The sequence below is a fragment of the Thamnophis elegans genome, chromosome 13 (assembly GCF_009769535.1).
Source record: "Thamnophis elegans isolate rThaEle1 chromosome 13, rThaEle1.pri, whole genome shotgun sequence".
Classification (NCBI taxonomy): Eukaryota; Metazoa; Chordata; class Lepidosauria; order Squamata; family Colubridae; genus Thamnophis; species Thamnophis elegans.
Window position 1 is genome coordinate 14645146 of NC_045553.1, and position 71727 is coordinate 14716872.

Genomic DNA, 71727 nt, shown 5'->3' on the forward strand with positions numbered 1-71727 from the left:
CTTGTGTCTACTTGTTCTGGGTTGCCGTGTCCTATAGTGTCGTTTTGAGGGTAGGAGTTGAAACAATTTATGTCCAGGATGCGAGCGGTCTGTAGATATTTTCACAGCCCTCTTTTTGACCGTGCAGTATACAGGTCCTCAATAGAAGGCAAGTTAGTAGCCATTGTTTTTTCTGCAGTTCTGATTATCCTCTGAAGTCTCTGTCTGTCTTGTTGGTTGCAGAGCCAACCAGACCGTTGTGGAGGTGCAGATGAGAGACTCAATAATTCCTCTGTAGAAGAGAATCAGCTTTGGGCAGCTTGAACTTTCTGAGTTGACGCAGAAAGAACATTGTGCTTTTTGATGACGTTTTTGATATTAGGTGTCCATTTTAAGTCTTGAGATAGGATAGAACTAGAAACGTGAACTTTTCTACTGTTGATACTGTGATGTCTAGTATTGTAAGAGGTGGAAGTATGGGGGAAGGGGTTTCTCATAAAGTCTACCACCATTTCTACACTTTTCAGTGCATTTAGTTCCAGATTGTTCTGGTCGCACCACGACTTTCCAAGAGTTATGAACTCCCCCATAGATGGGATTCTGTGGTGCTGAGGGCCAGTTCTTTCGCCTCAGAAGGTCTTCTCAAAAGGGGAACGCTCTTGGTGTGAACTCTGCAAGTGCGAGGAAGTGTGAAAGGAGAAATGGGGGGTGTCTCTTGCACACCAAGGTTAACTTCCTACCAAATTCTTGGACGAGGCTCCTCAACGCCATTCTCCTGCCTTCCTTTCTGTCATCCTGCAGGTTCAACGCCATTTCCATACAACCCCTTGACGGTGAGACTTTCCACAGGAGTCGTGACCGGCCCGCCACCCCCCACGGCCACCGTTCTGCAGGGCAACGCCAGCACCCAGAACCATGGCTGGGAAGAGGAGCCAAAACCGTTGCTGGTTTCACAGTATGAGACCCTCTCGGACAGTGAATGAGAAGAGAGAAGACGTGTGACGGGAAGACCAATGGACAGATGGACGTGGTGGCTATGGAACGGGTCAGGGCTGGGGGATTCTGGGAGTGTGTCTCCTTCAGATCAGCTGCCGGAGCTGTTTTGGGGGTGGGTGGGGAGTCCTTTTGTTTAATTTTTTATGACATCTGGAAAGAGGGTATTTAAAAACAACAACCCACCACAACAAAAGAAAGTTAAATAGATTTGAAGCCTTAAAAACAACCAGGAAATGGAGCCCACCACCCCATCAGATTTGGGATGAGGCTGATGGCCAAGAGGTAGGCGCTTTGAGATGGCCAAGTCTACTCAACACTCAGGGGTGGGGTCACATTTTCTGCGTCAACGTTCTCCTTTAGAAAGGAAAAGAAAGGAAAAGAGGGTGAAGGAAGAGTGTTGGCTTGGTTAAACTCTTGCTGAGGTTCACCTTCCAGTGAAGCCCCAAGTACCTTCTTGGGATGGGCTGGTGACCTAATACTTGAATCACATACCATCCAACCCCCTTTCCCCGTAGCTCCTCATCTTAGCTTAATGAGGGACTGCCATGGTGGAGCTGCGGGTGGTTGGTCATCTAGAGACGATGACCCAAGGCGATCCAATGAATTACAGATCTCATTTCTAGTCATTCAAAGCAGGGAGGGTAGGAGGGTCTTTCTCCTTGCTCTGTGCCCTTGTTAAGTGTGAACTTGGAACACGTTAGAAGCAGGTAGCTGGAACTTGGGGTGCAGAGATGGACGTCAAGGAGAAAAACCAAAAGAGAGAAGGTTATTTGGGACAGTGGGGAGAAGAAATTGGAATATCCATTAGGGACAATTCCTCTAGACGTTAGGGCAAGGGTGTCCAAACGTGGGAACTTTAAGACTTGTGGACTTCAGCTCCTGGAATTCTGGGAGTTGAAGTCCACAGTCTTAAAAGTTCCCACGTTTGGACACCCCTGCTGCTGTGGGTATCATCTATAGCAGTGTTTCTCCACCGTGGCCCCTTTAAGACAGGGGGACTTCAACTCCCAGCATCCCCCTGGACTGGGGAATTCTGGGAGTTGAAGTCCACCCATCTTCATCCGGCTGAGCTTGAGAAATATTGATCGACAGGGTATATTTTTGTTACATTGGGGGGGGGGGGACGATGCCAGATAATTTCAGAGGGTTATTTTTTAATTCTCGGGTTTTTTTGGGGGGGGGGTGCGAGGAAAGACTCTAAAACAGTGTTATATGCTGCTTCTTTCTTTTTGGTCGCTACCCTTGTACACAGAGGGATTTCTATGTGGTGTGCGAGATTTTTTGAGCTGTTTGTCCATTGTATGGAAATGTCCAGAGGTAACCACAATCCACCCAAATGGTCCTGTAATTCAGTAGAATGTATTAACATAGCTCTTTTATTAAAAAAAGAAATGTGAATATATATCTATATCTATAGATATATAGATATATATAGATATATATTAATGCAGACAAACACATACAAACACACCCAGATACACATCCACACATATCATTTCCAGAGTCTTATAATCCACCTGTAGGGATAAAGCAAAGGGAGGCCATCATAGAAAGAATTGTTTGAGAAGAATAAGAGAATCTTGCAGGAAAGTTGACATAGGTAGTTTTTGAATTGGGGCAGGGGTGTGGGGAGAGGCTCCCTCCCGCCCCCCTTTAGCTCTCACAAACCACCATACCTATAATTCAAAGTGGTCTCACTTGGTCATCTGCTTTCCTTCCTTTCCTTTCCCTGTCCTACCCGCGAACAATGAATCTCAGCCTTGTTAACGTTGAGCTGTGTGGACTTCAGCTCCCAGCATTCCCCAGCCAGCCATGTTGGAAGTCCATATTACTTAAAAGTGGCTAAGATTGGGAAATTCTGCCTTCGATGGATGGTTGTCAGATGTTTCCCTTACTGAGTTCTTGAGGCCAAGGATCCCAGGTAGTTGAGGTTTTTTTTCTGGAGCAGACCGGAGCCATGTTGGCATAGCTGAAAAAGGACAATATCACACTGTTGGTATCGGCCCAACATGATTTAAATTTATTTCTACGGTGAAGTTTGCTTTCCCAACCATTTTTTTTTTTGTTCTAACTCATCCTCTTCATTTTCTCCTATCGATGCAGCTGCTTGTTACAGTATATTAAACTCCGGCATGCATTATTAATTTTTTGCAAACTGGCATATGTAAAAAAAGCTCAGAAAAGATTCGGGGATTAGGGGTGGGGGGAATTAAGAAAAATCTCTCTGTTTTCCATCTGTTAAAACTTCTGGGTTTCTGAAGCTAAAGGATTCGGGCCAATTGGGCTGAAGAATGTCCCCACTTCCCCACCCCCAGTTAAATCTTAACAATGAAGGACCTGCAATTAAAGATGGTTCTGGTGATAGACAAGTTATGTGGGGAATAAATTAACAGAAACAGATTAACAGAGTTGGAAGGGATCATCTAGTCCATTTGCCCCAGCCCAAGCAGGAGACCCTACACTATTTCTGACCAATGGCAGCCCAATCTCTTCTTGAATGTCTCAAGTGATGAAGCCCCCACACAACGAGAGTTCAGCATAGTAGTCCTCTGTTAAAAAGAAACCCCAAAACCTACTTGAGACAAGGCCAGATCTTGCTAAATACTTCAATAGCAGATACTATCTCACAAGGAACAAAGAAAATCAAGCTTACAGGAGTTGGCATTTAGTGTCCTGCCTAGGCTTCTCAAGACTCCTCGTCCCGATAAAACCCCTTTTATTTCACTTTAAAGGGAATTCCTCTCCAGCAAAGTCCCGGCCAACAGTCATGAGATTTCACAACCACAGATTTTTTATCAGGCTTGGAGAGCTGCCAGGCTGATACCTTCCAAACTCCATGCTGTAGCAGCAATTACTTGGCAAGGAGTCAGGAACAGATCTTCACCCTAAAGAATTGAACTCCTGCTAACTCCCCTCCCCTTTCGCTCCACTTTGTTCCCTATGTGAGGGGCCATTCACCGTCCACCTGTGCGTTACTCCTGAGTCAGCCTTTGTTCCTTATTTGTTCCCTTCTCCTGGCAACTCTGCACATGTGCACACTGGGAACAGCTCCAGCTGTTCTTCTGCCTCACTGATCTCCAGCTCCGAAGGCAGCTGATAACTGTCACATGGCCCTCAACCCCTCTCTGCCTCTGACACAGAGCCCTCATCAAAGCCTTCCCCAGACTCCAGGACTAGCTCATGTTCCTCCCCAACCTCCTCACTGTCTGAATCTGCTCTGCTGGCGGGCCACAACATTTAAAAGCTGCTCTAGATAGTTGTCAGGGCCATGGTGTTCTTCACTATCTTAGGAAGACTGTCCAGCTTTGAAGAACCTCAAGTTCTTCTGGGACAAGAACAATTAAGCATGCCCCGTGTACATCCCACATACCCAGTTTTCCACACAGTAAGATCATGCATCTGCCTTAAACAGATTCAGATCCAGTCACTGTCCATATGTTACCTTACAAGGGGAGGCAATGTTGTCTGTTGTACCTTGGTGAGCTCCCATGCTGTTTATTCTTGGCCTCATTGATGCAAAGCTTACAAGGACCACCGATAGGCAAGCAAACGAAACTAAAGGTGGAAGAGAAGGGATGCCCACCCAGCCTGCCACAACTTTGTGTGTTCTAATCCGCTGCCTTGTTTTGAAAACCACCAATTAGCCATCTTGCTTTTGAGAGCTGCAGCTGGGAAGGGGGGCAATCGTAGATCAAAAGCGTCACCCAACAGACGTGCCTTGAAGTTGTTGAGAAGAGGGATTGACTACGGAGGCTCCACCATCAGGGTTTTTTTTTGCCTTTGAATCTCAGTTTTGCAGTCAGAAAACTCCTTAGGGGCCACGGCATCTTCAAACCAAATCTTGCCTCCATTTCTTGTCTGTGCTGTGGGGAAGAAGTGATGACAGTTGGAAACTAGCTTGCAGTGAAGAATCCTGCAGCTCCTATCTTTCACCCTTCAGTAGGATTTTTTTTTCTCCTCCGATCGATCAAAGCCAAATCTTTAACTCAATCGTTGAAAGTCAATGATAGAATAGCCAACCTTGATTTTTGTTTCATTGAAACATCTCCTGATCGATCTTTCCAAGTTGATTTGAGGTCAGTTCCAAGAAGTCAACCTTTCTCTTTTTCTTCTTGAGTGCTGCCATAAAAGTGGCTTGATGTTTCTTTTTTGGCCAACACAGGGCTCTTCCCCGGAGGACCACCCCAGAGAAGGAGCCAACTTCGCAGTTGGCTCACAAATTCAGGAAGCCTACATGCAAAATGGCTTTTTTGAACCCGACATACAAGTTGATGACCTTCAACTCAGCAAGAGTGAAGCCCTCACAAAGGCTGTGCTTTTGAGACATACCTTGCCCAATTGTTGTTGAAGATGTAGACTTTTCAAAGGTGCCAAGTTATCTGGCATGGCTTGGATAGCTCCAGATCTACCTGAGGTTTATACAAGACAGGTGTGGTGCATATGGATAGAAAATGCGCTAAGCCCTTTGCTTCAACCTGTCTCTTCTTCCCAAAAATTCATGTTGCTGTGCTTTAGACTTTCCTACAGCTGTGTAAATTTCTTATCCATAGCATCGCCGCCTCCTCCTCCAATCTCTTAGTTCAGCTTAGGATGGCTTTGTTGCCAACAAGGTAACTCGGCAGTGATTCAACCAGGCTGAAATCAACTTTAGGACTTACAGATAACAGAGTTGGAAGGGATCTTGTAGGACATCCTAGTCCAACACCCCCACCCCCAAAAGCAGGAGTTCCTACACCATTTATGGACTTCCAACTCCCAGAATTCATCAGCCAACATTTGGGGAGTTGGAAGTCCACAAGTCGTAAAGCCGTGGTTGGAGGCCCCTGCCCGAGTCTCCCTTGGACTGCACAGGTACACACAAATGCCACTGGAACACAACATAGAGACGTCACCCCTTGCCAGAGTTTGCAAGCGGTACATTCCAGGGAGGGATTTATGATCCAACCCCCCCAAAAACTCAAACCCTCCTTCCTTTCCGAAAGGTGATTTCTGCCTTGTATTTCTTTCTGTGTGTTTGTGGGTGTACGTGAATGTGCAAACACAGGCACGTTCTCTTTGGTTTGATGGATACCTACTGTGTTTGTGTGTGTGCATCTATCCTAGTGGAAATGCAATGACCCGCCTTTTTGAGTGCCTGAATCGGTGGCCTGGCACGAGGCTCAAGGGGAGCCGAGTTATGGCAACTGAACCTGGTTTTCTTCGGGTTTTGTAACGTTTTGCTGCTTCTTCAAGCTCCTCCTCCTCCTCTTCTTTCTCCTCCTCCTCTTTCGCCTGTTCTTTCTCCTCCTCCTCTTCTTTTTCCTTCTTCTCTTCCTCTTCTTTTCCCCTTCCTCTTCCTTCTCCTCTCCTGACTGCTTTTGACTTCTTCCTCCTCTTCCTCCTCTCCCCTTCCTTTTGTTCTACATTTCACCTTTTCCGTCTCTCCTTCTCCTCTTCCTCTCCATCTCCTCTCTTTCTCTTCTTTGTCCTGTTCTACTTTCTCTTCTCTTCCTTTTCTTCTACTTCTTCACCTTTTCCATCTCTCCACGTCTTCTCCATCTCTCCTTTCTGCCCCTCCTCCTTTCCCCTCTCTTCATTTTCATTCTTCTTTTCCTTCCCCTCTTCCTCCTCCTTTCTCTTCTCATTTTGATTCTTCTTCTTTTCCTCTTCCTTTCTCCTCTTCTTCTTCTTTTCCTTTCCCTCTTCCTCCTTCTTCTCTTCTCATTTTGATTCAGCAAAACATTTCAAACCAAAAAGGAGAGGAACTCCAGTTGCCCTGGCTCAGCTTCCAGACAACTCTACCCCGTATCTAGATGACTGGGAACCTTCACAGACTTACCTACGGGCACATTTGTGTGCCAAATCGATCTTGGCAAACCCTCCATCTCCCCCCACCCCACACAACTCCACATCACTCAGCCCAGTCTCAGAGAGGGCAGCACCGTCTATGCTGACCATTAGCTCCACGCCAGGCGAACGCCACGCCCTGTGTCTGCTTCAGAGAAAAGCCATGCTCTCTGCCCATTGCAACATTGACGTCTATTTTAGTGACATGCGATAGGTCTTAACCGTGCTGTTTGCGATCACCTTTTTTACAACGAATAAATAAATAAATTGTGCAATCCGGACCGGTGGGGAGCGGGGGAATAAGAGGAAGCTATGTTAACCTATTAAAGTTTGAAGTGTTCTCTGCCTTGCCGTTTGTGCAAACATACACCCACACAAAATAAGGCGACAACGAAGAGCAATGTTATTTGAACTGTACAAGGGAGCATGGGGTGGGGGAGGGAGGGGGGGGGAAATATATCTATCTTTTGTACAACCAAACTGTGCATAGTGAGTTGTATGATAGAAACACAACTTGTACATAGAAAACTGCAAATTGTAAATATTTATGCAGCTTGCTCTAAAAAGGTTCTCCCCCCCCCTTTCTATGAAAAGTGAAGTTTGGTTCATTGTTTTTGTTCTCGTTTTGTTGGGTTTTTGGGAGGGGGGGTGGCTCAAAGCCAGCCAGAAGACAAGTTGGGTTGGGCATGACGAAGCCCTGCGTTCCTGTTTCAATAATGAATAAAAACAAAACCAAAAAAGAGAGAGGGAAAGATTTATTTCCAGCCAAGTGCAGGTCTCCCATTTCTTTGTGGTGGTCATGCTTGTTCGGCAAGGCAGCCAAATAAAATTTTGAAAATTTTCTCTGCATCTGAAGGTCAAAAAAGTCAAGGTGGCGGCACACAATCACACTGTCAAAGCCCCAATCTTCTTTAGAGACTTCAGTGGCAAGGATGCGGCCACTTTCTTCATTTTATTGATTACTCTCTAATATCTTTTACTCAGGTAGCCTAGAGGTGGAGGTCTTTCCTCACAGTCAGGAGGCTGTGAGTTCGATCCTAGGTAGAGGCAGATATTTCTCTCTCTGGGCACGATGAGAAATATATCTGCTGAACAAAACTCCACATTGGTGACGAGAAGAGCATCCAGCCAGTAAACACTCCGCTTCATTCAGTTGCCTAGACTCCAACCCTCAGGGATTATGTGGTCCTTGAAAGACGATAATAATGATGGAATGGCATGGATAAAAGGAGTGGTCAGTGGCCTAGAGGTGGAGCTCTTGCAATCGGGAGGCTGTGAGTTCGATCCTAAGCAGAGGCAGATATTTTTCTCTTTGGGCACGATGAGAATACATCTGCTGAACAAAACTCCACATTGGCAACAGGAAGGGCATCTGGCCATTCAAACACTGTGCTCACTCCACTCAGTTGTCCAGACAACTGGACAAGGTATTATAGGGTCATTAGAAGAAGAAGAAGATCTTTGAATCATTTGACCATCTCTTCCTTTAACCCTCCGCATTTAAGATCATTTGCTAGCACTGTGGCCCCAAAGTAAAACCGGGCTGAATCCTGTTCCTAAATCTTGCCAAGGCATGGGGGAAAATAAATAGCTGCTCTTCCTTAAAAGTTTCAGACCTTCCAATTTACTTATGCATTTTCCAGGTCTGCAGACAAAATTGCTGATGTCTTAAGACAAGCCAGGGATTCAATATTTCCAGCCCAAAGGCAACAGCAATCCTAGGATTAAGAAGTGAATTGAGAAAAGTACCTTATAGTGCTCAGCTGAAGTTTTCTCTGTTCGATGCTCAGAACCGCATTGTTTAAGTTAAACATCCCCCACCACCCCCAGTAGATTGCAGAAACGAACCTTGAGGCTGTAAATATTGTAGGTGTCCTTCCCCCACCAAGTACTGGATGGACTGAGCGTGCTTAATGCAACTGCCTTGGCTCAGATAATGTACGGTGCAGCCTTTTGATCAAGATCGTGTTCCATAAATCCTCCCCAAGGTTGCTTCAGAATAGAGCAAGTTGCTAGAAATGTGAATATGTTGAGTAAAACTTTTGCCAGGGGACAGATGGTGCCATTCCAAGTGTGGCCCGTAGGGGGCAGGAGGAGTCTACAGCTTTTTTTTTATTTCCAAAAGAACTTTCCCCCCTCTTTATTGAAACTCCATTTCATTGTTTAATATACTGTTAGTTTTATATTGGGGACCCAGAACCACATGCCCCAATTAGACCCAATAAACTTAATGCTCCCACAAAGCAACTTCTAAATCTCAGCAGGGAAAAGCTGCAAAGGGAGGCTGAAGGAAAGTTATCTTTAGAAAATTGCAATATGTCTCTCGCCTGTGCATGGCTTTCGGGATGAAGGTGAGGATCCCAAACACCCCCGGTTAATTCTGTTTCTCCAGGCGCACCAATCCCTCGAATGCGCAAATGATTGTACTACGGACTTTCCTGAAAGGGCAGTTGAAACCCATTTGCAGCCAACACTTCAGAGATCAAATAAAAAGAAAATTCCCCAAGGAGCAAATGAAGGCAGAGGGGGAAAAAGAGAACTTGTCAGTTGCGAAGTCCTCCTCTTTTTCTAAGGGCAAAGAAGATGTCAATAGCCAATGAAAAAAACCAGGGCAGTGACCTAATAAATTTATTGTAACCATAGTTCATAGCAATAGCACTAAGACTTATATACCACTTCACAGTGCTTCCAGCCCTCTCTAAGTGGTTTGCAGAGTCAGCCTCTTGTCCCTCAACAATTTGGCTCCTCATTTTACCCACCTCGGAAGGATGGGAGGCTGAGTCAACCTTGAGCCTGTCAGGATTGAACTGCTGACAGTGGGCAGAATTAGACTGCAATGCTTCATTGTAATCAATGTGCACAGGAAGGAAGGAAGGAAGGGGAATAACAATATTACTCAGACTCATATACTGCATCACAGTGCTTTCCAGCCTTTTCTAAGTGGTTTACAGAGTCAGCCTCTTGCACCCAACAATCTGGGTCCTCATTTTACCCACCTCAGAAGAAGGGAAGGCTGAGTCAACCTTCAGCCGGTCAGGATCAAACTACTTGCAGTGGGCAGAATTAGCCTGCAGTGCTTAATTGTAACCAATGTGCACAGGAAGGGAGGGAGGAAGGGAAATAGTACTAGCAATAGCACTTAGACCGCGCTACCGCATTACAGTGCTTTCCAGCCCACTCTAAGCGGTTGACAGTGAGCCTCTTGCCCCCAGCAATCTGGGTCCTCATTTTACCCACCTCGGAAGCACGGAGGGCTGAGTCAACCTTGAACCTGGTGAGATTCAAACAGCCAAACTGCTGGCAGCTGCTGATCAGCAGAAGTAGCCCTGCAGTACTGCACTTTAACCACTGCGCCTTCCGCATAACATGGAAGCCATAAAAATACAATAACCACTTCATTTAATAATCGTTTGAAGTTAGAACAGCACTGAAAAATGTGGCTTATGACCATTTTTTCACACTTAATGACCATTGCAGCTTTCCCAACTGGAAACTGACTCATATTTATGACAGTTGCAGTATCCAAGTGGGTGGGTGTGACTTGACCCCTTTTTGCGACCTGACAAGCGAAGTCCAAGGAGAAGGCAGAGTCACTTAACCTGGTTAGTACTAATTTAACAACTGCTGTGGTCCACTTAACGTCGGGGGTACGCCAGATTCACTTAATAACAGTAAGTTAACAACTGGAGGGATTGACTTAACACTGGCAAAAACGGGGAAAAATTCCCTTAAATGTTTTGCTTGAAATGTGGGGCTCCGGTGCAGGGCTAGGTTGCTACCAGTGTTGTCCCCCAAACTGGGCTCTTGCTTGATGTTGAAGCCGATAAGTCACCGGACACAAGGTGTGATATATCAAGATATAAGGACCCCAGTTTGAAAAGCTAACCAAAGGGGCCAAGAATAGAATCTTTCAGCAGTTTTTATAGTCAAGGGATGGTCGCATTCAACCCTTTGCCCTTCCCCTAATAATGCATGCATAACAGATAATATTGATTGGTTATTTGGATTTCAGCCCTACTAAACCCTTACGCTTGTTATGTTAAATAACTCAATGTCACGTCACCTGTTTTTCATGGCTATCTTGCAAAGTGTGCCACTTCTATATATTGTTCCTAATTCCTGGCTAGTGGTTTTGCGCATGCGCAAAACCTTAAAAATAAATTTCTGTAAGGAAAATTGTTCTGCGCATGCGCAGATCTGAAGAACAAGATGGTGCCGTGATAGGAAAACCGTTTGGGATGTGTGGCAGTCCTGTGTTGCTACCGGTTCCAGTGACTCAGGCTGCCAAGTTACTTATCTATTCGGCCAAACCAGTAGGAACTCACCTCTGCTCCATTGCGGTCGTAAGTTTAGGACTCCTTATATTGCATCATTAAGTAAACCTCATCTTGAGCGCCTGGTTTTAATATACTCGTGTGAGGGTTCAGTCGCAGTACGATACTGGCACACACCAACTTTCTCCAAGATATTTTTGATTTCTGAGATTTCCTGGTGGTCTTCCATCCAAGCTCAAACCAGATCCAAAATGGAGGGGTTTTTTTTACCCCTGAGGCCTATCACACACCCCTCCATCCTCTTACCCTTCGCCCTGCAAAGGTGGCAAAAAAACAACAACCCAGTAACCTATTTTGTAATCATTTTTTTTCTCAGCCACTATGATCCTTCTTTTGGAAATTTCCTAAAGGCCAATTTTTTTTTATTTATTGACAACATTCCTGGGATGGATCAGCTGTTACAAAAACAGGTCCACCAAGGCAGGATACTTGCAATGGGGAGGGAATGGATTGTGGGTGTTGTGGAATTGTGGGAACGGGAGAACAACGCAGGCACTGAAAGAGCTATTTTGCACCTCGGTGTGATTCCAGAGTAAACTCCCAAGCTGGTTTGAGGTGCCTTTAAACAAGGCAGGGCTCGCTTGCTTACTTAGTCCACCTTTCCTGAGTTAGCTAAACATTTCCGTGTTTCCTCTGGCGTCCTGGGAGTTTGGGATTCACACAGAGTCTTTCTTTGTTTTTCTCTGAATGCCTGTTTGAAATTGGTATCCCTTGAAAAAGTCACATCTTGTGTGTTTCAAAAATTTGGGGAGGTGGAGATTTTCCTAGGGATCGAGTTGAAGGGCCCCAAATAGATTCCTACCTTGGTGTGTTGGTGTTTATGGGAGGAAGGTTGCAGATTAGAAGGTTGCATTAACCGAGGGATACAATCAAAATCAAGGGAGGTATTATAAAACCTTAGTAAGACCACACCTAGAGTACTGCATCCAGTTTTGGTCATCACACTATAAAAAAAGACGTAGAGACTCTAGAAAGAGTGCAGAGAAGAGCAACCAGGATGATGAGGGGACTGGAGGCTAAAACATATGATGAACGGTTGCAGGAACTGGGCCTGACTAGTCTAGTGAAAAGAAGGACCAGGGGAGACATGAGAGCATCTTCCAATATTTGAGGGGCTGCCACAGAGAGGAGAGGGTCAAGCTATTTTCCAAAGCACCTGAAGTCCAGACAAGAAATAGTGGATGGAAACTGAACAAGGAGAGATTCAACCTAGAAATAAGGAGGAATTTTCTGACAGTGAGAACAATCAACCAATGGAACAGAAGTTGCCTTTGGAAGTTGTGGGAGCTCCATCACTGGAGGCTTTCAAAAGAGACGGGACTTTCATCTGTCATAAATGGTGTAGGGTCTCCTGCTTGGGCAGGGTGGTGGTGGACTAGATGACCTATAAGATCCCTTCCAACTCTCTTAATCTGTTAGATGTAATCTTGACATCATTTGGAAGGAAACATGTGGGAGATGCCTGCATACGAAACCTGCTTTGAAAGGGGTTATGCAATTATAAATTGCATAACCCCTTATAAATGATAAAAAGTGGAAACTTTTTGGAGGGTCTTCGGATGTTCTGGGTGGTGAAAAGATTCAGGATAGAACTTTGGGCTTTAGAGAGAAAGAATTTAGGCAGTTCCTGGTTGAAAAAATGGAATTATTTTCTTGCAAGTGGTTCCCAACCGTCAGCAATCCATTTTGTTCACTTTGCAATTGTTTACCTGTTGCTTCAGCTTTCTTTTCCTGTAACCTTTTCACAGCTAATACAGGGATCCCTTGACTTATGACCACAACTAAGCAAGACGTTTATGTTGTTAGTGAATTTTGCCCCATTTTACGACCTTTCTTGCCACCGTTGCTAAGTGAATCACTGCAGTTGTTAACTCAGTAACACAGTTGTTAAGGGAATCTGGTGTCAGAAGGTCGCAAAAGGGGAATCACGTGACCACGGGACTCTGCAGCAACCGTCATAAATATGAGTCAATTGCCAAGCTTCTACATTTTGATTGCCTGACCTTGGGAATGCTACAATAGTCGTTAAGTGTGAAAAATAGTCATAAGCCACTTTTTTCAATGCTGTTGTAACTTCGGTCACTAAATGAACTGTTGTAAATCGAGGGCTACCTGTCCTGGTTAAGATGCAAGAAAAGAATGAATGAAATGTCTCTAAAAGTTGAGCATTGATAATTGGGCAGGAGCCCAATGCCAGCTGAGCCAGGTCAAACATCGTGATCAGCAGTCAAGGAAATGTGCCCTGTATTGCTGATAAGCCAGCTTCAAAGAGGATTTAATTAGCTTGTGTTGGCCTAACAAGAAGCAGCCGGCTGTGGATTGTTGTCTCAGGAGAAGGCAGGTAAAGTTCAACAGCTGAGGAAACAAACACACCTGTAGAAAACAGCTGTCAGGGTTCTCCTAATTAAACCATGAGCCTTGAGCCAAGCTTCAAAAGAAATCCAGTTATTTATTAGGAGCAAAGTGTCGGCAGGTGCCCAAGTGAAGCCAGCTCTGACCCCACGTAATTTATGGCCCAATGATGGCCCTGTTTCCCCTCCTCCTAGGGGGGTGTCATAAATCACATTTTCCAACGGAGCACTTTCGTGAGCTGTCGAGATCATGCCCCTCCGCCTGTTGCAAGTAACTTGGGAGACAGCCTTGAAAAAGGTATGCATGGAATGTGCTTCTGGTTGTGACAGCCATGATGCTCCATCAGTTTCCCCCTTCTTGCCTATGGCAACTCGAGAGCAGGCCAGGGATGCTTTGAGTTGACATTGGCACGAAAGGTCCAGGGGTTATTTGTGGCCATCAAAACTGCAAGGCGAGAAAGTCACTGGACACCCCAAAGGACAAAAGCATTTTTTATTTATTTTCTTTCCTTGAAATAAAAAGTGGTGGGATGACCTGATTCCACCTTTCCCAGCCAATTTGGGCTTCTGGTCTCTGAAATAATTTAAATTTCTTTTTTTTTTAAATTAAAAAAAAGCAAGCTTCGGTTTTTACTGGCAACGATCCCAAATAACAGGAAACTCTTGACCAACTCTTGACCATGAGATGGGGGCCTTCGCGGTGCCCAAGTAAGATTTTTACAGGTTTTTCTCACCAAGGGGGACCCTCATGAATGACTCAGATGAGGGAATAGAAGGGGAACTCAAATTTGCAGACGACACTAAGCTGGCAGGAGTAGGCAACAGCCCAGAAGACAGGCTCAGGATCCAAAAAATATTGACAGACTTGAGCAATGGGCCCTATCAAACAACATGAAGTGTAATGTGGAGAAAAGCAAAGTTTCACATTTTGCCAGGAAAAATAAAAGGTGTAAGTACAGATTAGGCGAGGCCTGGCTCAAAACAGTCACTGTGAGAGGGACCTTTGGAGTCCTAGTGGATGATCACTTGAATATGAGCCAGCCCTGTGCGGTGGCAGCCAAAACAGCTAATGCAATCCTTGGTTGTATTAACAGAGGCATAGAATCAAGATCACATACTAGTTTCCCTTTATAAAACCACACACCTGCAACACTGCAACCAATTTTGGTCACCCTACTACAAAAAAAGATGTTGAAACTTTGGGAAAAGTGCAGAGAAGAGCAGCTAAGATGATCAAAGGCCTGGAGACTAAACCATATGAAGATCGGCTACAGGATTTGGGTCCGGCTAGTCTAAGGAAAAGAAGAATTAGCAGTATTTGAGGGGCTGCCCCAAAGAAGAGGAGTCAAATTATTCTCCAAAGCACCAGAGGCCAGGACAAGAAACATTGGATGGAAACTAATCCAGGAGAGAAGCAACCTGGAATTAAGGAGATCTTCCTAACAGTGAGGACAATTAACCAGTTGCCTTCAGAAATCGTGGGTGGTCCATCACTGGAGGTTTTTAAGAAGAAACTTACTTGTCTGAGATGGTATAGGTTCTGCTTGAGCAGGGGGATGGACTAGAAGACCTCCAAGGTCCCTTCCAGCCCTACTCTATTCTAATTTTAATATCTCATTTCTCTCTCATCCCCAAATGTGGCTATTTTCTCCCACAGCTGCCTTTGGGAAAAGGTAGACTGGATGGAGGGGATGGATGTTCTGCTGAACGTCATCATTAAAGTCACCTGTGATGGATGTTGCTCTTGCTTTGGATGGTCCAGCCACGTTATGTTTGCCAACCCTGCCCTCTTCCCCTGACTAAGGTCCAGAATTACGTTCAAAGCTAAGGAACAGGCTGCTTTTGAAAGCAGGGCACTGCTAGGCATGGTTTCATCAGGAGAGGTTCCCCATTTTTTCCTCCCATACCTCTAATGACCCTCCATCTTCTCCAGGAATGGATGCCAGCCCCAGATTTGCATAGTGTGTCCACCTGAAGCAGATTTTCGAGAAGAAACAACAGCATGATGATGCCAACATGGGCACCAGATTAACTTGGGTGCCTATTTTGCACCCTGCATCTACACCAATTGCACTACTTCTACAAGGTGTAGTAAGACCACACCTAGAGTACTGCATCCAGTTTTAGTCACCAGATTATAAAAAAAGAGGTTGAGACTCTAGAAAGAGCAACCAGGATGATGAGGGGACTGAGGGCTAAAAGATACAATGAACGGTTGCAGGAACTGCGTATGGCTAGTCCAGTGAAGAGAAGGATCAGGGGAGACAGGATAGCAGTCTTCCAGTATTTGAGGGGCTGCCACAGAGAGGAGGGAGTCAAGCTATTCTCCAAGGCACCCGAAATCCAGACAAGGAAGAATGGATGGAAACTGATCGAGATTCAACCTGGAAATAAGGAGGAACTTTCTGACATTGAGAACAACCAATCAATGGAACAGAAGTTGCCTTTGGAAGTTATGGGAGCTTCATCTCTGCAGGCTTTCAAGAAGAGACTGGACTGCCATCTGTCAGAAATGGTGTAGGGTCTCCTGCTTGAGTGGGGGGTTGGACTAGATGAACTTTAAGGTCCTTTTCAACTCTGTTAATCTGAAAACAACAACAACAACTAAACACATTATCAGAGGCGGCAACAGCTACATGCCCCAGATCAGCGGTATCTTCATCTTCCTCACAGGTGATGCCCATTTTCCACCAATTATGACATTCTGGATTTTTGGTAGGACAGATGTTGGGAAGAAGACTCAGTGGATGTATGGTTGACTTCAGGACTCAAACAAGGACCAAGGGATATCAAAAGATTTCTACTATTCAGGGCATTCCTTGATGGAGCTCTTTGAGGGGGAAAAAAGAAAGAAATTTTATCACCTCAGTGAAGGGACAGACGGCTGATGTCAGGTGCTGCGTTTCAGCTAGTTCAGAAGGTCTCAACCAACTCAATGGATTTTAAATTGCGAAATGGTCAGGTCATCTATCTCACACATAAGTGGGTCTGGTCTAACCCTCTTCTCCCCAGGCTGCTCCAGGCCACCTTTTCCTCTATTTAAGTCCTACATCCTTGGCCCAGGAAGTTCTTAACTCTGAATGGTTCACTTGTTGGGCTTTGTGTACATTATTATTTGAGGGGAAAAATTTGTACCTCCAAGCACTTTTGAAGGGGGAGATCTTCTCAACTGTCCAGTCTCTTCTTGAAAGCCTCCAGTGATGAAGCTGCCATAATTCTGAAGGCAACTTCTGTTCCATTGGTTGATTGTTCTCACTGTCAGAAAATTCCTCCTTGTTTCCAGGTTGAATCTCTCCTTGTTCAGTTTCCATCCATTATTCCTTGTCTGACCTTCAGGTGCTTTGGAGAATAGCTTGCCCCACTCCTCTCTGTGGCAGCCCCTCAAGTATTGGAAGATGCTCTCATGTCTCCTCTGGTCCTTCTCTTCACTAGACTAGCCATGCCCAGTTCATCGTATGTTTGAAGCGGGACCCACTTCAATTTTGGAATTTGAGCCAGAAACCTGTTGAAGAAGAGCTGGATTTGGTTCACCATGTCTTTGGCTCATGTGCAGAGCAGGTAGCATTGCTTAAATTCCTCGGCCCCTGGAAGTATTTCCTCCTCTCTTCAGGAGAAGATGGGCTTGGGCATTTGCCATGACATTCGAAGTGATCCTTGACAAGAATCGTCCGAGAAAATCCAAGGAGCTGTTTTTGGCAGGGCATGAAAAGAGCTTGGGTGGTCGGCTCAGAAACATCCGTCTATTGTTTTAGGAGTAGCTTCAAAAGCTTTTGTGGGCTCGGAGGAGGGGGTCCCAGCTGGAAGGTGGGAATCTGCTCCTGTGCCCCCCTGAAAGAGCAGAAATAGTAAGGAAACAGCTCTCGCTCTCTCCTCCATCTGTTGGGGCCCCTAAGGAGTGTTAAATTGATATATCTTCTCACTTGGAAGGCAGAGCTATTGCGATGAGATGAATATCCGTTGGGAATCAGGCCAACTGATAAATCACTCGCCATGGAGGCGGTTTGGATTTCACTCATCCCAGAATTTATGTCAATTTTAATCAGAGGCAGAGAGACAGAGAGACAGAAACAGAAGAGAGAGAGAGACAGAGAGAGACAGAGACACACACAGAGAGACAGATAGACCCACCCACACAAAAAGAGAGACAGAGATAGACACATAGAGAGAGAAAGAGTGAGAGTGAGAGAGAGACAGACACAGACAGACACAGAGACAGAGACACAGAGAGAAGCAGAGAGAATTAGATTATATGCTGCAGATTGACAAGAGTTGTGCTCCTGAGTGACTGGTTTACATTGAGAGATCCCCAAAACTGAAGATTTCAAATTCCACAAACCACTTTCCATTGTGATTGAAAATCAAACCAGCCAACAACTGAATCATGCAGGTAGAATCCTGCATCCATTTTTGGTCACCACATTATAAAAAAGATGTTAAGACTCTAGAAAGAGGGCAGAGAAGAGCCACCAGGATGATGAGGAGACTGGAGACTAAAACATACAAAGAACAGTTGCAGGAACCAGGCATGGCTAGTCTAGTGAAGAGAAGGACCAGGGGAGACAGGAGAGCATCTTCCAATATTTGAGGGGCTGCTACAAAAAGAGGGGGTCAAGCTATTTTGCAAGGCACCGGAAGGCCAGACAAGGAATAATGGATGGAAACTGACCAAGGAGAGATTCAACCTGGAAATAAGGAAGAATTTTCTGACAGTGAGATCAATCAACCAACGGAATCGAAGTTGCCTGCAGAAGTTGTGGGAGCTTCATCACTGGACGCTTTCAAGAAAAGACTGGACTGCCATCTGTCAGAAATGGTGTAGGGTCTCCTGCTTGTGTGGGGGTTGGGCTACATGACCTCCAAGGTCCCTTTCAAATCTGTTAATCTGTTAAAAGGTAGTCCTTATGACCATTTTTTCAGCAACCCAGGGCTTTCCCTACCCTTTGAGGTCCTCCCACACTCCTGCATAATGACTGCAAAGGGGAGGGCCTGGATTGCACGGATGCCTGGCTTATTGACAGAATGCTGCCTTTAATGTTTTGTACACCTTAATTTTTCAGGGACCTCTGAAAAATGATGGGGAAAAGATGGCAGAAGTGTCTGGAACATGTCAAGCATAAATAGGAAGAATGTATTGGTATCCTTTTCAAACAGCTGTTCAATCAATCTGACAGAGTGTGTTGTAAGCTCAGCAACTTTAAGAAGTTTAAACTTCAACTCCCAGAATACCCCAGCCAGTCATACTGGCTATGGAATTCTGGGATTTGAAGGACGGACTTCTGGATGAGATTTGCTTTGAAATAAACACATCAGGCTTGGGAAGTGTAAAAAATGTGTCCCCCGCCCCTTTTGAGTAAGGTTGCTGTTCCAACTCTTGTATTCAGTCACTAGGTGTTGCTGTTACACTGTTTGCAAACTCACACAATTGTCAACAGAGCGTAGGGGTCAGGGGCAAAACCACACATTGTATAAAAATAGTTTTGTGGCTGAGAAGAAGAAGAAAAAAACATCTCAAGTTCCAGGGGAAAAAGCTGCGTTTTTGTATCATCCAAGCAATTTAGAAAAATTTAACAGCATGAGCTGCCCTGAAGTGAGAAAAATCATACAGGCATACATACAGACAGACAGACATAGATATAGATGATTGATAGACAGACAGACATAGATCTAGATGATAGATAGACAGACAGACAGACAGACAGATGACATACATACATACATACATACATATATATATATATACACGATGATATAGATGATATAGGTAGATAGCTAGAGTGATAGAGATATATGATATAGATGATAGATAGATATTAGATATAGACAGATATATGATATAGATGCTAGATAATATTAAATGATATAGATGATAGATAGATGTAGAGATAGAGATATATGATATAGATGATAGAGATAGATAATAAGATATAGATAGATATATGATCGATAGATATATTATATGATATAGACAATAGATAGATAGATAGATAGATAGATAGATAGATAGATAGATAGATAGATAGATAGATAGATAGATAGATAGAGTCAGTCAGTCAGTCAGTCAGTCAGACAGACAGACAGACAGATAGAAAGCATTTGAAATGTGGATTGACAGGTGGCTGTTACATATAAGCGGGGTTGACAAAATCAGAAATGAGGACGGGAATAAGCTGGCTGGGAAAAGCCAAGGGAAATGATCAAAACCATTAAAAAAGCAAAAGTTAGAATATTTTGGACATGAGATGCGACACCTGAAAAAATACGGCATCCTTCACTTAATCCTCCATGGAATGATTGAAGACAAAGGAGATCCAGGCAGAAGAAGAACATTGTGGCTTCAAAATCTAAGGGATTAGTTTGGATAACACTCAGCAGCACTTTTTCGTTGTGGCTGTTGATCAAAATAGGATCGCCATCATGATCGCCAACATCCGATGACGGATATGGGAATTCTATATACGTGTTTCTCAACCTTGGGAATTTTAAGATATGTCTGGCTGAGGAATTCTGGGACTTGAAGTCCACACATCTTAACATTGCCCACCTTGAAAACACCTGTATAGATAAATGAATGTAGATGTTTGACCAGTAACTTGGAGGAGTTTCCCCCCTCCCTCGTACCACTATAATTTTATTACTCTTGTGAGCCACCCAGAGTCGTGTTCTACAAGAGACGGACAGCTCTAGAAACCTTGAAAATAAACACATTTGGAGTTGGACATTGAAAGAACGGCCTCCTTTCCAGCAGAGAGAATGAATGGAGACTATGTTCAAGAAGGCGGCGGCTCAGGACGGGATAAAGCAGCAGCCTTCATTTTTCACGGCGGATTTTATTTTCTAAAAAAACCAAATGTTTCCATGGGTCATTTCAAAGGTTCCCACCTGGAGGCATAGGGGACAAGGTTCTCATTCAGAACCTGTGGTCAATATACCACCGTTTGGGAGGTGGGGGGTTCAAATAAACCTGTTAGCGCCGTGCAGAATGTTTTCCAATGGCCATTCCTGGTCTCGTCGTTGTTTTCATGGCCAGCCTGGAAGAAGAACCATAAACAGAGTCAACCCAGGAGGTGCTCAACGCCTTACTCTTCTTCGGAGTTGGGAGGGAAGAGTAAGGAAGATGAGTCAGAGGCAAAGAGGCAGGTTATAAATTGAATACCTCCTTTTCTTCCCCCTTGTTTCAGGTTTAAAGGTGTTTTTAAAGTTGGGTAACTCCATCCCATTTTTTCCCCTCATCATGGGTAGGGCTACTTTTGAATCGTCATCTTCTAACACTGATGATGTTATTTAGTTGGGTCATGAGACATCTGTAAGAAAACAACCAAGCTCAGAGAGCATCAAGAACCCCACAGTCGTCGTCTTCTTCTTCTTCTTCCTCTTCTTCTTCTTCTTCCTTCCCTCTTCCCCTGTCCTCCCCCTCCTCCTTCCCTTCCTCCTCCTCCTGACTGCTTTTGACTTCTTCCTCCTCCTCTTCCTCTTCTCCCCTTCCTTTTGTTCTACACTTCACTTTTTCCATCTCTCCTACTCTTCCTCTCCACCTCCTCTCCTCCTCCTCTTCCTCCTTTTCTACTTCCACTTCTCTTCCTTTTCTTCTACTTCTTCACCTTCTCCATATCTCCACTTCTTCTCCATCTCTCCTTTCCTCCCCTCCCTCCTTTCTCCTTCTTTGATTCTTCTTTTTCTTTCCTCCTCCTTTCCTCTTCTCATTTTGATTCTTCTTTTCCTTCTCCTCTTCCTTTCTCTTCTTCTCATTTTGATTCTTCTTTTTTCCTCCTCCTCCTTTCCCCTCTTCCTATTTTCATTCTTTTCCTTCCCCTCTTCCTCCTCCTTTCATTTCTTCTCATTTTTGTTCTTCCTCTTTTCCTCTTCCTCCTCCTTTCTCTTCTCATTTTCATTCTTCTTTTCTTCCTCCTCCTCCTTTCTCTTCTCATTTTCACTCTTCTTTTCCTCCTCCTCCTCCTCCTCCCTCCTCCTCCTCCTTTCTCTTCTTCTCATTTTCATTCTTCTTTTCCTCCTCCCCTAATTGCAAACCACACCCCATCCTGCACTGCATATTCATCGGCAACCTCCTAGTTGAGACCACCAAGTCACTCCTCATTTGATCTCCCTCTGATCTTAAAACACCAGTCGCTCCCTTAACTCAGCCCAGCCCCAATGCTGGGCGGCCAAGGCTGTAATTCAATTCATTCCAGGGCCGCCTTTTCTCTTTTCAAGGTTAAAATCCAGCTACCTGCACAAGCTCCAAGGACCAGCCATCGGGGATATTTATACGGCAACATGTGGTCTCGTTTACGAAGTTTAAAGAAAAATGTTTCAGATCTTGCAGTGAAGCCCAAAGGGGGGGGAGGGGGGGGAGTTAGTTCCGAATTGGATTTATATCCAAGTCTGGAGTGACTCCCAAATTTAGCTCAGCTGTTTCTGCTGCTATTTGTCGAATTTGCACACTTCCAAAAATTAAAAAATCCCAAAGTCGTAACATTTCGATGGTGCCTAAATACAGCCGAATTCTGGCCAGGATTTTGAAACTTAGTTAGAAAGGTCCAATGAATGGATAAAATGGATGCAATGAGATTAGAAGAATTTAAAACATTCCGCTTAGTGGAATTTCAATTTAATTCCGCTTTTTATTGATCTCCCTCTGTCTCTCACTCTCTAACACAGGATCAAACGGTTTTGCTGTTCCCACAACAGAAAACCCAAATCTGCAGAAAACCCAAATGTTTCTGGACTGTCATTGGTCAGAAATGCTTGGGCAATGTGTGTTGTGTGTGTGTGTGTGTGTGTGTGTGTGTGACCTACGAGGTCCCTTCCAACTCTGCTAATCTGTTTTGAAATGATGATTTTTGATTGAGAAGGGGAACAGATGATCCCTAAACAAAACAAAATGCCAAACCATTTCTTGGGACACAGACGAACGGCTTTCTGTCATCTTCCAGAGAAGATGGGAGCTACATGCAAAAATTAAAAAGTTTTCCTAGGATTGTTATTGTTTTGGATGTTAGGCCCTGAATTACTAATCTTTCCAGTTTTTCCAGCATAAACATGGCGCAATAGTTTTGCATAACTTGGTCTGCTTTCACCCCAGCTTGCAATAAGATATTAACAGAATAACAGAATTGGAAGGGACCTTAGAGGTCTTTCTAGTCCAACCCCTGCTTAGGCAGGAAACCCTACACCATTACAGACAAATAGTGGTTCAATCTCTGCTTAAAAAGTTCCAGTGTTGGAGCATTTACAACTTCTGGAGACAAGTGTTCCACTGATTAATTGTCCTCATGGTTTCTCCTGAATTCCAGGTTGCTACTCCTGGATTAGTTTCCATCCATTGTTTCTTGTCTTGTCTTCTGCTGCTTTGGAAAATAAATTGACCCCCCTCTTCTTTGTGGCAGCCCCTCAAATCTTGGAACATGGCTACCATGTCACTCCAGTCCTTCTTTCAATAGACTCGATATTCCCAATTCCTTGAATTAGATGTACTCAATTCGAATGTTGCAGGAACTGGGCATGGCTAATCTGGTGAAGAGAAGAACCAGGGAGATAGGAGAGCATCTTCCCAATAGTAAGACCACACTTGTAGTAAGACCACACCTAGAGTACTGCATCCAGTTTTGGTCATCACACTATAAAAAAAGACGTAGAGACTCTAGAAAGAGTGCAGAGAAGAGCAACCAGGATGATGAGAGGACTGGAGGCTAAAACATATGATGAACGGTTGCAGGAACTGGGTCTGGCTAGTCTAGTGAAGAGAAGGACCAGGGGAGACAGGAGAACATCTTCCAATATTTGAGGGGCTGCCATAGAGAGGAGGGGTCAAGCTATTTTCCAAAGCACCTGAAGGCCAGACAAGGATTTGCATACCGTGTCCACCTGAAGCAGATTTTGGAGAAGAAACAACAGCATGATGATGCCAACTTGGGCACCAGATCAACTCAGGTGCCTATTTTGCACCCTACATCTACACCAACTACACTACATTTACAAGTTGTAGTAAGACCACACCTAGAGTTCTGTTTCCAGTTTTGGTCACCACACTATAAAAAGATGTTGAGACTCTAGGAAGAGTGCAAAGAAGAGCAACCAGACTGATGAGGGGACTGGAGGCTAAAACATACGAGGAACGGTTGCAGGAACTGGACATGGCTGTCTATTGAAGAGAAGGACCAGGGGAGACAGGAGAGCTATTTTCCAGTATTTGAGGGGCTGCCAGAGAGAGGAGGGGGTCAAGCTACGTATTTTCCAAAACACCCGGAGGCCAGAGCAGGAATAATGGATGGAAACTGAACAAGGAGGGATTCAACCTGGAAATAAGGAGGAATTTTCTGACAGTGAGAACAATCAACCCATGGAACAGAAGTTGCCTTCAGAAGTTGTGGGAGCTTCATCACTGGAGGCTTTCAAGAAGAGACTGGACTGTCACCTGTCAGAAATGGTGTAGGGTCTCCTGCTTGGGTGGGGGTTGGACTAGAAGATCTACAAGGTCCCTTCCAACTCTGTTAATCTGTTAAAAATAGTCTCGCCCTAAATATTTCCACAATTTTAACTCTGCGGATTCAGGACAATAGAGTAGAACCCCTTTCAGGCATACAGAAGGGCTGGGAATGACTCTGATTTTTTTTCCAGTATGGATTTCTTGAAGACCAAGCTATTTTTAACCTGGCTTTGATGTTGCTTAGGCGAGAAGGGAATGAAGAAAACTGCTATTCAGGTTTCCCCCCGCAGGATACCCTGGGTTTGTTTTCCTTGTAACCCAAATCCACGGATTCAGGCCCTCAAAATAGTCCAGAAGCACATTTATTAAGCGGCTCATGGGCAGATTTCCATCCTGCGTCTTGAGCTGTCTGCGGTGTCTGTCGAGGTTCTTATTTTACAAAACTTCACAAAGGGAGAGTTTTGCATATTCCAGATCATTGGATTGTTTCACTCCCAAGAAGAATAGATAAATGCATCTGCAAGAGAAGAGATTTTCTGAATAATCCTCCAAAGCAAAACAACAACAACAAGTTGGTACTGCTTGGCAAATTTAGAAAATTTACCCCTTGCGTTTCCAAGCTTCTGTTTTTCCTTCCCGCCCACGTTTTCCTCGCTTCAGGGAGGGTGAAAGTAAGACCCACATCAAACGTGGTCTGGCTACAAGACTCACAGACTATTCCCCGAAATGAACCTCAAGAGATTAGTCCAACGAGCTTTTCAGGACTAATTCGAATTTTGTTAATTTATTACTTCCATCCTGGACACAATTAAAGGTGTCGTCACGTGTTCGTGAAATCACAGCTATCCAAAATCTGTGTTTTTCCCCATTTTATTAAAGCTAGATATGTGTTTAAACACCTTTGACAATCTTTAAATTATTTCTGTTAGTTGGACAGGAAGGCATTATGCAACAGGAGGGTTATATACATTTATAGAGATATAAAAATAAAAAGGAACCACAAAAGATCTTATCCCTGTGTTTATCAAACTGGGAAGCTTTGAAGAGGGATGGACTTCAACTCCCAGAAATTCTTTGGCTGGCGGGGGAATTCTGGGAGTGGAAGTCCACCCCTCTTCAAAGTTGTCCAAATTGAACAACACTGCCTTATTGTAATATATAAAACATCAAAAAATACTTGTCTTCACTAGCATTCAGGAAGAGCAGAGCGATGAAATCATAATTACAGATCTAAAATCCAAAGTCCTTTTATTCTCTATCATCCCACGTCTGACCACACAATCAGCTTCCCGCAGTTTGTACGCTTCTGTTTGACGTCAACTTTCTAACATTACAACGATGTTTGATAAGCCTATAAAAGTCTATTCAGAGCCACAAATCGTTCAGACGTAATGCACCTTTACTACGACGAGATTGAACATCCAAACAGAAGGTCCAAAGTGTGATTTGAACCCAGCATGCAAACCAAAGAGTCTTGCAAATGTTTGGTTTGGGGTTGGAGGAAAATCACAGGTTGCTACGATTTGAGATAGTATCAGAGGATAAAGAGAGTCGTTTATGATTCATTCACCTGCTATGTCTGAAAGACACAATTGTGATCTAATCTAGATTGGAATCTAATTGACAGTTTGGTGTTGCATCATGCATCATTTTCCGATGGAAAACCTACTCAACCAGCTGTTAACCCTTCTTCTGGAAGAGCTTAGCTTAAAATATCTGTTCTGACCCAGCTTCCCAAACACGACAAACCCTCTGGAGTACACTCAAAATATTCCTGCATTAAGAGTGCCAGCAGCACTGGTAAAAAAACGTTTGTCTCTCAGGCTAACAAGTCTACCTGGAAGGTGTCTGCCACATCTATTCATCTCTGCCCGCTGCCTTTGATCCCCAGAGCTAGGGTGGGATTTGCTAGCAGCGGTGGCTCTTCTCTCCCAAGACCAGCCCATAGATTTCCACTGCTCTCCTTTCCTCTGCCTTCTGCACATCCACGCATTGGGCACTGGACTCAGCTGTTCCTCCTCTTCCTCATCAGCCCCCTCCAGATCTGGGGCTGTGACTCTCCATCTGAGGGCTGATGGACAGCCCAGGCTCTGCCTTTGTCTCTCTCTCTGACAGCTCCATTCCCTCTTCCCCCTCGGAGCTCTAAGGTTACCTTGATGCTGATCCTGACTCCCACGCCTTCTCCTCCTCCTCTGATTTGGCTGCTGAAGGGGCCGGCGGCCAACAGGCCACAACAATATCCACAAAACAACTTAAATTTGATGCATCCAAGTTGTGTCACAGCTGGAACCTGCTTGTGTACCTGGATGCCAGGAAAGACACCATCGCTGCGTGATGCCCAGGTAACACTGGATGGCCTTGTCAACCATCTTGGAAGCCTTTGGGGTCTCTGTGGTCACCGCCAACTAAATGACAGAATCATGCCACCTTAAAGACTTAAAACAGCGCCCCCCAAAAGAATTTAAACCAAGCTATGGGCCTTTGTGTTGAAAAGTTGCATGATATGAAGGGTGGTGGAAAAAGACACCGATACGACTGCAGCTTTTTTTGTTGTTGAAAGAAATAAAATTATCCTTCAGTTGCGGTGAAGTTGCTTTTTGAAAACTAAGCTGACAAGATTGGGGAAATCCAAGCAATGAGCACCACTGGGCTCCCTGCCATCTCCAAGGATCAACGGCCCAACTGAGCCAAAACCAGCCCCTTCCCTCCAGCATCGAAATCTCCATTTTCTTCCTAGAAGAATCCTTGCTTTTGTGCAAGCGGCTGCAATCCATGACCAGGCAGTCCTTGACTTACAACCGTCCCTATAGTGCCTGTTCGAAGTTACGGCGGGACTGGGAAAAAAAGGGACTCGTGAGGGTTTTTCACACAATATTGCAGCATCTGTGCAAGTCACGCGATCAACGTGATCAGACGCATGGCAATTGGTTCCCATTTATGACGATCGCAGCGTCCCGGGATCTCAGGATTCCCCTTGGGTGACCTTTAGCCCAGCAAAGTGCATGAGGAGACCAGATTCACTTAATAATCGGCTTACAATGCGGGAGGGAGGGAGAGAGGGAAGGAAGAGGGAGGGAGGAAGAAAGAAAGGAGGGAAGGAAGAGGGAGGAAGGAAGGAAGAAAGAAAGGATAGAAAAGGAGAGTGTGAGGGAAGGAAGGAAAGTAAGGAAAGACAGAAAAGGAGGGAGAGAGGGAGGAAGGAATGAAGGAAAGAGGGAGGGAGGAGAGAAAAGGAGGGAGGGAAGGAGGAAGGAATGAAGAAAAGAGGGAGGGAGGACAGAAAAGGAGGGAGAGAGGGAGGAAGGAATGAAGAAAAGAGGGAGGGACGAGAGAAAAGGAGGGAGGGAAGGAGAAGAAGAAATGAAAGGACAGAAAAGGAGGGAGGAAAGACGAGGGAGGGAGAAAGGGACAGAAAAGGAGGAGGGAGGAAGGAAAGATAAGGGAAGGAGGGAGGAAGGACAGAAAAGAGGGAGGAAGGAAGGAAGGAAGGACAGAAAAGGAGGGAAGGAGGAAGGAAGGAAAGATATAATGGCAGTGATTCACTTAACAAGAAAGTCACAAGAAAGGACATGAGATGGGGCAAAATTCACTCAACCAACATTTCACTGAGATTCAGAAAATTTGGGCTCAATTGTGATCATAGCTTTCCACTGCTACAAAAAAAAAAGCCCAACACACCCCAAATCCACCCTCCGGGCTCCTGAATTGTGAGATTTGGGGCTACGTCCAACCGAGCCGTGTCAGCCCAAAAGAGAAAAAACCACTCAGGACTTGCTTCAGAACGATGCCACAGGGGGCAGACACCGGCATTTCTGCACCCTGCTGCATTGGGGGGGGGACGTCCCTCGCGCACTGTCCGATCGGTTGCAACGGGTTTGCCATCTTTCAAGCTGCTGGATATTTGGGGGGGGGCACTAATCTAACACACTGGCCGAGGGTGTTGGGCTTGAGCAGGCTGGCTGCTTGTGAGAAACGGAAGAGGAAGAATGCAAGGGAGGGGGAGCAAAGCCTCCCGGAGAACTTCAACTCCTTGGCAGGGAGGCCTTGGAGACCTTCCTTGCTTGGATTTCCCCAATCTTGTCAGCTAGCTTTTCAAGAAGCAACCACTGCAGCTGAAGGATGATTTATTTCTTTCAAAAAAAAAAGTGCAATGCAATCCTGCGAAACCTCCATCTGTATCGGCAACTTTTTTCCACCACCCTTCAAATAATACAACAGTAATTGGTCTCATTTGTGACAGTGATGAATCTGCATAACAGGCGGGGGAGGTTGAACAGCTAGCTTTGTAGTACAGCAAGAACAATCTTGAGCTGAACACACTGAAAAACCGTAGAAACGGTGGTGGGTGTTTAGGAGAAACCATCCCATACTTCCACCTCTTACAATACTAGACAACACAGTATCAACAGTAGGGGACCTTCCAATTTCTAGGTTCTACCATATCTGAAGACCTAAAATGGACACCTAACATCAAAAAGTCATCAAAAAAGCACAGCAAAGAATGTTCTTTCAGCGTGAACTCAGAAAGTTCAAACTTCCCAAAGCAGCTGATTCTGTTCTACAGAGGAATGATTGAATCTGTCCTCTGCACCCCCAAAACTGTCTGGTTTGGCTCTGCAACCCCACAAGACAGACAGAGACTTTAGAGGATAATCAGAACTGCAGGAAAAACAATTATGGCCAACCTGCCTTCCATTGAGAACCTGGACACTGCAGGAGTCAAAAAGAGGGCTGTGAAAATAACTACAGACCCCTCGCATCCTGGACACAAATTGTTTCAACTCTTACCCTCAAAACAATGCTATAGGGCCGTGCACACCAGAACAACTAGACACAAGGAAACTTTTCCTCTCTGCTAAACAAATAATTCCCTCAACACTGTTAAATAATTTACCAAGAATGTATTACTATTCTTCTCTCTTCCTTCCTAGAATCTATCTCTCCCCTCTTATGACTATAACCATGTTGCTTGCATCTTCCAATTTATATTGTTTCATTTGTTTCCTGGTATGATCTGATAGCTTATTAGTATCCTATGACTATCACTAAGTGTTATATCTTATGATTCTGATGAGTGTATTTACTCTCTTCACGTACCCTGAGAGCATCTGCCCCAAAGACAATTCCTTGTGTCTCCAATCACACTTGGCTTGGTTAAATTCTTTTGGGGCCACTGTTTTAAGTTCTCTAACATTTAGTTCTGTCATTTAGTTTTGGTGTGTGTGTGTGACTGCGGGGACCCCGATGGGCTCCAAAATGGTTGAAAAGGCCACCCTGAGTTACGAAAGTGACTCGTGATCGGTCCTTGCACTTACAACCATCTGGGTTGCAGTATCCCTGGGTCAGGGGATCTGTATTTGCGACCTTTCTAGCTTTGTTTCCAACGAGCAAAGTCAATGGATTGTTCGCTTAACGAAGGCGTGATCGACATAACAACTGCAGGGATTCACTTAACAACACTGGCACCAAGGTCGTAAATCAAGCACAATTCCCTTAACATTGCCCAGCAATGGACCGTCTACTCCGAACTGTGGCCTTTAAGTCAAGGACTCTCCGCAATGATTTATTTCCCTGAACCATTTCTGTGAAACTGAGGCCTCTCTACAATCTTCCAACTATCAACAGCACAATTTCTATTTCTCCTCTCTTCCATTGCTCTAGTCTTAAGGTAAAGGCAAAGTTTCTCCTTGCACATATGTGCTAGTTGTTCCCAACTCTAGCGGGTGGTGCTCATCTCTGTTTCAAAGCCGAAGAGCCAGCGCTGTCCGAAGATGTCTCTGTGGTCATGTGGCCGGCATGACTCAACACCGAAGCTCACGGAACGCTGTTCCCTTCCTACCAAAGGTGGTTCCTATTTTCCACTTGCATTTTTACATGCTTTCGAACCGGTTGGCAGAAGCTGGGACAAGTAATGGGAGCTCACTCCGTTGCACGGCACTAGGGATCGAACCACCGACTGCCGACCTTTCTGATCGACAAGCTCAGCGTCTTAGCTACTGAGCCACCACATCCCTCTAGTTATAAATACCCCCAAAATGAACATTTTAAAACTGCCTTGGCCACCGTCACTGTTATTTTAAGATCATTCATGGTTAACAATTTCTCCAACATTTTGACTTTCAGATCCGCTCCAAAGATTCATTGGATTAATCTCCTTCCTAAAGCTTTTGTTTTGTTTGTTTTTAAAGAAGCTCGATAAGATCAAATCAGTTCTCTCTCTGTTTTGCCACTTCTAACGGTGGTGCAGATTTTGGCAACATTCAAAATGCTGAAAATCCCAATCTTGAAAAGCAAGAAATAGAACAGCAAGGAGATGGTTGAGGAGCACATGCAAAGTTTTTGTCTTCTTCTTCTTCCGGTTCTTTGGTTACCTAACAATGTGAAGTTGTTTCTCCTTCTGGTTTCCTTCCCAGACGTTTTACAGAGGCGAATTCTTGAAATTATGATTTGAAACCCTTTTTTTCACATAATGTTTTTTGGGGGGACGGGGGGGGAAATAGACATTTGGTCCAAGACAACTGTTGGCTCACACACACCACCCCCAAAGCTAAGCTTATCACATATAATTCTTGCATAAAATCCCTCTATTTTATGTGTTAATCCCATCATGGTGATCTTGAGGCTTCCCAATAATATTCTCCAGGTGAAATTAATACTTAGATTGCTTGATTGGTCAATGAGTGGTGTGGTGGCCTAGAAGCGGAGCTCTCATCTCATAATCAGGAGGCTGTAAGTTCGATCCTAGGTAGAGGCTGATATTTCTCTCTCTGTGCATGCTGAGAATATTATCTGCTGGAAAAAAACTCCATACTTGCAACAGGAAAGGGCATCCGGCCAATCAAACACTTTGCTAGCTCCATCAGTTGCTCAGACTCCACCCCGCAAGGGATTATGGGAGTCATTAAATGATGATGATAATTTGCTCCAATGAGATTCTTGGATAATACTTTTTCCCCCAAGGCAACAAACCTTCTAAAAGCTGCGGGGAAATCTTCAAAAAAGTTTGATACTTTAGAGAGATTTAAATAGCAACTACGCACGATGGACTTCTTGATTTGTTAAAAAAATGACAGTTAAGGGTGCTACCTAAAGAGGCTGGACCTGGCAGGAGACAAATTCAACCTCCAATTTAAAATCCTTAGGAGGAGCCTCTCTCCCCGAACCGGTTCTTGGAAGTGTGAAAGACACTTGCGTGGGCCCACAATTGGAGTCGGCAAGGAAGAAATTGTAACCCTGGGATGTCTCTGAGATGCCTTCACCGGGGGATGATGAAGTCCATAAACGTGTCTCCAAGAGTGGAACCGATGGTGTAGGTGGACAGGGTAGCCTAGCCCCGACCTTCCAGGAAGCCTAGGACAGAGTTCTCTGGATGCGTCAGGTAGGGTGTTGTTGTCCTCGCACAAGGCGAGTTGGACGCTGGAGGCGAACCACCGCTTGGCACAGCCCAGCCGGTATTGAAGCGTGGTCCGGTACAGGTTTTTGGCGTGTTTGGGGAAAATGATGGTTGTACTTTGATACCGCAGGGGCTTCTGACGCGGCTCGAACAGGAGCTGAGATTTATAGTTGCGCCAAGTGCAGTTGGGGGCCACTGTGACGACTCTCGTAGGTGGTGATGGTGGGGCGTGGGGTGGTAGAAGATGTCATCCCGGAAGTGTTTCTCTGAGCTGTACTTGATCTCCGAATTGCACCTGGGGAGGGGACAGAGAGGAGTAAGGAGGAGGGGATCCTGGTGGATCTAAGCCAGCATCCATCACAGCTAATCATCAACTGCTGGAATATATGGAATATAGAATAGAATAGAATAGAATAGCTATTGGAATAGAATAAAATAGATATAGAATAGATAGCTATAGAGTAGAATAGAGTAGAATAGAGTAGATAGAGTAGAATAAGTAGAATAGAGTAGAATAGAGTAGAATAGAGTAGAATAGAGTAGATAGCTATTGGAATAGAATAGCTATTGAATAGAATGGAATAGAGTAGAATAGAATAGCTATTAGAATAGAATAGAATAAATAACAGAGTTGAAAGTCACTTCCGGTTTGCTCGTAGGGGCTGTTTTTTGCCCCTCGGAGGTTTCAGGGAAGCCTCACGTGCCCTAACAAATAGCTGTGCGTGCCACATGTGGCACGCATGCCATAGGTTCACCATCATGGAACTAACCCATTTCTAAAGCCTAACCAGAAGACATTTATAAGAGATTAACGGAAGGGACCTTGTAGGTCATCTGGTCCAACCCCCCGCCCAAGCACGAGACACTGCACCATTTCTGACAGAGGGCAGTCCAGTCTCTTCTTGAAAGCTTTCAGGGATGAAGCTCCCACAACTTCTGAAAGCCACTTCTGTTCCATGTATTGATTGTTCTCACTGTCAAAAAATTCCTCCTTATTTCTAGGTTGAATCTCTCCTTGATCATTTTCCATCCATTATTCCTTGTTTGGCCTTCAGATACTTTGGAAAATAGGTTGACCCCCCCCTCCTCTCTGTGGCAGCCCCTCAAATATTTGAAGACTTCTATCCTGTCTCCCCTTGGCCTTCCCTTCACTAGACCGGCCATGCCCAGTTCCTGCAACCGTTCATTGTATGTTTTAGCCTCCAGTCCCCTCAATCATCTCGATTGCTCTTCTCTTGCACTTTTTCTAGAGTCTCAACATCTTTTTTATAGTCTGGTGACCAAAATTGGATGCAGTACTCTAGGTATGGCCTTACTAAGGCTTCACGAGTGGTATTAGGACCTCCCTTGATCTTGATTGCATCCCTCTGTTAATGCAGTTTAGGATTGCATTGGCTTTTTGGGGTGCTGCTGCACACTGCTGGCTCCTATTTAATTTGTTTTCCACTAAGACTCCAAGATCCCTCTCACAGTCACTGCTATTAAGCCTGGTTTCATCCAATCTATTTTGGGTCGTTTTGGGTTTTTCTTGCCTAAGTGTAGGACTTTACTTTTCTCTACATTGAATTTCCTTTTGTTAGAGAGGGGTTTATACTGTTTCTCAACCTTGCCAACACGAAGATGCCGTGAACACTCGGAGTCCACCCATGTTAAAATTCACAAGGTTGAGAAACACTTTTTTAAAGGAGGCGATTTGCTCCCTCTGCTGGATTATCTTCATGCTGAGCCCAGAAAGCCTTCTGTCAGCCATCTTTCCACTTCGATCCTTGCCTACGCCGACAAGTTGGACTTGATGACCTTGGGGGACCCCTTCCAATTGTAGAATTCCAAGATTAGCAAGTTGCCCAAAGGCAGCACTTTTGACAATTTTTGGCAAAGCCTCTGAAAGTACAAGCTTTTCTGCTCTAAAACAGCTCTTGTCTTTAGAAAAATGACTGTGGGCAGTATGCTGCTTACATCTCTCCCTCCCTCCCTCCCTCTCCCTCTCTCCCTCTCTCCTCTCTGAAAAAAAAAACCAGCAGTAGCTGAAGCAACTGCTGCCTTGGTATAAAAAGATTAAACGCCAGGCGTGGCTTTAGCCTTTGCCAACACCCTGAACCAGGCTTGCCTGGAGCAAAGCAGGCGAAACACAATCTATTTAATGAGTTTTGCAGCTCAGTTTAGAGCCCTGCAGAGAATTTGGTGGGGAAAACACCCGCTGGGTGGAGGAGACAATTGGGGAAATAATAATAATATTTTTTAAAAAAAAACGGTACCCACAATTGGCAGCCTCTTCGCAGCTTTATCTTCCAAATAAGTTCCCAGCGAGTTAGCAGCTACACCACCCTGCAAAATGTCGCTGGGGATATTTTCAGCCCATCCCTACCTTTGGCGGTGACCGCTTTGGGGGAAGGTTTAGGCGTGGGAGATAATTTGACTTCAGCATGGAGGCGTCAAGCTGCAAGCTCATTTATCTCCCTACCTGTTTGATGCACAGAATTCAAGGCCCGATTTCTGTTTCAAATTTTGAGATAAGGCAATGCAAGATCTAAGGGTTCCCTGCCTTTATCTCCCTCTCTTTGAAATCCAGGCATTGCTGGCAGCGGAAGAGAAAAATTGGCAACTCAGGGCTGAACTGTGGGGGCCTTGGAGTTGGTGGTTTTCTTGCAGACGTTTCATAACCCAACTGGGTAACATCATCAGTGCTAGAAGGGAGTGGGGTTTGGGAGATGAAGGAGGACAAGGAGGTGGAGGACAATGACTGTGGGGTCTTGGAGCTCTCTGAGCATAGTTGGTTTTCTTGCAGACATTTCATGACCCAACTAAGGTAACATCATCAGTGCTAGGTGGGAATGGAGTTTGCAGATAGGAAGAGGAAGGGGACTGTGGGGTTGGTGGTGCCCTCTGAGCTTCCCTTGTTTCTTGCAGACATTTCATGACCCAACTAGGTAACATAATCAGTGCTAGGAGGGAGAGGGGTTTTGTCCTCTGTTTATATATATATATTACTTGCCCTGTCAGTATTGGTGCTCTTTTCTTCTTGGTAGTTCCTTGATTGGTTTATTGTTTGTAAATAAACAAACAGAAAGCCCCACTCCCTTTTAGCCCTGATAATGTTACTTAGTTGGGTCACGAAATGTCTGCAAGAAACACAACCAAGCTCAGAGAGCACCAAGGACTCCACAGTTGTTGACCACCACCACCACCTCCTCCTCCTCCTGCTCCTGCTCCTCCTGCTCCTCCTCCTCCCCCCCCCTACATACCTCACTCTCTGTTACATTGATGATGTTGCCCAGCTGGATAATGAAATGTCTGCAAGAAACAACCAAGTTCAGAGACCAAGGACCCCCCACACACAGTTCCCCCCCCAACAAACCCCACTTCCTTCTAACACTGATGATGTTATCTAGTTGGGTCCTAAAATGTTTGAAAGAAAAACCATTAGGTTCCGAAGGCACCAAGGACCCAGCCATCATTTCCCATCCCTCCACATTCCCACAAAACCATTGCAATGAAAACAGCCCTCCATCCATCCATAAATTCTGCAAATTTTATTTTCTTTTCTTGCAGGAGGTGGAGAAAGGGCAGAAGCCACCCAAGAGCAACCTGTATGTTACCTGATTTCCTGTGCCGGCTCAGGTTTGACCTCGATGCTTTCTCCGAAAAACACCGGTACATCCGAGGTCTGATTTCAGAGGCAGAGGAGTTCAGAAAAACATTAGGAATCTGTAGGGAGGGAAAAAGGCAGGAAATCAACCAGAAATTAAAAAAAAAAAGAACGGGAACAAATCTTGATTTAATTCAAATAAACGTCTGGTCTTTATAAACCACTCTGAAGTCCATCCATGTTACACAAACCTCAGCATCATAAGGTAGGTAGATGTTAACAGACACACAAAATTTTATTTTGGGATACAATCAAGATCAAGGGAGGTCCTAATACCTCTCTATAAAGCCCTAGTAAGACCACATCGAGAGTACTTCATCCAGTTTTGGTCACCACACTATAAAAAAGATGTTGAGAGTCTAGAAAGAGTGCAGAGAAGAGCAACCAGGATGATGAGGGCAGTGTTTCTCAACCTTGGCAACTTGAAGATGTCTAGACTTCAACTCCCAGAATTCCCAGCCAGCAAATGCCTTCAGGAGTTGTGGGAGCTTCACCAGTGGAAGCTTTCAAGAAGATACTGGACTGCCATATGTCAGAAATGATGTAGGGTCTCGTCCTTGGGTGGGGGGTTGGACTAGATGACCTACCAGGCTCCTTCCAACTAGTTGTAGTTACTAATTGTAGCTATAGCTGTTACTAGTTGTAGTTGTACAAGTAGTCTTCCACTTACTACTGAAGCGACCATTTGAACTTCCAACAGATTAGGGTTAGTCAAATGTTTCCCAAACTTGGCAACTTGAAGACGGATGGACTTCAACTCCCAGAATTCCTCATGGCCGGAGAATGCTGGGAGTTGAAGTCCAGATATTTTAAAATTGCCGAAGTTAAGAAATACTGTTCTAAAACATCTGGAAGGTCTTCCTTTCAATCGGTTATGCATAAAGGCGGCAGTATTCCCAGCTGCAGGGGGCAATTTGCATGGGGGGGGAAAAACTCCCGACATGATATTTTGGCATGAGATTTATGAAATAGCAGATGGGAATTTTCTGGATAGCAGCCTTTATCAGTACCCAGAGATGCTGTTTACACACTCCAGGGAGCATCCAAATGAAACGGAGAACAATGCATATTTTGGATGTGTGCAGAGTGTGTTGATTCAGTGCGACAATCATCCTAAATCTTCCTGGTGCAAACAGAAAGAAAGGACATTAAAAGAAGCAGGTGTATTTTTCCCTTGAACTGCCTGGAGAAGGAACAATTCCCAAGCACAATGAGGGAGGGAGGTGGAGAGAGAAAGAAGGAAGGAAGGATAGAAAAGGAGGGAGGGCTGGACAAAGGAAGGAAGAAAGGAAAGAAGGAAGGAAGGACATAAAAGGGAGGGAGGAAGAAGGGATAGAAGAGGGAGGGAAGGAGGGAGAAGGGAAGGAAGGACAGAAAAGGAGGGAGGGAGAATGGAAGAAAAAAGAACAGATAGGGAGGAAGGGATGGAGGAAGGAAGTGAAAGAAGGAAGGAAGGAAGGAAAGAGAAGGAAAGGACAGAAAAGGAGGGAAGGATGGACAAAGGAAGGAAGGAAAGAGGGAAGGAAGGACAGAAAAGGGAGGGAGGGAAGGAGGAAAATAAGAAGGGAAAAGGGAAGGAAGGACAGAAAAAGAGGGAGGGAGGAAGAAAGAAGAAAAGGGAGGGAAGGAGGGAGGGGGAATGGAAGAAAAAAGGATAGTAAAGGATGGAGGAAGGAAGGAAGGAAGGAACTTCAGACAACCTAGAGAGAATCAGACCTCCCTGAAAATAAAACCCTGAAATATGAGCAAACAAAACGGCATTCATTGCAAAAAGATAAAAGAAATTGGCACTGAATTAAAAGCTGTAACCTCCTGGAAAAAACAGAAGGCATTTCATCCGCAAAGCTCTTAGGGACTAGCACCTTGATTGGCATTGTTTGAAAATTGACAGGAATGTCTCCAGTATTCCGTGCGGAAGGAGTCATGAGCCTTTTCTCCCACATATTTCCTTTGGAGCCAGCACTTCTTTCTCTCTGGAATACGCTCCTTTTACGTTTACCTGGATCATAAACCTGCCGATCCAGGAACGTCAGGAAGAATTCAAAGGGGTTTTAGCAGCTCAAAGAAGAGAGGAGACCAAGGGGAGAGCCGATCAGCCATGCAACTTAAATATGAAATAGAGAGTTGAGCAGAATTTCTAATTCTGTTCTGGATTTTCCAGAAGCAAAACAGGGAAGTCTCATCCCCTCCAAGCTTTGATCTTAAAGGTAAAGGTTCCCCTTGCACATATGTGCTAATTGTTCCCGACTCTAGGGGCAGTGCTCATCTCGGTTTCAAAGCTGTGGTTATGTGGCCGGCGTGGACTAAATGCTGAAGGTGCACGGAAATGCTGTTACCTTCCCTCCAAAGGTGTTTCCTATTTTTCTACTTGTGTTTTTACGTGCTTTCAAACTGCTAGGTTGGCAGAAGCTGGGACAAGGAACGGGAGCTCACTCCGTTACATGGTGCTAGGGATTCAAACCGCCGAACTGCCGACCTTTCTGAGTGGTCTTAACCACTCAGTCAGCAAAACAGGGAAGCCTTCCCCTCCAATCTTTGGATCTAAAGTGGGCCCCCAAACAACACGATTTCTATTTCCACCACGGGAATCGAGCTTCCCTCGAGGGGTTAAAGGCAGAGATACGCCACACCTCTTCTACAGCTAGCCTGCCAGGCACAATTTCAGTAACCACAAACAGACGAAGGCTTGAAATCCTAGCAATGCAAGCGATGCGGGTGCCAGAACGAAGAGGTGCCCCTGGCCAAAAAAATGAAGAAAAAAAAGAGAGAGAAAATACCAACCCAAAATAAAAACAATCCGAAGCCAAGGAATCTTAGCTCGGTGCCAAGGCGGGCGGAATGGGGGCACTCCGAAGAAGTGGTGGGAGGCGAGCAAAGTTTCCCCACGCTTCTTGCGAGGCAGAAGGCCTTTGTGCCGTGATTCCCAGACCCCACCTGGAATGCTGCGTCCAATTTTGGTCACCCCATTACGAATAGATGTGGGGACTTTTGGAAAAAAAAGGTTCAGAGAAGAGCAAACTAAGAGGATCAAAGGCCTGGAGACGAAACCATACGAAGAACGGCTGCAGGAATTGGGTCTGGGTAGTCTAAAGAAAAGAAGAATTAAGGGTGACAGGATAGCTGTATTTCAGTATTTAAGGGGCTGCCAACAAAGAAGAAGGGGTCAAATTATTCTCCAAAGCACCAGAAGGCAGGACGAGAAACAATGGATGCAAACTAACCAAAGAGAGAAGCAACCTGGAATCAAGGAGAAGCTTCCTAACAGTCAGGACAATTAAGCAGTGGAGTCGTGGGAATCAAAAATGTTAGCAACCAGTTCTCTGCCCGGTTGCTGGGCGTGGCCTACTTGGTCACCTGCACCATGGCCAGGGGGTGGGGTGGCATTTTGCCCTCCCCAGGCTCCCGAGGCTTTTCTGGAGCTTCCAGGAGGGTGAAAACAGCCTCCCCCGGGCTCTGGAAGCCCTTTGGACTTCTGAACCTCATTCAAGGCCCATTTTTCGCCCTCCCAGAGCCTCTGTGAGCCCTGCACTCATCTGGCATCGAAAACGGGCTGCGTGGAGACTCCAGGGAGGGGGTGGCTGGGCGTGGTCAACCAGTCCTTGCAACTACCAGTTTGGCAAGCCAGATTAAAATTAACATCCAGTTTGCCCAAACCGGTTCAAAACGGCTGAATCCCACCCCTTTGTCACTAGAGCAGTGTTTCTCAACCTTGGCAACTTGAAGATGTCTGGACTTCAACTCCCAGAATTCCCCAGCCAGCATTCACCAAGTTGCCAAGGTTGAGAAACACTGCACTAGAGGTTGTGGGTGCTCCCATCACTGGAGGTTTTTAAGAAGAAACTGTCACTTGCCTGAGACGGTGTAGGTTCTGTTTGAGCAGGGGGCTGGGCTAGAAGACCTCCAAGGTCCCTTCCAGCTTTATTCTGATTGATTGATGGATTGATTGATTGGGTTTGACTCTCTTTTTTGGCAAGCCTAGAAGGAGCCATCCAAGAAAGATCAATGCAGGAGGGCTAGCGAACTTTGAGAGTTACAGCGGCACTGAGAAAAGTGACTTTTGGCCAGTCCTCACACTCACAACCACTGCTGTATCCCCATGGTCACATGATCAAAATTCAGGCACTGGGCATTTATGACGGTTGTCATATCCTGGGTTCATACGGTCACCCCTTGTGACCTTCCCAGCCAACACAGGAAGCCGGATTCACTTAACAACTGCACGATTCACTTAACAACTGCCACGATTTGCTGAACCACCGTGAGAAACAAGGAGAGGAAATCGGAGACGACTCACTTCACAAAACTAGGCCTTGCTTAGAGAGTGGAAATTCTGCTCCCAACTGTGGTCGTAAGTTGAAGACTTACCTCCAAAATAATAGGACCTCCCCGAAAATAAGGCCAAGCACTTATTTTTGGAGGGAGGGGTGCCAAAAGAAAATAAGATCTTATTTTGGGGGAACTGCGGTATCTGTTAAGGCAGTGATGGCTAACCTTTTCTTCCTCCGGTGCCAAAAGCACTCATGTGCGCACTGTCACACATGCACGCGTGCCCACAGCCATAATGCAATGCCCCTCCCATGCACTCCACCCCCTGCACATCTGCATATGACACCCCCATGCTCCCCTCACGCCCCGTCCATGTGTGTGTGACCCAATGGTGGGTTCTGGATCCATACGGTTGGAACAGGCCCGGCGTCGCCCACATGAATGCATGCAGTGCACACATGCGTTGTACCTGCCTGAGACGCCTCCGTAAGCCTCCGTGATGCTCCAGCTGCTAGGAAGAGCATCGCGCAGGCGTCGAGCACGCCATGTGCATGCGTGGAAGTGCCAAAGGCTTAAAAGACAGGTAAGGAGCTTGGGTGGGTGGGGGTGGGGGCCTGGAGCACCATATCGGAACGGTATCCTGTGCTCCGGGCAGACTCCAGTACACTCGCACCGGGGCGTACCTCCTGCAAGGTGTGACCCCCCTCGTGCTCGCCCTGTGCATGCGCTCACAACCCCCCTCTGCCCCCTTTTGGCCTCCCATCCCAAAACAGCACTGGGGACAGGAGAATCTCCGGAGATCTGGGAAGGCACAGGGTGCAGAAAGTGAGGAGAAAGGTATGTGCATGCGTCTCCCACCTGCAGGACAACCCCCAAAATCAGCTGGCTGACAGGAGGCGCGCATGCTGGGCAACAGTTCGCGTACTTGCCGAGAGGGCTCCGTGTGCCACCTGTGTTATGTGTGCCATAGGTTTGCCATCAAGGTGTTAAGGGATCACTCGCGAAGAGAACTTCACTTCCGCACGTGGCGCAAACTGAGTAGTTGCAGTGAGGAACTTGTGACTTTTCCTAAGAGCCAAGAAGTATACAGTTTTGGAAAATCCTCATGCCCAGATAGATGCTCAACCCGGACAGGTAAAAAAAATCCAGCAGATACTTAAAACTGGGTGAATGGGAATCTTGGCGAGGTCTTTTTCAAGTCAGGCGGTGGCTTCTGGGTTACAGAAACGAAGCCCCTGGCACTTCCTGAGGTTGCAAACCCAGAACCCAGGGATTTCGGTTTTTTCTTCCTTTTGTTTGTTTGGAGAGGGACAAATTAGCAAGTTTCCTCCAGCCAACCAAAGGGAGGGGACCTGCCAAGACCTCAATTTTCCCAAGGGAAGTTTGCCATAAAGACATTTTTTTTCAAAACAAAAACCTGTAGGGCCTCTTCATTTTTTAATCTGACTGCCGGAACAAGGCAAGTTAGCACTCTGGAAAATTCTGTTTTTTCTTCCTTTTTCTTTCTGTACTTAGAAAGACAATGGAACTGAGCTCCACTGGGTTTGTTGTGGCCCACCAGTGGCCAGTAGAGCTGGCTACTAGATTCGGACAGTGAGGAGGTTGGGGAGGAACCTGGGCCAGTCCTGGAGTCTGGGAAAGGGTCTGATGAGGGCTCTGTGGCGGAGGCAGAGAGGGGGCCAGGGCTGTCTGACCGTTATCAGCTGCCTTTGGAGTCGGACATCAGTGAGGCAGAAGAACAGCTGGAGCCTGTTCCCAGTATGCGCATGCGCAGAGTTGCCAGACAATGGGAACAGCTAAAGAACAGGGGTTGACTTGGGAGGAAGGCCACAGGTGGATGATGAATGGCCCCTCCCAGAGGAAATAAAAGAGGAGCGAAAGGGGAGTGGAGTTTGCAGGAGATAATTAGTTTGCTTAATGGGTTTGTGACTCTCCGAGGCTCCTTGCCAAGTTCTGCAGATATCAGCCTGTCAACTCTCCAAGCCAGATAAGGTCTTTGACTGCAAATCCTCCCTTGAAAGACTTTGCTGGATGTGAATGAGCAGAATTCACAGCAAATTAATAAAAGGAGTTTTTGTCGGGACCAGGAGTTTACTGCATGCTCTTGGGAAGCCAGAACAGGGCTCTGATAAATTGCAACTGGTTCTCACAAAGACCCACACAGACAGGCCACAAATGAGGCCACAACTTCCGCTCACCCACATTTTGCTCCAGTTGTAGCTAAACTCATAGGACACTTGTCCTCAGCATGGTGAATATGTTACAGATTCATTTGCTCACAGTTAAAATGCGTCACTACAGCTCACTATTTAATTTAGCGTGCGAGGAAACACCACCCAATTAATTATTTTGGGAGATAACACGTTCCGCCCTTCTCCTTCGCATTTCACAACCTTAATCTGTTTTGGGGGACCTAGACGCTTCCACATGCCTCCCCTCTCTCTCTCTCTCCCTCCCTCCCCTTCCCTCTCCCCCCCTCTCTCTCATACACATACACACTTCTCTTTTCTCTTTCCTCTCTCCCTCCCATCTCTTTCTCTCTCTCTCTCCTTCTCCTTCTTCTCTTTCTTCCTCCTCTTCCTCTTCTCTCTCTTTCTCTCTTCTCTCTCTGCTCTCCTCTCTCTCTCCTCTTTCTCTCTCTCTCACTTCTCTTTTCTCTTTCCTCTCTCCCTCCCCTCTCTTCCTCTCTCTTTCTTTCTCCCTCCTCTCTTTCTCTCTCTCTTCTCTTTTTCCCTCTTCTCTCTCTCTCTCTCCCTTTTCTTTCTCTCCCTGTCTTTTCTCTCTCTTTCTTCTCTCTCTCTCTCTCCTCCATGAGGACTGGGAAGCTGAAGCTTTCCACAAACACACTTGCACAGCCAATATAATATCCTGCAGAACTTTGACCTGAGCCCCACTCTGGTTGTGTGAAACGAAACTCGTCTTCCAAATAAGAAAATCAACAAAATTGGATTCCTATATATACAGTTTACAGTATGTACACACACACACACACACACACACACACACACACACACACACACACACACACAATGTCCCGGATGTAAAACATAATTAAACCAAATATTTCAGTATTTAATGACTAGCTGATGATCAAGCAATCAGATAGACATCTGAGAAATTTAAAAAAAAATAGAAACATTGCTATGCCTGCAGTTTGGATGAGAAACGGTGATAGTTCAACCAGCAAAACACTCCACCAATCGTATTGATTTCCAACCTAATTCATTGCAGAGAAGCAAATAGTATGGAGTTGTTGCAATTGGTTTTTATTAATTTCATCCTGTCTTTGTTATTTTTATAAATAAGTCAAGGCAGCAAACATCCTTCTTCCTCTTGCTCTTTATCCCACAACAGCAACCCTGTGAAGTAGGCTGGGCTGAGAGAAAGATTGGTCCAAGGTTACCCAACTGGTTTTCATGCTTAAGGCAGCACTAGAATTCCCAGTCTCCTGGTGATTGGCCCAATGTCAGCCAGCTCGTTTTCATGCCTAAGGCAGGACTACAACTCACCGTCTCCTGGTGATTGGCCCAGTCACCCACCCCTAAGGCAGAACTAGAACTCACTGTCTCCTGGTGATTGACTTAAAGTCGCCCAGCCAACTTTCATGTTTAAGGCGAGACTAGAACTCACCATCTCCTGGTTTCAATGAAGTAGCACGTAAAGCGTGTTCAGCTATTACAGCACGCAAAGTCTACACCTCAGCAGAGATTGCAGCAATCCAAATTAAAATCTGAGTTTCTTTGAACAAGGATGGCAAATTGAAAACTCAAATTCACAGACACACACAGAAAGTCAAAAGCCATTTCCCCCCAAAAAATCTTACCAGCTTCCCTTCTGGCCCATCTCTCCTGGGCCCCTGATCCAGGATTTCTGTGCAGGAATTCTTCTCCACAGCTTTGTTCTCGGCTCTGCCCGGAGACAAGGAATAGAAAGGGGGGCTTGGGCTGGGGGGCAGCCCCGAATCAGGACTGTCCAGCAAACTCTCCTGGTTCTTTTCCTTGTTGGTGTTGTCCATACCTTGGAACTGCAGGTGACCCACCATGACTGGTTGGGGGGAGGGAGAGAGGAAGGTGGAAAGAAAAGTGGGTCAGCAACAGTGGTGGGTTCTGGATCCCGTTGCAACCGGTACAGTTGCAACGGGGCACGGCGTCCTCCACATGAATGTGCGCTTGCGTCTTACTGTTGCAACACCTCCACGATGCTCCAGCTGCTTGGCGGAGCATCGTGCAGGCGCTGTACGCACGGTGCGCATGCACAGAAACACCAAAGACTTTAAAGACAGGTAAAGAGTGTGGGCGGGAGGGTACCTGGTGCTCTGGCCCGGCGTACTGGGGCATACCGCCTGCAACCCATCCACCACTGGTCAGGAAGATAAAATCCACCAAGCTGCCAAAAATCCACCTCTGCCTGGGAGGGCCAAGAACGGGGAATGGGGTGGGGTAGTTTTGTGGCCCGCCAGCAGCTAGCAGAGCTGGTGGCAGACTCAGACAGCAAGGAGGTTTGGGAGGAACCTGGGCCAGTCCTGGAGTCTGTGGAAGGCTCTGATGAGGGTTCTGTGTCGGAGGCAGAGAGGAGGCCAGAGCAGTATGCCTTCGGAGTTGGAGATCAGTGGGGCAGATGAACAGTAGGAGCCTATTCCCAGTGTGTGCATGCGCAGAGCTGCCAGGAGACGGGAACAGCTAAGAAACAGGGGCCAACTTGGGAGTAAAGCCACAAGTGGGCAGTGAATGGCCCATCCCATAGGGAATAAAGAGGAGCAAAAGGGGAGTGGAGTTTGCGGGAGACCATTAGTTCAGGTGAAGATCTGTTCCTGACTTCTTGCCAAGGAATTGCTGCTACAGCATGGTGTTTGGAAGATATCGGCCTAGCAGCTCTCCAAGCCTGATAAAGGTCTGTAGTTGTAAAATCTCATGAAAGACTGTTGGCCGGGACTTTGCTGGAGAGGAACTCCCTTTAACCTAAATAAAAGAGGTTTTATCGGGATGAGGAGTCGGCTTCATGATCTTGGGAGGCCTAGGTAGAACAGGTAGGTAATTCATTTTCCCAAGCAGACACCTGAGAAACTGGGCCTGTTGTGGAGGGTCCAGTCGAAACAAAACAGCAGCTGGCTTTTAAACTTAAACTAAAAAATGATGTTGTTATATTGCTGCATGCATGTCGTATTTACACATGATTTCTATTTTCTCAAAGGACCTCACGTGGGCCGGACTGGGGCAGCCAAAAGGCCAGATGTGTCCCAGGGACCCTACAATGCCAAGGTTTGGCCAAGAGGAAGGGGCAGGAGAGGGTAGCCACCAGGTGATCCCCAAAAGATTAAAGGACCTGCCCGTCCTTTTTCACAGGGCCTACCTTGAAAAGGGGTTAGGAGATTCTCCCTTCTGTTTCTCAGAGGCAGGGTTAAGTGGGAGCTGGGGGTCTAGACGAGTCGTCTCAAGCCCACCCAACACTCATGTGGAGTGACCTTTCCCAGTCTCAGCTCAAACTAGGGGAAAAAAATCAAGAATGAGTCTCACCCAAAGTATCCAAAATAGCAAATTGAAGGAGCGGTTATAGTCAGCTTGGTTCCCAAACTGGGATTTGGGGTCTGGCAAACCCCCTTTGCTTCTAAGGGGTGGTCTTACACACACACACACACACACACACACACACACTCAACCTCTTTCACTTTCTTGCAGGTGGGAACTGCAGATCCCCTAGCAATCTTAAACTGGAATGCAAAAGTTTTCCAAAACCTTGAATTTTAATCCCACATTCTGCTCACATGGAGTTGCAAACCTCCGGTAAATTCACAATTGGGAAAAGCTGTTTTTTTTGTCTGCCCCAAGACAGGTTTGCACCCATTCAGGGTCTGAAGCCCTGAAAGGGAAGCCAGGAGAAATAGGGGGACGGGACGGGACGGGGGACAACAGGGAGCAATATTCATCTCACTCTTCCTGCACCCTCCACCCGAAATAACGACCCCCCACTCCAGGAATCGGCCAAAGCCTCTAAAGGCATTTCTTCTGCCCCGTTCCACCCCCTGCCCCGACCCCAACCCAGCCCAACCTAGCCAAGGTCCCCTCTACGGAGCCCCGATTGCCCCGCCGAGAGCGCAGGGCGCATACGGGCCGGGGCGCACAGAGTCCGAAGGCGCACGGTTGGAACCCTGCGCTCCGGGGCAATCCAGTGCCCGGGTGAGTGGCTGAGTGGAGTGTCCGGAGGCCGTCGGCTGCTTCTCCAAGCCTCCTGCCTCTGCCCTGAATCCGCTGCTGCTGTGAGAGTGCCGGAGCGCAGGATAGAGAAGGCGCAGAGCAAGCGGGCGATATCAAGCGGCGCGCCCGGCTCCTTCCTTCCCTCCTTCTTTCCTTCTCCTTCTTTCCTTCCTTCCTTCTCCCTCTCTCCCTTTCTTTCATCCTTCCCTCCCTCCCTCCCTTCTTCCCTCCTCCCTCCTTCTTTCCTTCCTTCTCCTTCCTTCCCCCTCCCTCCTTCCCTCCGTCTCTTTCCTTCTCTCTCCTTCCTTCTTTCTTTCCCTCCCTTCTTCCCTCCCTCTCTCCTTTCTTTCCTTCCTTCTCCTTCCCTCCTTCTTTCCTTCTCCCTCCCTCCTTTTCTCCTTCCCTTTCTCCCACTCTCCCTTCTTCTTTCCTTCCTTCCTCCCTTTTCCCTTCCCCGGGAGGGGAAGCGGAACCAGGCCAGCCCCGAGCCTACGTGGGAGCGGCGGGCTCCTCTGCAGCGCGGCGGTGGCGGTGGCTCCGCTCCAGCTGCAGCTCCCTTCGGTCCCCGAGGCGAGCCCGGCCCGGAGCCCGAGCGGAGGCTCCCGGCTGCTCCTCCTCCTCCTCCTCCGCCTCTTTCCCCTCCCCGAGCCTGACCCGCCTCCTCCTCGCGGGGAGCAGAGCCAGCCCCCCGCTCTCCCCTCTCCCCAGCAAGCGCCTGGTGGTCGTGGGGACGCCTCCTCGCTCGCCCTCCCCCTCTGCTTCTGGGTGGGGACGCGTCCAGACGGGCGCTTTTTGGAGAGGAGCGAGGGCTGCGCTTCTGGGAGGGTGGGGGGCCTTCAGAAGAGGAGGAGGAGGAGGAGGAAGGGAGATTTGACTTTCCGAGTATCGGAGGGCTAAATCAAATATGATTTAGAAAAGAAGTCCTCGTTTTATGACCAGAATGGGGACAGCATGCAACTTGATTTGGGGAGGTAAGGAAAAGGTGAGGAGGAAGAGAGAGGGAGGGGGGCATTTTGCTAAAACTAGTTTGATTAGGGGAGGGGAGAAAAGGAGAAAGAGCAAAAAAATTCAAGTCAGATTCAGGACCTGCAAACCCCAATACCTGTGACGAATAAATGTTCTTAATGGTGATTAATTCGGCTTGACATATTTTGAATGTATTCCATTTTCTTTTTTTTTCTTTTTGTTTAAATTTTTATTTTATTCAAAAGATTAATAGAAGACAGACAGACAGACAAATACACAGATGGAAACAGAGATAGAAAAAGAGAAAGGAAGGAAGAAAAAAAAGAAAGAAAAGGTGATAGAGGTAGACTCACAGAGAGAGAAATGGATGGATGGATGGACAGATGGACAGACAGAGATATGGATGGATCGATGGATGGATAGATAGAAACACAAATGGAAAGAAAGAAAAAAGATAGACAGATATAGAGATAGATAGATAGAGATAGATAGATACATAATGAGAGAGATATGATAGATAGGTGATAGAGATAGATAGATAGATAGATAGATAGATAGATAGATGATAGATAGATAGATAGATAGATAGATAGATAGATAGATAGATAGATAGATGATAAAGATAGATGATAGATAGATAGATAGATAGATAGATAGATAGATAGATAGATAGATAGATAGATAGATAGATAGATAGATAGATAGATGATAGATAGATGATAGATAATGGATAGATGGATAGATGGATAGATAGATAGATAGATAGATAGATAGATAGATAGATAGATAGATAGATAGATAGATGATAGATGATAAATATAGATGGATGGATAGATAGATAGATAGATAGATAGATAGATAGATAGATAGATAGATAGATAGATAGATAGATAGATAGATATAGATGATAGATAGATAGATAGATAGATAGATAGATAGATAGATAGATAGATAGATAGATAGATAGATAGATGATAGATAATGGATAGATGGATAGATAGATAGATGATAGATAGATAGATAGATAGATAGATAGATAGATAGATAGATAGATAGATAGATAGATGATAGATGATAAATATAGATGGATAGATAGATAGATAGATAGATAGATAGATAGATAGATGATAAAGATAGATGATAGATAGATAGATAGATAGATAGATAGATAGATAGATAGATAGATAGATGATAGATAGATGATAGATAATGGATAGATGGATAGATGGATAGATAGATAGATAGATAGATAGATAGATAGATAGATAGATAGATAGATAGATGATAGATGATAAATATAGATGGATGGATAGATAGATAGATAGATAGATAGATAGATAGATGATAGATTAGATAGATAGATAGATAGATAGGTAGGTAGGTAGGCAGGCAGGCAGGCAGGCAGGCAGGCAGGCAGGCAGATGTAGGTAGATAGGTAGATCATGTAGAAGACAGAAAATGGATAGGTTCAGGTGAGAGATTGAGAGATGAGAGAGGAATCATATACCACTTTTGAGGACAAAGTTTTGTCAGAAAAGGGGAAGGGTCAGGAGCCCCTATTTCTGCCCCTGGAATTCCTGTTTGGATTCTTTCCGGATCTGGCCCAGATGCCTGCCCCCCCCCCACATTCAAGGGGGAAAACGCTTCACCCATTGATCAAAAGGATGGGCTGCCCTTGACATTTATGGGCGAGAGGTCAAAGCCCAGCGCTGCAGGGTGCATTCCTCTCTCTGGGGCACAGAAGCGCCTCCCACAGATCAACTTGGCAGGCTTAGACCTTTGGAAGATTGATAAATGTCAAAGACCGAGCTGGGCGGCCCACACAGTAACCTCGGGGGATTATCCGTCCTGACCCCCAGCGGGGCAAGGAAGGGGCCCGCTGACCCACTCCTGCCCAGAGGGCAACAAGAATGCCACGGGGTCAGGAGGAAAGGGAGCTTACCTTTCTCCGCTGATATTGCACAATGAACTAGGTTTGGTTAATGTGGATGAGTGTTTTATGGGGCTCGGAATTACAATTTGAAGATTGTGCGGAGTGGAACACGACCACCTGACTCACTTAACAACCCCTTCCATCCTCTTTCTGTTCTTCTTTGTCTTTCTTCTTCCCTTCCTTCTTTCTTTCCTTCTTCTCTTCCTTCCTTTTGCCCTCTCCCTCCTTTCCTTTTTCCTTCTTTCTTTTTTCTTTCTTTCTTTTTCTCTTTTTTCTCTCTTTTTTCTTTCTTTCTTTCTTTCTTTCTTTCTTTCTTTTTCTTTCTCTTTCTTTTTTTCTCTTTCTTTCCTTCTCTCTTTTTCTTTCTTTCTCTTTCTTTCCTTCTTTCTTTCTCTCTCTTTCTTTTTCTCTTTGTCTTTCTTTCTTTCTTTCTTTCTTTCTTTCTTTCTTTCTTTCTTTCTCTTTATTTCTCCCTCTCAAATGGCGCCTTCCCTGTACCATTTACCCCTTCCTGATTCATCAGCCCACATGCAGCTTGTGTTTCCAACTCCTGTTTCTGTAGCCGGCTTAAGTTTTGTCACAAGCAGAGGGAAAATAACACAGCAGGCTGGAAACTCCTGAGCTTTGGCTGCTGAAAGGAAAATAAGCAGAGCAGAAAGCTACACAGATACTTTTCTATAACTTGTACCCAAGACGGACCCAATATATGGGCAGAGAAGAGGAGTGGAAATTTTATTTTTTTAATCGCAATAATCCCAACAAAATGACTCTGGGTAGTGTAGAAATCAGCCCTAAAGACATAAATCTTTTTAAGAACTGCATTTCTCCCCAGCTGAGCCAAGCCTGTACTTCAGCTTGTCCATGGGTGATGTTTTTAGTATTACCTTTGGAGAGGACGTGTGTTTATTACACGAAAAGGAGAGAAAAAAAGACGAAAGGAAAAAAATAAAAAAGAAGGGGCGATCAACAACCACACTGTTCATGCTCACACCCACAAGCTTCTCCTCCATATAAATGTTTTTAACACCCATCTTATATTGGTTTATATAAGTTTAACAAGTGCTTCCATAAAGGAGGCCCATGTTTACTGGAATGGCTCATGGTCACCACATCCGTTAACAATTTGAGCTTCACTTGTAAGGAGCACCAGTTTTCCATTCCAGAATAATTAGAGCCACAAGCATCTCTCTCCAAAGTGGAAGGACCAGTCCCTTAGCAATAGAAAATTCCATTTCCATGGCCCGCAGTCAGTCAGGTTTTTTAAAGTATATCTATTCCCCCCCCCCCCGCTCTCTCCTCTCTGATTGTTTATTTACCTATCCATCGTCTGGCTGTTTGTCTGGCTGTCATCTATCTATCTATCCTCTCTAATTGTTTATTTACTTATCCATCATGTCTGTCTGCCTGTCCATCCATCCGTCCATCCATCCATCCATCTCTCTATCTCTATCCGTCCATCCATCTATTGGTATCTCTCTTTTCTCTCTAATTGTCTATTTAGCTATCCATCATCTGTCTGCCTGTTTGTCTGCCTACCTGCCTGCCTCCATCTATGAACCTTTAGAAATCACCGAACTTCTTCTGATTGTACCTCAAATTCTGCAATAATTTTCTTTGTTTTGTTTATGCAAAGTCCTCTCCGAAAGTCACTTTCAGAGGGGATTTTGCACAAAAAAAATTAAACTACTACAGGATTTGAGGAAACCTATTTTCAACAACTGTCAGCAGAATGCAGAATGACAGAATTTGAAGGGAAGTTAGAGGTCATCTAGTCCAACCTCTTGCTTAGGCATTCCAGACAAAGGACTGTCAAAAACGACCACAGGTTCTTCGCCAAGAAGGCTGACAATCTTCAACACAGTTTTTTACGTCATTTGTCGGAACACCTAAATCAATGGAGATCTGCGATCCGGAATCTCCTTTGCAATTCAAGGATTTTTCTCTGGGATTTAGAGTTTGAAGGGCTTGATGGCTCTGTGGTTAAAAAATAAATATAAATAAAAATGGCATTAACTGCGATGAAAGAACCAATTGTCACATCTTCTGCACCCCACTTGATTAGGGACAAAATAAGAGTTGGGCCTGAGCCAGATGTTCCAGCTGCGAGCCAGCGAAACAGCCAGGAGTCTTGCTTTTAAAACACCAAACCACTGTTTGCATGTTGGGGGTGGGGGGAGAAAGAAAGCAAACCATGTGCAATAATTACAAATGAGTTGGGTGCGTTTGGCTCACTTTTGCCTTGTTAAATTTCCAATTTCCTGGAGGGTGAATTTCCCTGAGCATCAAAAGACACCACAGCTGTGTGTTGCCTCCTGAACAAATCCCAGGCTCCCAAGCCAGTTTTTACGAGTTGCCAAATAACACCTGCAGGTGTGGCAGGTAAAGGAAGAAGAGCGATCTGAGAAGAAATATCACTCGGGTGTTGCAGTGAATCTATATATATATATATAAAAGGCAAACACCACTCACCCATCACGAAATCTCCAGAACCGTAAACCCTACAACTTGAAATTTGGCATGTATTCCTCTTGGCTTCTAGGTGCTCGCTAGGAAAGGATTTTTTGAAATGACCATCAGATCATTAGTGTTTCATATACAATATTATATTCACATGGCTCTGATGCTAAGGAGTTAGACATTCTACTCTCCCTTCCCACCTGAAAGGAACACTGTTTCAACTGCCAGTTGCCTTATATTAACACGCTCTGATGCTGCCCCTTCGCTAGATCCGGTGTGGGCATGGCCAGGGCATGACTCAACTGGCCTGCGGGCTGGGAATTTAGACATTCTACTCCCCCTCCCCACCTGAAAACAACTCTGTTCCAACTGCCAGTTGCCATATATTAACACACTCTGATGCTAAGGAGTTATACATTCTACATTAAGTTTCAATATTTAAATATCAAGCCTGATCACATAGTTTCATAGCGAAGCACAGGTATCCAGCTGTGTATGTGTTTGTGAGTGTGTATGTATATACATACACTTTAAAAAAATAATTATGGTTGCACAAAGAGAAGATCCTAGATCCTGCGATCACCACATGCAACCAATCCCAGCCAGCTTCTGACAAGCAAAGTCCATGGGTGAAGCAGAATTCACTTAATGACCACTTGATTCACTTAACAACTGCAGTAATTGGCTTAACAACCAGGCCAAAAAGGTCATAAAGTTAGGTGTGACTCATTTAACAACTGCCTGGCTTAGAACTGGAAATCTGGGTCCCGATTGTTGCTGTATGTCAAGGGAATACCATGTTTAATCTCAGTTGAGCTAGTTTGGGACGCTGCATCTGGGTTAAGGGGCAGGTCTGGGTTAAGGCATGGCTTTTCATCACTTTCTTGGTTTTATTGTTCTGAATTTTATCCTGCGAAGAATCAACCCTTCAATATCTTCATAAATGACTTCTAAATGAGGGAATAGAAGGGGAACTCAACAAATTTGCAGATGACACTAAGCTGGTAGGAATAGCCAACAGCCCAGAAGATAAGCTCGGGATCAAAAAAGATCTTGACAGACTTGAATAATTGGCCCTATCCAACAACGTAAAATTGAATGTGGAGAAAAGCAAAGTTTTAAACTTGAGCAGGAAAAACCAAAAGTACAAGTACAGATTTAGTGGAAAAAACCCCAGTAACTGTGATTGGGACCTTTGGAGTCCCGGTGATCACTTAAATATGAGCCAGCCGTGTGGGGCAACAGCCAAAAAAGCAAATACAATCCTGAGTTGTATAAACAGAGGCTTTGAACCAAGATCAGGTGAAGTATTAGTACTGCTTTATAAAACCTTAGAAAGTCCATACCTGGAATGCTGCATCCAGTTTTGGTCACCACTTTATAAAAAAGATGTTGAGACTTTGGAAAAAGTGCAAAGAAGAGCAACTAAGATGGTCAAAGACCTGGAGACTAAAATATATGAAGAATGGTTGCAGGTTTTGGGTTTGGCTAGTCTAGAGAAAAGAAGGACTAGGGGAGGGGGGGACATGATAGAAGTATTCCAGTATTTGAGGGGCTGCCACAAAGAGGAGGGTGTCAACGTATTCTCCAAAGCACCTGAAGGCAAAACAAGAAACAATGGATGGAAACTAATCCAGGAGAGAAGCAACCTGGAATTAAAGAGAAACTTCCTAACAGTGAGGACAATTAATCAGTGAAAGAGCTTGCCTCCAGAAATCATGGATACTCCCATCACTGGAGGTTTTTAAGAAGAGACTGGACAGCCACTTGTCTGAAATGAGCAGGGGGCTGGACTAGAAGATTTCCAAGCTCCCTTCAGCTTTATTTTGATTGATTGAATGCGTTGAGATTCAATGTTAGGTTTAGAGTAAGGTTTAACTTTCACTTCGAGGTCTTCAGAACAGTTCTAGCTAGGTTCTATCCCTTCTCCTCCAGAGCAAACTCCTTTCTTTCTTAATTTGTGTGCAATTTAGTTATATCTCAATCCTGTCGGTCTCGCTACCTGTGATTAAGTAGGGTCTGATTGGGCGACGGGGTGGGGGAAGGGATCGGACTAGATAACTTACAATGTTCCTGTTCTGACCTAGGCTTCACAAAATCACAGACTCCTTGTCCCAACAAAACCCCTCTTTATGAAGCTAATGTGAATTCCTCTCATTCACATCCAGCAAAGTCCCAGCAAACAGTCTTTCAAGGGTGAATTGCCAACCACAAACCTTATCAGGCTTGGAGAGCTGCCAGGCCGATATCTTCCAAATGCAACTGCTGTACAGGAAAATACTTGGCAAGGAGTCTCTGAGAGTCACGAACAAGTCTTCACACTAATTAAATGAAAGAATTGTCTCCTGAAAACTCCACTCTTCTTTCATTTTTCTTTTATTTCCTCTGGGACGGGCTATTCACCTGTGCCTTTACTTATAAGTCGGCCCTTTTTCCTTAGCTGTTCCCTTCATCAGGCAACACTGTGCATGCGCACACTGGGAACAGGCTCCAGATGTTCTTCTGCCTCACTGATCTTCGACTATGAAGGTAGCTGATAACTGTTGGACGGCCCTGGCCCCCTCTCTGCCTCCGATGCAGAGCCCTCCTCAGAGCCTTCCCCAGATTCCAGGACTGGCCCATGTTCCTCCCAAAACCTCCTCACTGTCCGAATCTGCCACAACAGTCCCTTCCAACTCTGTTAATCGGTATCTGTCTCCTGCGTGATGCAAATAAATAAATAAATAACACACTTTTTGTCCATTCCTGTCGTGAATCTTTTCTGTGGGCACTGAGGCCAGGAGAAATCAACTTTTTTTTTATAAACAAGGAAAAAGCATAAAACTGGACTGAGCATCCTTCAGGGCTCTGCCAAATTTCCAGAATGTCTGAGCATTAAAAATGGGCCCTTTGTCAAGCTTCGTTCTGGCCCTGCGTTTGGAAAAGGAGCAACAAAAATCTAAATTTTTCTTGTAAGTTTTCAACCGCCCTGGCAAGGGTGATATGTTATTGTTTTATTGAGTGCCACCAGTTTGAACACAGTCATGCTTGCAAAGGAAAGGAAAGGAGGAAGGAAGGAAGGAGAGCTCGGAAGGTGGGAAGTTTATGGGGTTCCTTGAGGCATTTACTATTGGCTAAGATTGCGTCTATCATTTCTGCTCTACCTTTCTCCCAAGTCTCTTATTTTGCATCTAAAACTTGTCTTTGGGGCATCCTTCCAAGAAAATTCCCCAGGCTCAGAATAACAAAAGGGAATTGTTGCTGGTGAAGTCCAGAGGGCAGGATGCCACGTCGCAGGCATTCGCTTTCCAACCACAAATAAATAATTCACTGTGCAATATTGTTGCTTCAGCTCTGGATTTCTTGGTAATTCATCACACACTTTGCTTGGTTCCTGAAACAACCCCGTGAATTCTAAGCTAACCGAACGGGATGGTTCATGCAAAAGGCGTCGTCGTAAAATTTCCAAAATAAGGTTAAGGCTAACTACGCTCAAAGGCAGCTGTGGCGTCTGTAACTAAGCTGGTTTAAGTCCCAAAGGTGTTTTTCCAAAAGGCAACTGGACTTTCTTGGTGGTGTTTTTTTTCCTACTTGAAAACATTTGAGAACAGAAGAAGCTCCTTGGATGAGAAGTGAAATGTTTTCAAGAAAACAACACGAAGAAAGTCCAGTTGCTTTTTTGGAAAAACATATTTGGGATGATTGAGAATCTCCGTAGGCATAAACTGGTGAAGCATGCAGAGACACCGAAGGGCCAACAAACCAAGATATAAATGCTTAAACCCTGGATTAGGATTAGCCAGGCGAGGCTGTGAAAATGATCCGTAGCTGTTGGAGTTAAAACATACAGCTGATATCTCTGTCTTTCAATTTGGAGAGGTTCCTGCTAAGATTAAAAGGCTCAGTTTAGAAAGACCAAATGAACCCCATGAACCTTAGAATTGGAAGGGATCATTGAGGGCATACGGCCCAACCCCCCCTGCTAGGTGTAGCAACAAATAGCCATCTAGCCTTGATTGTAACCATTCTTAAATTGTTAGTTTCCTTCCAGTCTTAAATTGCTGTAACCTCTGGGTTGTTTTTGCTGTAGGGTCCACAAGCAAGTAGGGGCAAGAGAGGAGAGGAACTGGGGTGGGGGAGAGATGGGCTATGGAATAAAGGGTGGGTCTCCCCAAATCATCTTTGAAGACGCCCTCAATTTAATAATACTTTTCTTTCCAGTTAATTTCTGAACCTTGGCAGTTCAGGCATTTCCTCCCAAGAATGAACATATATTAAGTCTTAGAACAGCTGCAGTCAACCCTGCTGACTATTTGCTGTCCTCCCTAAGAACAGGACTCTGTATTTCTGTTCACACTCATGTGGCTAAAGTCTTTGAAAATTTTTTTTCCAAAGGAGAGAGGGGAGAGGAGAGAGAGAGAGGAGAGAGAGAGAAAGAGAGAAGAGGGAGAGAAGAGGGAGGAGAGAGGGGGGGAGGGAGAAGAGAGAAGAGAGTGAAAAGAGAAAGAGAGAAGGGAGAGGAGAGAGAGAGAGGAGAGAGAGAGAAAGAGAGAAGAGGGAGAGAAGAGGGAGGAGAGAGGGGGGGAGGGAGAAGAGAGAAGAGAGTGAAAAGAGAAAGAGAGAAGAGAGAGGAGAGAGAGAGGGAAAGAGAAGAGAGAGAGAGAAGACAGGAGAGAGCAATGAGAATGAGAGAGAAGAGTGAGAAAAAGGGGAGACAGCAGAGAGCGAAAGAGAGAGAGAGAGAGTAGTGAGAACAGGAGAGGAGAGAGAAAAGAGAGAGAGAGAAAGAGGCAGAGAGAAAGGAGAAAGAGGAGTGAGAAAGAGGATAGGAGAGAGAAGTGAGAATGAGATAGAAGAATGAGAAAAAGGAGAGAGAGAAAGAGAGCAGAGACAGAAAGAAAGAAAGAGAAAAAGAGTAGTGAGAGCAAGAGAAAAGTGAGAGAGAGAGAAAGAGAGAAGAGGGAGAGGAGAGGGAAGAGAGAGTGGGGAGGGAGGGAGAAGAGAGAAGAGAGTGAAAAGAGAAAGAGAGAAGAGAGAGGAGAGAGAGAGGGAAAGAGAAGAGAGAGAGAGAAGACAGGAGAGAGCAATGAGAATGAGAGAGAAGAGTGAGAAAAAGGGGAGACAGCAGAGAGCGAAAGAGAGAGAGAGAGAGTAGTGACAACAGGAGAGGAGAGAGAAGAAAGAGAGAAAAAGGGCAGACAGAAAGAGGAGAGAGAAAGAGGAGCGAGAAAGAGAAGAGAGGATAGGAGAGTGAAGTGAGAATGAGAGAGAAGAGCAAGAAAAAGGAGAGAGAGAAAGAGAGCAGAGAGAAAGAGAGCAGAGAAAGAAAGAGAAAAATAGTGAGAACAAGAGAGAAGAGCAAGAGAAGAGTGAGAGAGAGAGAGAGAAAGAGAAGAGAGAGAGAGAGAGAAAGGAAGAGAGAGTGAGAAGTGAGTTGTGAAAGAGAGGAGAGAGAAGGGGGGGAGTAAAGATTAAGGGGAGAGGGACTTTATCTGGACCAGGCTAGAGACCAGAGAGAGAGAGGGTGGGGGTGGCTGGTTCATCACAGGGAGCCTTCCTCTGTACAGCTGAATGCCTGGCAAGATTTTGACTGCTTCAGCTTCGGTGGTGGCCGAGAGCACTTTCGTCTCTGGATCTCAAGTTCACTTTTCTCCCCTTCCTTTTTGGGGGAGCCATGAGCCAGAAGAGGATCTTCTCGAGGGCGAAGTCACACGTCTTCCCTATCCAGCTGGAGGAAAGTGGAGCAGGACTTGGCTTCTGGTTTCACACTCTTCGGCTCTACTGTTTCACATCTGGAGGACACCCCTTGGATCTCAGTAGGTTTCTGAATTCCATGCAACCTCCAGCCACATCCTTGCTTTCTCTTTTAGGAGACCCAGTTGGATCCATCTAATTGTCTTCTCCTGGCTGTACAGTCTTCTGAAGTCACTGTTGACGCTCTGGCTTCTTCCAGTTAAAAAAAAAAGCGCAGTCTGGATTAGGATGGTTAGAAACTTAGGGAAGTCCAAAGGTCAACCCAACTGTGACTTTTAATGCGACAGAAGGGGAAAACAAGAAGTACCCTCCTTGGGTGGAACTGTAGGGTTCATCTTTAAGTTTAATTATGTAGCACAGGGATAGTCAACCTTTTTATACCTACTGCCCACTTTTGTATCTCTGTTAGTAGTAACATTTTCTAACCGCCCACCAGTTCCACAGTAATGGTGATTTATAAAACAGGGCAGTAATTTTTATTTATAAAATTTATAAAGCAGAGTTACAGCAAACCCCTACCGCCCACCATGAAAGCCAGAACGTCCACTAGTGGGCAGTAGGGACCAGGTTGACTACCATTGATGTAGCAAATGGAAGTGGAACCCAATTTAGATTTCATACAAGCTCCAAGGTCCTTCTGAAGTTCAGACCTTGGTCCACCAAAATCTGATGTGGTCCTAACCTGATGAAGTTTATGCAACCCCAGAGTAAATCTATGGGATGGGGTGACTCAGTGGCTAAGATGCTGAGCTTGTCGATCAGAAAGGTCAGCAGTTTGGCAGTTCGAATCCCTAGTGCTGCATAATGGAGTGAGCTCCCGTTACTTGTCCCAGCTTCTGCCAACCTAGCAGTTTGAAAGCACGTAAAATTGCAAGTAGAAAAATAGGGAGCACCTTTGGTGGGAAGGGAACAGCATTCCGTGCGCCTTCAGCGTTGAGTTATGCAGCCCACATGACCACAGAGATGTCTTCGGACAGTGCTGGCTCTTCGGCTTTGAAACGGAGATGAGCACTGCCCCCTAGAGTCAGGAACGACTAGCACATATGTGCAAGGGAAACCTTTACCTTTACCTAGAATAAATCTGATCAAGATCCAAAATTTGCTAATGAGTTTGTATGTATCTGTGATTATATTTTATACCATTCCAGACAAATGGTTGTCCAATCTCTTTTTAAAAACCTGCAATGATGGAGCACCCACAACTTCTAGTGCAGGCCATTTCACTGATTAATTGTTCTCACTGTCAGGAAATTCCTTCTTAGCTCCAGGTTGCTTCTCTCTTAGTTCAGTTTCCATCCGTTGCTTCTTTTCCTGCCTTCTGGTGCTTTGGAAAACAGGTTGAGCAACTCTTCTTTGTGGCGGCCCCTCAAATATCAGAACACTGCTTCCAATACCCATATTCCCCTGAAAATTAGACTGGGTCTTATATTAATTTTTGTTCCAAAGAGGCATTAGGGGTTATTTTCTGGTTAGGTCTTATTTTCAGCTCCCAACTTCTAACAATGGATTTTTCCCAGCCACTGATTTCCCCCCTTTTCAATCTCTTTTCCTAAATATTCTTCCACTTTCCCCTCCCTAATTATTTCCCGGCTTCCCAACTCCCTCTCTCTCTTTCTCTCTCTCTCTCTCTCTCTCTCTCTCTCTCTCTCTTTTAAAAGTGGGTTTATATTTTTGAAGCTCAGTTAATTGTTTGCATCCTTCTCAAGCTGCGGCGGCAGAGAAAAGTCGGAGCGGCGACGGTGGGAAAGGAGGACAAAGTTTGATTGAAGTTTTCGAGCGGTCGCGCTTTGTAGTTTCTACCTGCTGTGGACTGAACCAGATGGTTTTGACTAAACCCAACCCCGTGCGTTTTGAAAGCCACTCTGTTTTTCGCCTCGCCTGAAACGAGATTCAGTTCCTGTCTTTCTCTGGTTCAGCAAATTCTACCAAGAACCATGTTCTGTTTTCTTCTGGATACCCAGATTTTTCCCAATTAAAAGAAAGCTCATCAAACAACCTTCGGAGCTTTTAAATGTATTTTCTTTTCTAGCCCGGCTAAGCAGAGGAGGAGGAGAAGAAAAGAGGAAGAAAGCTCTTAAACGTAGAGATTTTCATTTCTGCACGAAATTCTTTCAGCCCGTTTTGTTTTATCTTTTCTTTTACGAGTCTGCTGAGCACAGGGAGTTGGAGAAATCATCCCAAACACGCAACGCTATGATGAAATAAAGACTTAAAAGCAGGACTCTCCAAACTTGGCAATTTTAAGACTTTTGGTGACTTCAATTCCCAGGATTCCCTAACTGCTGGAGGAATTCTGGGAGTTGAAGCCCACAAGTCTTAAAAGTAAAGGTAAAGGCTCCCCTCGCATATGCATGCTAGTCGTTCCCGACTCTAGGGGGCAGTGCTCATCTCCGTTTCAAAGCCGAAGAACCAGCGCTGACTGAATATGTCTCCGTGGTCATGTGGCCAGCATGATTAAATGCCGAAGGCGCACAGAACACTGTTACCTTCCCACCAAAGGTGGTTCCTATTTTTCTACTTGCATTTTTACGTGCTTTCGAACTGCTAGGATGGCAGAAGCTGGGACAAGTAATGGGAGCTCACTCCATTATGTGATGCTAAGGATTCGAACCGCCAAATTACCAGCCTTTCTGATCAACAAGTTCAGCTTCTTAGCCACTGAGCCACTTCAAAGTTGCCAAATGTGGAGAGGGCTGGCTTAAAGGAATGGACCCATGTAGAAGTCATTCAGTTGCACACTATGTGAAAGAAGCATGGAAACCCAAACCCAAGCTGGTCACACCCAATGCTGTGGCATTTGTGGATTTAATTTCCACCCACGCGGTATTTAGATAATACCAGAGCAGTGAATGTGTTAATTGCATCAAAGGGAATGGATAGGTGCATTCAGCCTGACACTGTTTGAATTGTTTGATTTTGGGATTGACAAACACTGGGAATTGGCAACAGACTGGAGTCCTAAAAAAGGGATAGTTCTCAACTTACGACCATTTGTTTAACAATAGTTTGAAGTACACTCCGTTTTAGCACTGATAATGTTACTGTCAGATCCTCTCCATTAGATAATTAGGAAAGAAGACCACGAGACTCCATGAGTAGAAATCAAGTGTACTTTTACTAATTATAAATGATTAAAGGCATAGCGCAGCGAAGTCTGATTATTTAGGCGCGAAAGCGATTGATATATAGAATAGCCCATTCCCCACCCCTTGGCATCACAGTTACAGTCCAATCATAATTCTCCCAAGTGTCAGGTGTGAGATAACTTCAAAAGGCATCACGAAGATGGAATGTCGGTGCCGTTAGTCCTGGCGGGAATCTCCTACGCATGCGTAGTCCGACAGGCAGCTGAACTCCAGAACCTTCCTCCAGCACAATGAGTAACCCCTCCCAAATACCATGCCCCCCCTCCCCGTTTCATGGCAGCCGAAGCAACAGCAAAGCAGAGGCTGACATCCGGCCGTCCTCCGGAAAAAGGCGTTCAGGCCTGGAAAACGACAAAAAACAAACAAACAGACGAACAACAAAAAACAGAAGAGAAAAAGAGGGAGGGAGAGAAAAAGTCAAGGCTTGTCAGGATAAGCAGAATAAAACTGTCGAAGCAGTCGGGGAGCACGGACATGAGACTTGTCCACCCACTCGGTATGAGATGGAGGAAAATGCTTCCAAGCCACTAGGTACTGTATCCGATTCCGCCGCTGCCAAGAGCCCAATATCTCATGAACCTCAAAATGTCATTCACCATCAATCAACAGGGGGGCAGGTGGGGGGTCCACAGGCGGACGTAAAGAGGAGACACGAACTGGTTTAATGAGGTTAACGTGGAACACTGGATAAACACGGTTGAGATGTTTGGGTAGCTGCAAACGAACCGAAACAGGATTGATGACTTTGATGATGGGAAATGGGCCCACGTACTTAGGACCCAATTTCTTAGACTTTTGTGTAGTTTGAAGGAACTTCGTGGACAAATAAACCAGGCCACCCACTCTGTACTGGTAAGGTTGCGCACGCTTCTTATCAGCCTGTTTCTTATGAGCACGATGCGCAGCATCCAAAGTACTAAGAGCCAAAGGCCAAACATGGCTCAATCGCTCGCTCCATTCAGAGACGGAAGAAACTTGTGGCTGCTCAAGGGGAAGTTCAGGAATAGGAACAAAGTCCTGACCAAAACGACACGAAAAGGAGTGAACCCAGTGCTGCTATGGACAGAATTATTATAGGCCACTTCTGCGTGTGGCAACAAGTCCACCCAATCATCTTGTTGATAATTGATGAAACAACGTAAATATTGTTCCAGAACAGAATTAGTCCTCTCGCAAGCCCCATTAGTCTGAGGGTGGTGGGCGGAGCTTAGTCCCTGGGCGGAGCCAATGCGTTTAAGAAATTCCTTCCAGAAAACAGAAGTGAACTGGACACCTCTATCGGAAATGATGCGATCAGGCACCCCATGCAAATGGTAAATGTGAGTAATGAAGAGCTTAGCAAGTGCCTTCGCAGAAGGAATCTTGTGGCACGGAATAAAATGAACTTGTTTTGAAAATAAGTCCGTAACCACCCATATGACGGTGTGCCACTGGCTCTCGGAAAGTTCAACAATAAAGCCCATAGAAATTTCCTTCCAAGGGGCGACAGGACGGGCTACAGACTGGAGTAGGCCTTGCGGTTTCCCTGGTGGCCATTTAGCGGCGGCACAGACTGGACAACTGGCAACATAAAGTTCGATGTCTTTTTTCAAAGAGGGCCACCAAAACTGCCGCTTCACCAAATGCAGCGTCTTCACAAATCCAAAGTGACCCGCCAACTTGGAATCGTGAGCCCATTGGAGAACGACGAGACGAAGAGAGGCAGGGACGTAAAGCTTAGCCCCAATCCACGGTAAATCGTCCCTCATTGTGCATTCACCCTGATGCTGCTGGAACCAGTCATCCTGGGGAAGGGCCCATTTGAGGTCAGAAAGGAAATCTTGAGGCACTTCTACTTTCGAGCGCGCTTGCTGCCGAGTGACAACCGGAGCCGCAAGGCTGGATGCGGGAACTACGGGTTGAACAATACTCAGCTTAGAGCAGTTGTACTGAGGGAGTCTGGACAAAGCATCAGCCATGAAATTCTTCCCTCCCGGGATGTACTTGAGTGTGAAATTGAAACGATTAAAATGCTGAGCCCAGCGCATCTGCTTAGGGGAGAGGCGTCTTGGAGTCCTCAAAGCCTCTAAGTTTTTATGGTCAGTCCACACCTCAAATGGGTGCTTAGTGCCCTCTAGAAAGTGGCGCCACGTGGCCAAGGCCCAGCGTACTGCAAATGCTTCTTTCTCCCAGATTGCCCAATGCCTTTCTGTGTCTGTGAGCTTACGGGAGGTGTAAGCGCATGGTTGCAAATTACCTTGGTCGTTGGCTTGAAGCAAGACGGCCCCAACAGCCACGTCACTGGTATCAGCTTGGACGACGAAAGGCTTGTCCATGTCCGGATGCTTTAGAACTGGTTCCGCCGCAAAGAGGCATTTCAACTTCTCAAAAGCAGCCTGACACTCCATGGTCCAATCCAGTGGCTTGCTAGGCTTAGGTTTAGGCCCACCTTTGGACTTCAACAAGTTAGTGATGGGAAGCGCAATTTTGGCAAAAGAAGGGATGAACTGACGATAGAAATTGGCAAAACCCAAAAATTTCTGCAATTGTCTGCATGTACGGGGCGCCTCCCACTCAGTGACTGCCCTCACCTTAGCGGGGTCCATCTCAATACCAGCGGGGGAGATACGATACCCTAGGTAGTCAATCTTCTCCTGGTGAAATTCACACTTGGACAACTTGGCATACAGTTCAGCGGCCCGGAGCTTTTTCAAGACAGTGCGGACCAACGTGACATGTTCGTCATAAGTCTGAGTGTAAATAAGGATATCGTCCAAATATACGATAATGCCTTTGTAAAGATGGTCATGCAAGATCTCATTAATTAATTGCATGAAAACTGCAGGCGCCCCCTGCAGGCCAAAGGGCATCACCCGGAACTGGAAGCAACCGAGGGGGCAGTTGAAAGCAGTCTTCCACTCATCCCCCTCCTTTATGCGGACCCTATAGTACGCTTCTCTGAGGTCCAATTTAGTGAAAATGCGGCCCTTTCCCAATTGGGCCAGCATGTCCTTCATCAACGGTAACGGGTACAGGTTTTGAGCAGAGATACAGTTCAGGTTTTTGAAATTAACACATAATCTCAGGGAGCCATCTTTCTTCTCTCTGAACAATACGGGTGCAGCTACCTTGGGTCGTGCTGGCTCGATGAAACCCCTTTCCAAGTTTTTATCAATGAATTTTCTCATTTCCTCCATCTCTCTAGGGGACATTGAATATATTTGGGGCTTTGGAAGCTTAACCCCAGGCAAAATATCGATGGAGCAATCAGTAGGTCTGTGGGGCGGAAGCTTATCTGAAGATTTTTCACTAAAAACTCCTTTCAGGTCCCAATACTCTTTTGGAATCTTTTCTTCCCCCTCAATTCTCTCTTGGCCCCTGGCGGCCAATGCGGGGCTGGAGCCAGCAGGCTCTGGGGAATCGCCCTCCCCATCTGGAGCTGTGCTCGTGCGAATGCGCAGCCATCCCTCCCTCCAATTAATGCGAGGTTTCCATTTACGAAGCCAGGGGAGGCCCAAAATCAGGGGTCTGTCCATTCCAGGAGCCACAATAAAAGAGATCAATTCTACATGGGTGCCCATTTTCATCTCTAGAGGTTCAGTATAGAAATGGGCGGGGCCACCCCCTGCAATGGACCCATCGATTTGGCAAAACACAATAGCGGTTTTCAAAGTTCTTAATTTGAGGCCTAGTTTTTCCACCATTGCAGGGTTGATCATACATCTCGAACAGCCCAAGTCAAGGAGGGCAGGAAGCTGTTCTGACACCCCATCTGGTGGTACTTTTAATTCTATTGGGATTAACATGGGGCCTTTATTTGAACTCACCCAGCGAGGCAAGGCGTCGTCATCGGAGTCATCAGAGGAGCTGGCGGTGGCGTCAGCTTCTTCCTCCACCTCCTGTCTGAAGCGCGGGGGGGTGTTATCAGCAGCGAAAGCAGCCTCTTTCTTCTTCTTCTCTGGGGCCCTGCTTGTCTTCCCTTCCCTCTTGGCAGGGGGCGGGGCGGTTGTAGGGAGTTTAGCGCAGGACTCTGTGGCAGGGGGGAGGGGGTGGCCTCCCCTCCCGCAACGGAAGCAAGTGAGCGGCTTGCCCTTGCCGGTGGAGCTTCCCTTTCCCTCACTCCTGATTCGGAAAGGGGGCTTCTGAGTTGGGGGGGGGTGATCTTCCTGCTTTCTCCTCTCTCACACGTTGAAGTCTAATCAAATCGAGCTCAACGTCTGCTGCATTTTCATACCAAGCTGTAACGCGCTTGGGAAGGTGTCTGTTAACACATTGTTGGTAAATGTCCTCATTTAATCCTAATGCAAATTGGTCCAAAAGGGCATCCTGAGACCAGCCTCTCATATAACAAGAAAGCTGTTGAAACTCCTGAATATATTGAGTCACCGGTCTATTTCCCTGCCTGAGGGCCATAAATTTCATCTTCCCCCGTTTCTCAATTAGAGGGTCATCAAATCATGTTTTAAATGCAGTCATAAAAGCATCAAAATTCCTCAGGAGGGGGGAATTGCTTTGGTGCAAGCTGATCATCCATTCATCCGCCTCTTCCTCCAAAGCAAGTAACACCATTCGCATTTTCATTTCATCTGTGTCTAAATCGGGCCCATAAATTTCCATATAGTTATAAATTTGTATAACAAAGAGACCCAGTTTCTTGGAATTCCCGTCATATTTTACAGGTAAGGGAGGGACTTTTGCCATTCAGCGTCTTCTGTGTGGGGGGGCCTGCTCTGGCAGCCGCCCAGACTGGGGGGGGGGAGAAGCTGTTTCTGGGTTAGTTTGCTCCCATCCTCCCTCGGCCTCTTCACCCTTCCTAAATTTTTGCATAGAGTACCTTTGTTCAAAGTCTTCCGTTTGGTCTCTTTCTCGGGGTTTCCGTTCGGGCAAGGTTTCTTCCAATTCGGCTGGCTTTGCCCTTTGTTTTCTCCTAGTAACTCCAGCATCCCAACTTTTGCTGTCCTCTTTTTGCCCCCACAGGTAATGATGGGTCTGCGGTTTCCCTTTCAATCTCTTCATCGCTTGCTCGCAAAGACATCTCCCTCGTTCCTTCTTGTAAGTACACCCCCCACGGAAGGTTGAAATCTCCTGGTGGGGTGTGAGTGAGACTTCGCTTACTGTCAGATCCTCTCCATTAGATAATTAGGAAAGAAGACCACGAGACTCCATGAGTAGAAATCAAGTGTACTTTTACTAATTATAAATGATTAAAGGCATAGCGCAGCGAAGTCTGATTATTTAGGCGCGAAAGCGATTGATATATAGAATAGCCCATTCCCCACCCCTTGGCATCACAGTTACAGTCCAATCATAATTCTCCCAAGTGTCAGGTGTGAGATAACTTCAAAAGGCATCACGAAGATGGAATGTCGGTGCCGTTAGTCCTGGCGGGAATCTCCTACGCATGCGTAGTCCGACAGGCAGCTGAACTCCAGAACCTTCCTCCAGCACAATGAGTAACCCCTCCCAAATACCATGCCCCCCCTCCCCGTTTCATGGCAGCCGAAGCAACAGCAAAGCAGAGGCTGACAGTTACTTAGTTGGGTCATGAAATGTCTACAAGTCAACAATCAAATTAAAAGAGCACAAAGGATCCCACAGTCATCCCACTCCTCCTCCGTTCTACAAACCCCTCTTCCTTCTAGCATTGATGATGTTACCTAGTTGGGTTATGAAACGTCTGCAAGAAGACCACCAAGCCCAGAGAGCACCAAGGACCTTACAATTTTCCTCCTCCCTGCAAATCTCACTCCCTTCTAGCCCTGATGAGGTTACCTAGTTGGGTCATGAAATGTCTGCAAGAAAACCCCCAAGCTGAGAGAGCACCAAGGACCCCACAGTCGTCGTCGTCCTCCTCCTCCTCCTCCTCCTCCTCCCCCCTCTCCCCCTCCCTCTCACTCCCTTCTAGCCCTGATGATGTTACTTAGTTGGGTCATGAAGTCTGCAATAAAACGATCAAAATTAGACAACACCAAAAACCACACACCCTTCCTCCTCCTCCTCCTCCTCCTCCTCCAGCCCTCTAGCAAATCTCATTCCTTTCTAACCCTGACAAGGTTACCTAGTTGGGTCATGAAACATCTGCAAGAAAACCCCCAAGCTCAGAGAGCACCAAGGACCCCACCGTTCAACCCCGAGGGACAAAGATCCTCTTCTCTTGGAATTCTTGGCTTGTTTTTCAGAGTGCCAACTGCCAATTTGGCGTGGGGAAGGTCATCGAGAGCCAGCTTTCTCAGAACATGGATTTTGCTCCAGGCTAGCAAAGAGGCTCCTCGGCCTCCCTTGATTGGGTTTCGGTAAAAGGGACCCTGCAGCTTTTAAAAAGCTGGTATTTTCTTAGCCGACTGCCCTTTAGGATCAATCCAGCACTGTGTGTTGGTTGAAGAGCCCTTTGTCCCTCAACAGCAGAAGACCACGAAGTGTGGAGAGGGATGGGGAGACATCTCCAGGCTCCCAGCTGGGATGGCCACGACTGGTGCCAAACTCCCTACAGGAAGGGCAGGGGGAATTGTCTGTCACGCAGTGGCCACGGCCCTGGATTACAATGGGGCCACGGTGGAGGACAATCACCGCTGCTTTCTTGCCACGTTTTGGTGGCTCCTCCAACGGGTCCTTCTGGGGATGAGAATGCTGTCTGATCTTCCCCTGGTGGTTTGGTGGAAGTGGTGTAAAGGAAGCAGAAGAGGCAGGCAGGGTTGCTGTGATGAGTGTAGCCCAAAGTGGCCCCAAAGTGTGAGGGTCCCCCCCCTCTTTTGGTTGCTACTAACATGGAATGTGTTTTTCTGCATGCTTTTCTACTCTGGTGTATATTTATTTATTTTTCTTTATTTATTTTGTCAAACATGTAAAAGAGAACAGGTGTAAGTATAAACATAAATAAGAACACAGTAAATGGGTACAAATAAATGGCGACAGTAGGACAGGGACGTTAGGCACACTGGTGCGCTTATGCACGAATGGGGGGAGGTCAACAGTAGACAGTCTTAGGTCAAGTGTGTGGGGATGTAGCAACGGAGTCAGGTAGAGCATTCCAGGCGTTGACCACTCTGTTGCTGAAGTTGAATTTTCTGCAATTGAGTTTGGAGTGGTTTACCTTCAGTTTGTATCGATTGGTTGCCTGTGTGTTAGTGTGGTTGAAGCTGAAGAAGTCGTTGACTGCTAGGATGTTATAGCAGAAAATTTTGTGTACTACGCTTAAGTCAGACTTTAATTGGCGTAGTTCTAGATTGTCTAAGCCCAAAATTTCAAGCCTGTTGGCGTAAGGGATTGTGAGAAGAGGAGTGGAGGACTCTTCTCGTGAAATACCTCTGGAGCCGCTCAATTGTATAGCTGGTTAGACTTTTGCTGGTGATGGGCACGCTTTCGATCATACTCTCTAGCGTATGGGACTTAATTTTTTTTAAAAAAGATGCTCTACATAGGTTTTTTTTCAGGTCATGCTGCATGAGGTTTATGCAAACTCTTTCCCAGTGTAATCCTTTCCTCTCCTTTTCCTCCTCCTTCTCATTGTCTGTCCTTTCTTCTCCTTCTTCCTCCTACCTCTAATTTTCCTCCTCTTCCTTCTTATTCCTTCTCCTCCCCTTTCTTGTCTTCCTTTCCTCCTTCTTCTCCTTCTCTTCTTCCTTCCATCCTCCTTCTTCTCCTTTCAATCCTTATTTTTTCTTCCATGCTTCTTCTCCTTTCTTCCATCATTCTTTCACCTCCTAGTTCCATCCTCCTCCATTTCTTTTTGCCCTCCTTCTTCCTTTTATCCTCCACCTTTATCTTCTTCCTTCCTTCCATCCTTCCCCTTTCTCTTCTTCCTTCCACCTTCCTTCTTCTCCTTTCAATCCTTATTTTTTCTTCCATCCTTCTCCTTCTTTCTTCCATTCTTGCTCCTCTTACTTCCATCCCCCTCCATCTCTTTTTGCCCTCCTTCTCTTCTTCCTTCCACCCTCCTTCTTCTCCCTTTCAATCCTTATTTTTTTCTTCCATGCTTCTCCTTTCTTCCATCATTCTTTCTCCTCTTAGTTCCATCTTCCTCCATTTCTTTTTGCCCTCTTCCTTCTTCTCTTCTTCCTTCCATCCTTCATCTTTCTTCTTCCTTCCACCTTCCTTCTTCTCCTTTCAATCCTTATTTTTTCTTCCATTCTCCTCCTCCTTACATCCTCCTCAATCTCGTTTTGCTCTTCCTTCTTCCCTCCCTCCCTCCCTCTTCTCCTCTTCCTTCCTCAATCTATCCATTGTGAAATTCAAGAACAGTGAATTTTCAAGGATAACCCAATTGATTAGGTAGAAAACATGAGAGCCCAATTCACACCCCAATGCAAAGTCAAGGCATCCCTCCCAGACTATAAACGGAGCCTGGTCTGCGGGCAGGCTCACCCACCCACCCAAAACCTTCCATCCATCTGTGGCACACCCCTTCAGCATATGCTCCAAGACACAGAGCCTCCTCTCGGTTCCCTTCCAATCTGTCTGCGGAGCCAAAAAAACACTCCCAAGAATGCCAGCGGCGGCATGCTTTCAAGTCCTAATTCATAGCTGGCAGTGCCAAGAGTTCAACACTTCAAAGACGCTCACTCCCAGCCTCCAAGAACCGATTCTCAGGCTCTGAAGCCATTGTGCCATTCCGCAAAGCTCCTATTCCCCTCTTTGCAACTTTGGTTTGGGGTGGTGGGGTTCACGCCAGCTGGGTGAGTTTGCCTGGGAACTCTGCCCACTTTTGGGGATCCGTCCCTTGGGGGTGCTGGGAGATGTTCTCCCATCTTGGAGCTGAGCTGACTTGAAGACTGGGCTGGTGTCTTCTGACATGTTAGAGTTTTGTGTTCCCAGCTCGTCTGAGCTTGGGAAAAAGCATCTGGAACAAAGTGCAGGGTGCACCTTTTGGTGGGGAATGGATGTCCCAACATACTGGATTTTGTAGTCCCAATCTCAGCTCAGCAAATAGCAATAGACCTTAGACTTATATACCTTTACAGCCCCTCTCTAAACGGTTTACAGAGTCAGCCTCTTTCCCCCAACAATCTGGGTCCTCATTTTACCCACCTCGGAAGGATGGAAGGCTGAGTCAACCTTAAGCAGATCAGAATTGAACTGCTGGCAGTGAGCAGCGTTTGCTAGCAATACTGTACTCTAACCACTATGCATCATGGAAGAGAGGGAGGGAGGGAGGGAGGGAGGGAGGGAGGGAAGGAATAGCACTTAGATTTACATACTGCTTCAATGCTTTATAGCCCTCTCTAAGTGAGGGTTATAAAGTCAACCTCTTGCCCCCAACAATCTGAGTCTTAATTTTACCCACCTTGGAAGGACAGAAGGCTGAGTCAACCTTCAGCCTGGTGAGATTTGAACTGCCAAACTGCTGATAGCTGGTGACCAGCAGAAGTAGCCTGCAGTACTGCACTCTAACCACCGTGGCTCAAATGCAGCAGTGAGCTGGTGAAAATGGGTGTCCTCAGGCCAACTACCCTTTGAATAACAGAATAAAAGAGAAGGGACATTGGAGGTTTAACAGGTTTAACAGATTTAACAGACTAACAGTTGGAAGGGATCTTGTAGGTCATCTAGTCAAGCCCCCGCCCAAGCAGGAGACCCTACACCATTTCTGACAGAGGGCAGTCCAGTCTCTTCTTGAAAGCTTCCAGTGATGAAGCTCCCACAACTTCCAAAGAGAACTTCTGTTCCATTGGTTGATTGTTCTCACTGTCAGAAAGTTCCTCTTTATTTCCAGGTTGAATCTCTCCTTGTTCGGTTTCCATCCATTATGCCTTGTCTGGTAGAGCATCCGTCTCCTGGTGCTCTATGAACTTGGTGGTTTTCTTGCAGATGTTTCATAATAAAACTTAGGTAGCAACATGAAACACTTACAAGAAAACCACGCAACTTAGGGCAGCAAGGACCCCATAATATCATGGCTTTGTTAAAGGAGCTCCCTCTTTTTCCAGCACCATCTCAAGAGGGTGGGACCACCGTTTCTTCCATTTTTCTCCCCAACATCATAACCCACTAAGATCGAGGGACCCTGGGTGGCTCAAAGCCCACCCCAGAATCTGATTCCTTTCTCCAGTGAAGGCAATAATGGCAATAAAGGTAAAGGTTCCCCTCACAGATATGTGCTAATTGTTCCTGACTATAGGGGGCGGTGATCATCTCTGTTTCAAAGCCAAAGAGCCAGCACTGTCTGAAGATGTCTCCGTGATCATGGGTCTCAATGCCAAAGGTGCAAGGAACGCTGTTACCTTCGCAGCAAAGGTGGTTCCTATTTTTCTACTTGCATTTTTTTAATGTTTTTTCAAACTGCTAGGTTGGCAGAAGCTGGGACAAGTAATGGGAGCTCACTCCCCTACGCAGCACTAGGGATTTGAACCACCAAACTGCCGACCTTTCTGATCGACATGCTCAGCGTCTTAACCACTGAACCACCACATCCCTTATGGGGCAATTATTTAACCTAGTTTAAAAAATGGTTTTGGAGATATGGAAAGGTTGCCTGCTCCACCTTTGGAAGGATTCTAACCCTTTTCCAGCCTTCAAGCTGACATTTTTGTGACTGTTTCTTCACTCTTGGGTGTGCGTATGTGTGTGGGCAATGACTTTTCACTTTTTAAAGGACCTGATTTCTGTTCTGCAGAAGAGAAAAAGGTGCTGAGGGAATTGCGGTGGGTGGAAGGCACAGAGGGTAGAAGACACAGAGGGGAGGATTCAGTATTTTAGACTTCCATGTATTTGCTATACAATGCTAGAAGTACTAGGCATGAACCAGTTTGAGAAGAGACTCCTAGGTCATGCTAAAAGTCTAACTGTGGAAAGAAAGAAAGAGAAAGAGAGAGAGACAAAAAAAACAAGAGAGAGAGAGAGAGAAAGAGAAAGAGAACGAGAACTGCTAGGTTGGCAGAAACTGGGACAAGTAACGGGACCTCCCCCCCCCCCCCCGTTATGTGGCACTAGGGATTCGAACTGCTGAACTGCCGACCTTTTTGATCAACAAGTTCAGCGTCTTAGCCACTGAGCCACCACATCCCTTATAATGGCAATAAGGTATGGCTAATTAATTCACTTTTTGGCCTGGGGGAGGGCAGAGTGTGGGTCTCTTCCAGAGCTGCTGTGTTCTCTGCCGAGTTTTCTCTGTGATCCCCAGCTGGGAGCTGAAAAATACAAGATTTATTTCCTCTCTACCATTTTTGGCATCTCCTCCCAATCCAATCCAACCCTCTTCCCAAGCTGGTCTTTCAAGTGATGCAACCCTTTCCAAGTTTGGAAGGCAGTGGAAAAGGAACATCTTGAGCACACACTTTCAAACCATCAAACATTTATTATTATTTTCCTCCTATGACGCAGAAACCATGAGCCTGGTTCTTTATTGGGTCACCTTCATTAGGAGGAACCTAGAAGAATGGTGGCTCAGTGGCTAAGATGCTGAGCTTGTCAATCAGAAGGTCAGCAGTTCAATGGTTTAAATCCCTACTGCTGCATAAGGGAGTGAGCTCCCGTTACTTGCCCCAGCTTTTGCCAACTTAGCAGTTCGAAAGCACGTAAAAAATGCAAGTAGAAAAATAGGAACCACCTTTGGTGGGAAGGTGGCAGCATTCCGTGCATCTTTGGTGTAGAGTCTTCTGCTTCGCTGGCTCTTCGGCTTTGAAACGGAGATGAGCACCACCCCCTAGAGTCGGGAACGACTAGCATGTATGTGCAAGGGGAACCTTTACCTTTAACTTAAAGAGGGTATGCCACCAGACACACACAGGCATAGTGGACACAAAATTGGACACACAATCAATACTTGCCTTATACCCTTTAGTGCCATTACAAATTTACCTCCCACTTTTTCTTCATTGGCTTAGTAATTATGATGTCACAACCTATCCAAAGTGTCTAAATTAAATACATTATCTCCACCCCCGATTATATCTCCTTCTGCCCTTATTTACGAATTTCCTTTTATGGTCCTAATTTCTAGGGGTTGTCTCTAGAGCAGGAGTCTCCAACCTTGGCAACTTTAAGACTTGTGGACTTCAACTCCCAGAATTCAGTTGTTAAAAGCGAGTTTTGCCCCATTTTACAACCTTTCTTGCCACAATTGTTAAGTGAGCCACTGCAGATGAGATGTTGGTAACCCATTGGTTAAGTGAA

The 71727-nt window shown here is 45.7% G+C and overlaps 2 protein-coding genes across 2 annotated transcripts in view; one reads left to right on the forward strand and one right to left on the reverse strand.

The window, feature by feature from the left end:
* The window catches only part of NCOR2 (nuclear receptor corepressor 2), a 207759-nt gene extending 206047 nt beyond the window's left edge, over window positions 1–1712 (forward strand). Inside the window, 1 exon segment of the mRNA XM_032229003.1 lies at window positions 781–1712. Coding sequence (XP_032084894.1) covers window positions 781–962 — 182 coding nt within the window. The 3' untranslated portion in view covers window positions 963–1712.
* A 28206-nt stretch (window positions 1713–29918) lies between these two features.
* RFLNA (refilin A) lies at window positions 29919–45196 on the reverse strand. The gene is given in 6 exon segments (XM_032228887.1): window positions 29919–31527; window positions 31530–31597; window positions 34899–34956; window positions 34959–35007; window positions 43038–43258; window positions 44564–45196. Coding segments are annotated over 5 exon segments (930 nt in total). The 5' UTR covers window positions 43257–43258; window positions 44564–45196; the 3' UTR covers window positions 29919–30991.
* Window positions 45197–71727: the final 26531 nt, after the last annotated feature.